This window comes from Mobula birostris, unplaced genomic scaffold, assembly GCF_030028105.1.
Source record: "Mobula birostris isolate sMobBir1 unplaced genomic scaffold, sMobBir1.hap1 scaffold_2527, whole genome shotgun sequence".
Classification (NCBI taxonomy): domain Eukaryota; kingdom Metazoa; phylum Chordata; class Chondrichthyes; order Myliobatiformes; family Myliobatidae; genus Mobula; species Mobula birostris.
In genome coordinates this window covers 1-55,514 of record NW_027275578.1, presented here as the reverse complement: position 1 = coordinate 55,514, position 55,514 = coordinate 1, and the positions used below count along the sequence as shown (strand labels likewise).

General features: G+C 52.4%; 1 protein-coding gene across 1 annotated transcript; it reads left to right on the top strand.

The window, feature by feature from the left end:
- Positions 1-463: 463 nt before the first annotated feature.
- Positions 464-49,951, top strand: hdac6 (histone deacetylase 6; the record flags this gene model as incomplete). The annotated part of the gene is made up of 24 exons (XM_072250257.1): positions 464-679; positions 1,225-1,322; positions 2,270-2,374; positions 2,819-2,887; positions 5,676-5,802; positions 6,751-6,816; positions 11,916-11,975; positions 12,606-12,695; positions 19,709-19,815; positions 20,751-20,818; positions 21,537-21,708; positions 24,133-24,261; positions 26,484-26,652; positions 27,753-27,886; positions 29,757-29,825; positions 31,527-31,719; positions 33,459-33,608; positions 34,727-34,901; positions 35,287-35,361; positions 37,207-37,275; positions 41,802-41,870; positions 43,873-43,926; positions 47,842-47,916; positions 49,889-49,951. Coding segments are annotated over exons 1-24 (2,587 nt in total), but the record flags the coding sequence as incomplete, so codon positions are not given.
- Between the last annotated feature and the right edge of the window lie 5,563 nt (positions 49,952-55,514).

The following is a 55,514-nucleotide window of genomic DNA, read 5'->3' as shown; positions in this document are numbered from 1 at the left end:
CCTCTTTCACTGCTGGCTCACGGTACAACTCCCAGAGTTACCCCGTTCTGCAGGCAAACGGAAACAGGAAGTCAAAGGAGCAAGGTTGGGTGCCCACGTGTGAAGGGGAACAGGTTGCTGGGGTACAGGGAGTGAGGAAGAATGGCTGATTCAATCCACTGGCACTCCATAGCTGAACAACTTCCTCCCTCATTACAATTGGTGAGTTACAGAGCACTACAGCACAGAAACAGGCCCTTCGGCCCACCCTGTCTGTGCAAGCCTGGTTTTCTGTCTCATCCCATCTACCTGCACCCAATAGAGACCTGTTCACTTATCCTTGTGTATGCACGTTCACACACACGCGTGCCGATTCCCTCCATGGGAGTTGTCCAGACGGTGGGTGTGTTTGCGTCTGAGCTGAGCCATGTGGATGTCTGTATGGAGGGGTGCGAGCAGGAGGAGCTGAGATGGAGCCTTACATTCAGGTGACGAGGGAATGGCCCTCACCATGGCCTCCTCTTCCAGCGCTTCTCGCCAGGGCTTGCAAGGGAGGAGGGCAGTGCCAAAGATGTGTCTAACCGTTCAGACTTCCCTTCCCAGCTCGGACTACATCGAACAGATAAAGTCGACGGAGAATATGAGTGAGAATGAGCTGAGGTCCCTGGCCAGCACCTACCACAAGGTCTTTCTCCACGAGGTGAGTCTCCACCTCACCTGCCCCAGGTTCTGTCTGGACAGATGACCCCACTCTCTCTCTCTCTCTCTATGTCTAAATCTCATCTGTCCTGTCACTACACAGAGCAGGGGCTGTTCGAGAGCAGGGATGATAAACTGGGAGTGTAAATGGCAAGGGTGAGGTCGCATTGGGGGTGTGGACAGTGGTTGTGAATGGGAAGAGGTGGGGTCCCATTGGGAGTGTGGGCGTTGGGAGTGAATGGGAAGCTGTGGGGTCCCATTGAGAGTGTGGACGTTGGGAATGAATGGAAGCTGTGGGGTCCCATTGAGAGTGTGGACGTTGGGAATGAATGGAAGCTGTGGGGTCCCATTGAGAGTGTGGACGTTGGGAATGAATGGGAGCTGTGGGGTCCCATTGGGATTGTGGACGTTGGGAATGAATGGGAAGCTGTAGGTCCCATTGGGATTGTGGACGTTGGGAATGAATGGGAAGCTGTAGGTCCCATTGGGAGTGTGGACGCCAGGGCTGAGCTGCTGTCACTGCCCCCTCTTGTGTGTCATTTACAGAAGACGTACTCTGCTAGCTGCCTGGCTGTGGGCTGTGTGCTACAGGTAGTGGATCAGGTGATGGAGAGACAGGTCAGGAATGGGATGGCAGTTGTCAGGTTAGTGTCATGGTAAACGTCACAGTGACCGTCCTCCTCGCTCCTAACGTCCTCTCACTCCACCTTCACCTTCCCTGCACTTAAACACTGTGATGCCCTTCAATCTGAGGCCTCTACAGTAGTACCTTTCCTCTCCCCATACACCTCCAAGTACTTGTTCGACCTTCCACTGGTCTCTTGAGCTGAGAAACCTTGTACACTGAGGTCCCTCTGTCCCTCGACATTCCCCACCATTCACGGTGTGAGTCCTACCCTTGTACACTGAGATCCCTCTGTCCCTCGACACTCTCCACCATTCACGGTGTGAGTCCTACCCTTGTATATCGAATTCCCTCTGTCTGTCGACACTCCCCACCATTTATGCTGTGTGTCCTACCCTAGTTCACCAAGGTCCTTCTGTCTGTCCATACTCCCCACCATTCACGGTGTGTGTCCGACCCTTGTACATCGAGGTCTCTCTGTCCCTCGACACTCCCCATCATTCATGGTATGTGACTGACCCTCGTACACCGAGGTCCCTCTGTCCCTCAACACTTCCTGTCCCCCATTCACAGTGTGTGTCCTACCCTTGTACACCAAGGTCCCTCTGCCCCTCGACACTCCTCACCACTCACGGTGTGTGTCCTACCCTTATACGCTGAGGTCCCTCTGTCCCTCGACACTCCCCACCATTCGTGGTATGTGACTGACCCTCGTACACCGAGGTCCCTCTGTCCTTCAACACTTCCCATCCCCCATTCACAGTGTGTGTCCTACCCTTGTACACCAAGGTCCCTCTGCCCTTCGACACTCCCCACCACTCACGGTGTGTGTCCTACCCTTATACACTGAGGTCCCTCTGTCCCTCGACACTCCCCACCATTCCTGCCTTGCCCTGTCCAATGCGTGTTGTTGCCTGGCCGCTGGGTGCCCCTACGACCACCTGACCCTGTCCCATGTCTCTGCAGACCTCCTGGACACAACGCACTCAGCAACGCTGCCAACGGCTACAGCATCTTCAACAACCTTGCGATTGCAGCCAAGTACGCCCAGAAAAAGCATAGAGCAGAACGGTGAGTGAGAGGTGTGGCGTCGTGTTGAAGCGGTGGTGGGGTGGGGGGATGCTGGGAGGCGGAGGGGGCTGGGCAGGTCGCAGCGACAGAGGAATAGTGGTACCTGGCGGTGTGGGAGGATTGAGGAGAGGCCTCGGGGAGGATGCGTCAGACTGGAGTAGGTGAGGGCAGGCTTGGAGTAGATTGGCGATGGGGCTTCTGAGAGGATGAGGCAGAGCCCGATGGTGGAGGGAATATTTTCTGATGGAGGGATTCTGGGGAAGGTGGAAATTGAGGGAGGGGGGGCTCAGAGCCTGTGGCACAGGGAGTCTGTGCCTCTAGGGACGCAGCTTGGAGTGGGTGACTCCAGTCGGAGGTGGGGAAGGGAGGGGTGTAGGAGTGTCGTCCGTACACCCTGCTGCCGATTTGATATCCAGCCTGCTATCTGTCTCTCCCTCTCTGCAGGGTGCTAATTGTGGACTGGGACATTCACCACGGTCAGGGAACACAGTACGTCTTCGAGGACGACCCCAGGTACACAGCCTTCATTCGAAACGGACCCTGACCACTCTGTACTCATTAATTTAATGGGTAAATCTAATTCCTCCTTTACCCTTGCACAATCTAATCCCTCCTTTACCCCACACAATCCAATCTCCCCCTTTACCCCTACACAGTCTAATCCCCCCCTTACACCTACACAATCTAATTCTCTTTCCCCTACACAATCTATTGCCCCCTTCACCACTATACAAACTAGTTCCTCTCCTTTTCAACAGACTCTCATCAAGTTTAATCCCAACGTCCCTGTCTCGTGACGTCAGTCAGTATCCTCTGTGGTCTTATTCCCTATTTCCCACGCAATTCACTCTTTCACCCAGAAATTCCCCTCCTCACTCTTTCCCCAAATCCGTCTGGGCCCTCTTCTGCACAATCACCGCGTGCCTCGTCCCCCCTCAGTCTCTGACCCACCCACTCAGTTCGGTCGTGAGGAGGTGTGTGCTGGTTTGCAAGTGTGCTGATGTGTGTGGTTACACGATGCACCTTTGCTCACCATATGTCTTTCATCGGCTCGTTATTGTCACAAATACCAAGATGCAAATCTCTGTATCTCACATCGGTACATTGAGACAGTGCAAAGAAAAGCAGAAATTGCAGTTCAGACAGGAGCCACAATGAGGTTGTGATGTCAAGAGTCCGTCTCATCACACGGTGGGACAGTTCAGTAGTTTTATAACAGCGGGATAGAAACTGTCCTTGATGTCTGGTGGTACATTTCTCCAAGGATCGTCACCTCATCGTGCTGGGGAGGCTTGAGAGTTCCTGGCATCTCGAGAGCGATGCCTTCTGGATCTAGGCTCCTGGTAGGGTCACTCCTACCGGTAAGATCAAGGGAGAAGGATCCGTACAAAAAGCAATCCCACCAAAGCCTCAACAGTGAAGCTGCCGGATGTAGACACATCACAAGGGCAGTGAGAAGTCTCCAGTCGGCTTGGCTTCTCACTGAACCCTGAACCCAATCTGTCAAGGACCATGTGGTGGCTGCCCACACATCAGCCTCCCCACGTTAAACAAAGTTGCATACAGGTGTTCTCCATTTAGGGGACAGCCTCTTGGGAGAACATCATACCCGACTTGAGTGATCGCACTACATACAGTTGCAGGAAAAAGTTTGTGAAACCTTTGCCAGTACCTTGTTTTCTTCATTCATTACTCATAAAATGTGGTCTGATCTTCATCTAATTTTCAATAGTACACTAACACATTCTGGCTAAATTAATAACACACAAACAACTGTGCTTTTCATGGCTTTATTGAACATGTTGTTTAATCATTCACAGTCCAGGCTGGAAAAGGTGTGAAAACCCTTGTATTGAATAACTGGTAGAACCTCCATTAGCAGCAATAACCTCCACCAAACGTTTCTTGTAGCTGCTGATCAGACTTACACAAATGTGAGAAGAAATTTTTAGACTATTCCTCCATATAAAACTATTTCAGTTCATTAATATTTCTGGAATACCTTACATTAACAGCCCTCTTCAGGTTATGCCACAGCATCTTAGTTAGGTTCAGGTCTGGACTCTGACTTGGCCATTCCAAAGTTTCTTGTTTTTAAACTATTCTGCTATTGATTTACTCTTGTGCTTTGGATCATTGTCTTGTTGCATCATCCAACTTCTATTAAGCTGCAGGTGACAGACTGCTACCCTGACATTCTCCTGTAAAAGATCTTGATAAAATTTTGAGGCAGCAAAGCAGCCCCAAACCATGATACTCCTTCCCTAATGCTTCACAGTTGGGATAAGGTTTTGGTGTTTGTGCATTTCTGCCAAAAAATTCAACTTTCATCTCATATATCCACAGAAGCATTGTGGAACATCCAAATGGCCTTTTGCAAACTTGCAATGTGCAGCAATGTTTTATTTTGGAGAGCAGTGGTTTCCTCTGTAGCGTCCTTCCATGAACACCATTCTTGTTCGATGTTTTTCTTATGGTGGACACATGATCAGAGACTTTATTAAGTTCCAGAGATTTCTGCAGGTCTTTTCCTGTAACCCTTGGGTTCTTTTTCAACTCCTTCTTGGTGTGATCTTTGCAGGATGCCCACTCCTAGGGAGAGTAGCAACAGCACTGAATTTCCTCCATTTGTAGACAATTTCTCTCACTGTGGACTGATGAACACTCAGATCTTTAGAAATGCTTTTGTAGCCTTTTCCAGCTTCTTGTATCTTCTAAGGTCCTCAAAGTTGATTTGGTCAAGGCATGGTTAACATAAACAGATTTTCCTTGAGAAGGGGAGGCCCTATCAGTAATCTGACTTCGTGTGTCTTTTTTATAGGACAGGGCACCTCTACAACCCACACCTTCAATCTCATCTCTTTGATTGGAAAACCTGACTCCAAATAGCTTTTGTGGAAGGCATTACCCCAGAGTTGGGCGAGTGAGGGGGTGAACCTGACGGTGATTGTTTAAATGGTGTACTCAGTATTGACAAGAAGTACAATTGTTTGTGTGTTATTGGTTTAGGTTCACAAACTTTTTCTTGCAACTCTGTGTGTGTGTGTGTGTGTGTGTGTGTTTGTCTGTGTGGCCATGGGGTGCCTGTAAATACTGCTCCCTCCCCTCATCCCCCACTGAGTGTACCTCTGTTACCCCTCATTCTCTCTCATTACCACCTCAATCTCTCCCCGAGTCTACCCCTTGTCTCCCCTCCATGTTTCCTCCTCTTAGTCTCTCCTCACCATTCTCTTCCCTCTCTATCCCCCACCTCCCCCGCTCTCTGCCCCCACCCACCTCACTCTTTGTCCTCGTACTGCAGTGTGCTCTACTTCTCCATTCACCGGTATGAACACGGCGACTTCTGGCCCCACCTGCCCGAGTCGGACTGCACCACCGTCGGGGGAGGCTTTGGCCGGGGCTACAACATCAACGTGCCCTGGAACAAGGCGAGTCTTGTGGCTGGGGGCGGGGGGGGGTGGGCGAGTGAGGGGATGGATAAGCAGCAGTGGTGCGGGGCTGAGGGGGGGAGGGAGGAGGGTCTGTCTGGTGGGTGGGACGGAGGTGAGTCTGTGTGTGGGCGGGAGGAGGGTCGGTGTTTGAGTGGACAGTTGGGAGGCGTGTGGGTGGGAGGGAAGGAGGGGGTGGTCAGTGTGTGGGTGGGAGAGAGGGAGGGCTGCCTGTCTTTGAAAGGGGTGGGGTGAGCTGCGAAGGAACAGTTCCCAGGACCGTAGGTTAATGTTTCAAAGTTTCAAAGGTACATTAATGTCTGAGAAATGTATACAATATACATCCTGAAATGCTTTTTCTTCGCCAAACACCTACTCCTTCCTGACCACCTCTCCCACAGCACGGCACTCCCTCCTCACCGCCCCTCCCACAGAGCGGCACTCCCTCCTCACCGCCCCTCCCACAGAGCAGCAATCCCTCCTCACCGCCCCCCCACAGAGTGGCACTCCCTCCTCACCGCCCCTCCCACAGAGCAGCACTCCCTCCTCACCGCCCCTCCCACAGAGTGGCACTCCCTCCTCACCGCCCCTCCCACAGAGCAGCAATCCCTCCTCACCGCCCCCCCACAGAGTGGCACTCCCTCCTCACCGCCCCTCCCACAGAGCAGCACTCCCTCCTCACCGCCCCTCCCACAGAGTGGCACTCCCTCCTCACCGCCCCTCCCACAGAGCAGCAATCCCTCCACAGCTCCCCCCCCCCAGCATGGTGCTGCCCCCTCACTGCCTTCCCACAGCACTGCCCCTCGTCAGGAGAGGAGCACGTGGAGTTTTCAGTTACTGCAGTCAGTGTGAGGATTCTGCATGAGCTGCTGTTAATTCGCCTGTACTGACTGCCCATCCTGTCCCTGGCACCACTCACCTCATTTTTCTCTCTCTCTCCCTCCACAGACGGGCATGTCAGATGCAGATTACATCGCGGCCTTCCACAACATCCTGATCCCGGTCGCACACGAGGTGAGTGCAGGCACGAGGGGGGGAGGCTGGCAGGAGCAGAGCGAGTGAGTGGAGGGGCTCTGGCTGAAGGTGCGAGGGAACTGAGTCAGCCCGGGAGGTTGGACAGAGGGGAGTAAGGGGGTCTGGCTGCGTTGGATCACTCGGTGAAAGGGTGCAGATGAGGTTCACCAGGATGCCGCCTGGGTCGGAGGGTCTGACCGACAAGGAGAGGGTGGACAAACTTGCGTTGTTTTCTCTGGAGCGCTGGAGACCTGATAGAAGTGCACAGAGTTATACAATGTGGAAAGAGGCCCTTCAGCCCGACTCCTCCGTGCTAACCAAGGCATCTTCCTGCGTTATTACCATTTGCCTGCATTCGGTCAAAGTCAAGTTTAGTCAGACGCACAAGTCTCTGTGTGTTCAGGTGCAGCAGCATCCAGAGCACATCACTGAACTCGTCCCACAACCTCTGAACTTTGATCATCGCCTCAGAAGCACATTCACAAAACACCATGAGTCAAACTTAAATCAGTCAGAACAAAATGAGGCACAAAATGGTAGATTGAGCACCATTTGTTTTATTTACTTTTCTTCTGAATGTTGCCTATTTTATTTAATGTTGTTTACAGAACAGGTCCTTCTGGATCACCAACCCACACTGCCCAGCAACCCACCAGTTTAACCCCAGCCTAACACAGGACAATTTACAGTAATTAATTAACCTGATAACCGGTACATCTTTGGACTGTGGGAACATTTCCCACGTGGTTATGGGAAAACTTGCAAATTCCTCACGGGCTGAGGTGGGAATTGAACCCCAGGTCGCGGTACTGTAAAGCGTTGTGCTAACCACTACGCTACTGTGCCGCACTGAGAAAGCAACTCTTTGTTACTCTCAAGGGGTTTACTTATTGAGATACAAGGCAGAACAGGCCCTTCCAGTCATGGTGGCCGGAAACCCCCCCCCCCCCAATTAAACCGCAGCCTAATCATGCGACAATTTGCACCAACCAATTAAACTTACCAACCAGTACATCTTTAGACTGTGGGAGGAAACCAGAGTACCCAGAGGAAACACACACCTGGTCACAGGGAGAACATACAAACTCATTACAGGCAGCGGGGGAACTAAACTCTGTTTGCCTGTACTGTAACCAACCTACTTAACTGTAACCTAATCACAGGGCAATTTACAATGACCAATTAACCTACACAGTGCGTCTTTGGTTTGTGGGAGGAAACTGTAGCACCCGGAGGAAACCCACGCGGTCATGGGGAGAACGTACAGCCTTCTTTATGGAGGCTGTCGGAATGGAGCTCCGAACTCCGATGCCCTGAGCCGTAATAGCATTGCGCCAACCGAGGTGCGTATCTGATGCTGTGTGCCTTTGATGCTGCTACAGGCAGGTTTCTGTGTGTGTGAGACAATGAACTTGGCTTTGACGTCCTTACTCAGCATTTGGAGGCTGTTCCAGTACTTCTGAGTTGGTTAAAGAAAAGCTCAGCTCGAGTGCTTGAGAGCTGAAAGGATCGTGGCTGTGCTGTCCAGCTCCACGGTGCAGAGCGCCTTCTGAGACCAAGACCCTCCCTGTGAATGTGGGCAGTGCTTGTGCAGAGAGGCATGGGAGAAGGAGCACTGGGCGTGAGCCTCAGAGCTGACAGAATGAGGGGCTGCATTAGACTACAGACCGCTGGAAACCGGAGCCGTGATCAGCAGTCTGCAAGTTGTAGCGAGGCACGGGTTAATACTATAGACCATAAGACTTGGGAGCAGAATTAGGCCATTTGGCCTGTCAAGTCTGCTCCACCATTCCATCATGGCTGATTTATTATCCTTCTCAACTTTTCTCCTACCTTCTCCCCTAAACCACTGGCACCTGACTAATCAATAACTTTGTACTTTATAGTCGCCAAACAATTGATACTAGAGCGTACAATCATCACAACGATATTTGACTCTGCGCTTCCCACTCCCTGGAGTACAAATCAATAGTAAATATTAAAAAATTAAATTATAAATCATAAATAGAAAATGGAAAGTAAGGTAGTGGGAAAAAAACAAGAGGCAGATCCGGACATTTGGAGGGTATGGCCCAGATCCGGGTCAGGATCCGTTCAGCAGTCTTATCACAGTTGGAAAGAAGCTGTTCCCAAATCTGGCCGTACGAGTCTTCAAGCTCCTGAGCCTTCTCCCGGAGGGAAGAGGGATGAAAAGTGTGTTGGCTGGGTGGGTCGTGTCCTTGATCATCCTGGCAGCACTGCTCCGACAGCGTGCGGTGTAAAGTGAGTCCACGGATGGAAGAATGGTTTGTGTGATGTGCTGCGCCGTGTTCACGATCTTCTGCAGCTTCTTCCGGTCTTGGACAGGACAACTTCCTTAAATAACTTCTCAATCTCTGCTCTGAATACACCCAGTGACTTGGCTCCTGCAGCCGTCTATCAATGAATTCCACAGGTTCACCACCCTCTGGCTAAAGAAATTCCTCCTCATCTCTGTTCTAAAGGTTCTGAGACTGCACCCTCTGGTCCAATAAAGGAAACATTCTCTCTCTACATGTCCACTCTATGCAGGCCTTCCAACAGTAGGTTCAAATGAGATTTCCTCCTCATTCTTCTAAACTCTGGCAAGTACAGGCCTTGAGCCTTCAAACACTCCTCGTTTCCAGCATCTCATGAACCTTCTCTGGACCCTCGTCCGTGCAAGCACACCTTTTCTTCCATAAGGGAGCCAGGACATCTCAATACTCCAAGTGCAGTCTTATCAACGTATTGTAAAACCTCAGCATTCCATCCTTGCTTTTGTATTCTAGTCGTCGCGAAATGAATGCTAACATTGCATATGCTTTCCTTACCTCCGACTCAACCTGCAAGTTAACCCTGGTGATAGTTACAGTTCTGCTGAAGGGTCTCGGCCCGAAACACCGACTGTACCCTTTTCCATAGATGCTGCCTGGCCTGCTGAATTCCTCCAGCATTTTGTGTGTGTTGCTTGGATTTTGAGGATCTGCGGATTTCCCTTGATGATGGATGTTAACCTTTAGCCAGAGGGTGGTGAATAGCAGCCTGTTTGACTTTCTACCATCAGGCAGGAGACTCCAATACAAAACGACGAGAACGGTCAGGATGGAAATAGTTTCTTCCCCCAGGCCAGTAGGCTTCGGAACTCCCAGCCAGATCGCATTTGAAGTGTCACTGGTTAATCTGTTCTGTACCTTACGGTATTTAATCTATGCACTGGTTTGGAGAAGCGTCTCATTTCTATGTGCGTTTTATGGTATACTTTATATTTTATTGTAGCCAAACAATTGATACTAGAGCGTACAATCATCACAGCGATATTTGATTCTGCGCTTCCCGCTCCCTGGAGTACAAATCGATAGTAAATATTAAAAATTTAAATTGTAAATCATACATAGAAAATAGAAAAGGGAAAGTAAGGTAGTGCAAAAAAAACTGAGAGGCAGGTCCAGATATTTGGAGGGTACGGCCCAGATCCAGGTCAGGATCCGTTCAGCAGTCTTATCACAGTTGGAAAGAAGCTGTTCCCAAATCTGGCATATTTGGTATATACATGTATATAGTTAAATAACAATAAACAACTTGAGACTTGAGATCTGTGGAATTCATTGCCACAGATGGCTGTGGAGGCTAAGTCATTGGGTATATTTAAAGAGGAGACAGAGCCTTCTGTAGATTTGACCGATGGTGGTGGAGGAGGGGATATGTCCATGATGTACTGAGCTGAGTCCATTACTCTCTGCAGCTTCTCCAGCACTTTTGAGTCGCCATACCAGACGGTGATACACACCGTTAGACCTTAAGATATGGGAGTAGAATTCGGCCAGTTGGCCCGTTGAGCCTGTTCCGCCATTTCTTCACGCCTGATCCATTTTGCCTCATACCCCCAGTCTCCTGCCTTCTCCCTATATTCCTTCATCCTCTGACCAATCAAGAATCTGTCAACCTCCTGCCTTCAATATACCCAGAGACTTTGCCTCCACAGCCGCCTGTGACAAAGAATTCCACAGATTCACCACTCTGACAAATGAAATTCCTCCTCATTTCCACCTAAAAGGGCACCTTTCTATTCTAAGGCTCCCTCACCATAGGAAACATCCTCCCCACATCCACTCTATTGAGGCCTTTCAACAGTCAATAGGTTTCAATGAGGTCCCCCTCATTCCTCTGAATTCCAGTGAATGCAGGCCCAGAGCTCATATGACAAGCCTTTAAATCCCAGAATCATTTTTGTGAACCTCCTTTGAATCCTCTCCAAGATCATAGAAACATAGAAAACCTACAGCACAGTACAGGCCCTTCGGCAAACAAAGCTGTGCGGAACATGGCCGTACCTTAGAAGTTACCGAGGGTTACCCATAGCCCTCTATTTTTCTGAGCTCCGTGTACCTGTCCAGGAGTCTTTTAAAAGATCCTATCGTATCTGCCTCCACCACCGTTACCGGCAGCCCGTTCCACGCACACACCACTCTCTGCATAAAAAAACTTACCCTGACATGTCCTCTGAACCTACTCCCAAGCACCTTAAAACTATACCCTCTCATGCTAGCCATTTCAGCCCTGAGAAAAAGCCTGTCACCATCCACACGATCAATGCCTCTCATCATTTTATACACCCACGTGATCAATGCCTCTCATCAAGGGCTTTCAAATCCCTTACTCACTTTTCCTTCAGTTAGTCCTGACGAAGGGTCTCGGCCTGAAACGTCGACTGCACCTCTTCCTACAGATGCTGCCTGGCCTGCTGCGTTCACCAGCAACTTTGATGTGTGTTCCTCTCATCAGCTTATGCTTTCTTAGATGAGGAGCCAGAACAGCTCACAATACTCCAAGTGAGGCTTCATCAGTGTGTTTTATGTTCTAGTCGGGGTAGTTTCAGCAGAGGTTTGTTGGTGTTCAGTGAGAAGCCAGATCTCCTTAACCTTACTGGATGGTGTCCACTGGTCAGTGCCGACAAGGTGGACCGTATAGCCTGTTCACTGTCGCTCCCTCTGTTGGCAGGTGAGAGGGAGATGACAGGGTGGGGTTGGTTCAGACCTGACCTTGCAGTTAAGGTCTGTGGGCACTCTAACCTCCTCTCGCTCTCTCTTTCTCCCCTCCAGTTCCGACCTCACCTTGTCCTAGTGGCTGCTGGGTTCAATAGCACCATTGGAGACTCCCAGGTAAGAGGGTAGCCTGTGGGGGAGGCAGGGTCCGTGGTGAACTTCCCAGATCTCCCCGTGACTAAACACCCCTGGACCTCACCCCAACCACTCGGATCTACCTCGCTGTACCTCTTCCATCCCCCAGACTTCGACTCGCTTTCCACCCCCACCCACCTTCTTCGGGACGTGGGAGGGACCTGAAGCAACCAAGCGAAACCCAGGGGGTCACAGGGTGAATGTACAGAGTCTACGCACATGCACACTTACACACACACGCACGCGCGCGCAAACGCACACACACACACACGCACACACAGGCACGCACACACTCAGGCCCGCACACACAGATAGATGCACTCATACAAGTGCACAGTGACCGCACACGTGCACGCACGCACTTGCAGGTACACAGATGTGCAGGCAGACACAGAGGCACAGGCAGACAAAGAAGCAGACAGACAGACAGAGACACGCACAGAGAGGGAGACGTAGACAGACTCACACACTCGAAAGGGCAGACACACATTCAGATCAAACCCAGTGATCTGTGGCCACGACTCATGCTGAGCTCCAGGCCTGTCTGACTTGCCGAAAGTGTTTCCCGCAGTGGGACTGTCCCGCACTGACGCTCTCTTTTGCTGATTACAGGGGAATATGCTGGTGACCCCAGCCTGCTTCGCCCACCTCACTCACATGCTGATGCCTCTGGCCACCGGCAAACTGATCCTGTCCCTGGAGGTAAGGAAATGGACCCGGGTGGGACGTCCACTCACACCCCCAACCGACCCAGGTGGGACGTCCCCTCACACCCCCAACCGACCCGGGTGGGACGTCCCCTCACACCCCCAACCGACCCGGGTGGGACGTCCCCTCACACCCCCAACCGACCCGGGTGGGACGTCCCCTCACACCCCCAACCGACCCGGGTGGGACGTCCCCTCACACCCCCAACCGACCCGGGTGGAACATCTCCACGCACCCCCAACCGACCCGGGTGGGACATCCCCTCATACCCCCCAACCGACCCGGGTGGGACGTCCCCTCACACTCCCAACCGACCCGGGTGGGATGTCCCTTCACACCCCCAACCGACCCGGGTGGGACGTCCCCTCACACCCCCCAACCGACCTGGGTGGGACGTCCCCTCACACCCCCAACCGACCCGGGTGGGATGTCCCCTCACACCCCCCAACCGACCCGGGTGGGACGTCCCCTCACACCCCCGACGGACCCGGGTACGACATCTCCATGCAACCCCCAACCGACCCGGGTGGGACGTCCTCTCACCCCCCCAACCGACCCGGCTGGGACGTCTCCACGCACCTCCCAATGGGCCCGGGTGGGATGTCCCCTCACACCCCTGACGGACCCGGGTGGGACATCTCCACGCACCCCACAACCGACCCGGGTGGGACGTCCCCTCATACCCTGCAACCGACCCGGGTGGGACGTCTCCACGCACCCCCAACCGACCCGGGTGGGATGTCCCTTCACACCCCCAACTGACCCGGGTGGGACGTCCCCTCACACCCCCCAACCGACCTGGGTGGGACGTCCCCTCACACCCCCAACTGACCCGGGTGGGACGTCCCCTCACACCCCCCAACCGACCCGGGTGGGACGTCCCCTCACACCTCCCAACCGACCCGGGTGGGACGTCCCCTCACACCCCCAACCGACCCGGGTGGAACGTCTCCTCACACCCCCAACCGACCCGGGTGGAACATCTCCACGCACCCCCAACCGACCCGGGTGGGACGTCCCCTCACACCCCCAACCGACCCGGGTGGGATGTCCTCTCACCCCCAACGGACCCGGGTGGGACGTCCCGTCACACCCCCAACCGACCCGGGTGGGACGTCCCCTCACACCCCCAACCGACCCAGGTGGGACGTCCCCTCACACCCCCGACGGACCCGGTTACGACATCTCCACGCACCCCCCAACCGACCCGGGTGGGACGTCCTCTCACCCCCCAACCGACCCGGGTGGAACATCTCCACACACCCCCAACCGACCCGGGTGGGACGTCTCCACGCACCCCCAACCGACCCGGGTGGGATGTACCCTCATACCCCCCAACCGACCCGGGTGGGACGTCCTCTCACCCCCCAACCGACCCGGGTGGAACATCTCCACACACCCCCAACCGACCCGGCTGGGACGTCTCCATGCACCTCCGAATGAGCCCAGGTGGGATGTCCCCTCACACCCCTGACGGACCCGGGTGGGACATCTCCACACACCCCACAACTGACCCGGGTGGGACATCCCCTCATACCCCACAACCGACCCGGGTGGGACGTCTCCACGCACCCCCAACCGACCTGGGTGGGACGTCTCCACGCACCCCCAACCGACCCGGGTGGGACGTCCCCTCACACCCCCCAACCGACCTGGGTGGGACGTCCCCTCACACCCCCCAACCGACCTGGGTGGGACGTCCCCTCACACCCCCCAACCGACCCGGGTGGAACGTCTCCTCACACCCCCCAACCGACCTGGGTGGGACGTCCCCTCACACCCCCCAACCGACCCGGGTGGAACGTCTCCTCACACCCCCCAACCGACCCGGGTGGAACATCTCCACGCACCCCCAACCGACCCGGGTGGGATGTCCCCTCATACCCCCCAACCGACCCGGGTGGGACATCCCCTCACACCCCCAACGGACCCGGGTGGGACGTCCCCTCACACCCCCGACGGACCTGGGTACGACATCTCCACGCACCTCCCAACCGACCCGGGTGGGACATCCCCTCACACCCCCGACGGACCCGGGTAGGACATCTCCACGCACCCCACAACCGACCCGGGTGGGACGTCCCCTCACACCCCCCAACCGACCTGGGTGGAACTTCTCCACACAGCCCCAACCGACCCGGCTGGGTCGTCTCCACGCACCTCCCAATGGGCCCGGGTGGGATGTCCCCTCACACCCCCGACGGACCCGGGTAGGACATCTCCACGCACCCCACAACCGACCCGGGTGGGACGTCCCCTCACACCCCCCAACCGACCCGGGTGGGATGTCTCCACGCACCCCCAACCAAATCGGGTGGGACGTCCCCTCACACCCCCAACCGACCCGGGTGGGACGTCCCCTCACACCCCCAACCGACCCGGGTGGGACGTCCCCTCACACCACCCAACCGACCCGGGTGGGACGTCCCCTCACACCCCCCAACCGACCCAGGTGGAACATCTCCACGCACCTCCCAATGGACCCAGTTGGGACGTCCCCTCACACCCCCGACGGACCCGGGTACGACATCTCCACGCACCCCCCAACCGACCCGGGTGGAACTTCTCCACACACCCCCAACCGACCCGGCTGGGACGTCTCCACGCACCCCCAACTGACCCGGGTGGGATGTCCCCTCACACCCCTGATGGACCCGGGTGGGACGTCTCCACGCACCCCCAACCGACCCGAGTGGGACGTCCCCTCACACCCCCAACCGACCCGGGTGGGACGTCCCCTCACACCCCCAACCGACCCGGGTGGGACATCCCCTCATACCCCCCAACCGATCCGGGTGGGACGTCCCCTCACACTCCCAACTGACCCGGGTGGGATGTCCCTTCACACCCCCAACCGACCCGGGTGGGACGTCCCCTCACACCCCCCAACCGACCTGGGTGGGACGTCCCCTCACACCCCCAACCGACCCGGGTGGGATGTCCCCTCACACCCCCCAACCGACCCAGGTGGAACATCTCCACGCACCTCCCAATGGACCCAGTTGGGACGTCCCCTCACACCCCCGACGGACCCGGGTACGACATCTCCACGCACCCCCCAACCGACCCGGGTGGAACTTCTCCACACACCCCCAACCGACCCGGCTGGGACGTCTCCACGCACCCCCAACTGACCCGGGTGGGATGTCCCCTCACACCCCTGATGGACCCGGGTGGGACGTCTCCACGCACCCCCAACCGACCCGAGTGGGACGTCCCCTCACACCCCCAACCGACCCGGGTGGGACGTCCCCTCACACCCCCAACCGACCCGGGTGGGACATCCCCTCATACCCCCCAACCGATCCGGGTGGGACGTCCCCTCACACTCCCAACTGACCCGGGTGGGATGTCCCTTCACACCCCCAACCGACCCGGGTGGGACGTCCCCTCACACCCCCCAACCGACCTGGGTGGGACGTCCCCTCACACCCCCAACCGACCCGGGTGGGATGTCCCCTCACACCCCCCAACCGACCCGGGTGGGACGTCCCCTCACACCCCCGACGGACCCGGGTACGACATCTCCATGCAACCCCCAACCGACCCGGGTGGGACGTCCTCTCACCCCCCCAACCGACCCGGCTGGGACGTCTCCACGCACCTCCCAATGGGCCCGGGTGGGATGTCCCCTCACACCCCTGACGGACCCGGGTGGGACATCTCCACGCACCCCACAACCGACCCGGGTGGGACGTCCCCTCATACCCTGCAACCGACCCGGGTGGGACGTCTCCACGCACCCCCAACCGACCCGGGTGGGATGTCCCTTCACACCCCCAACTGACCCGGGTGGGACGTCCCCTCACACCCCCCAACCGACCTGGGTGGGACGTCCCCTCACACCCCCAACTGACCCGGGTGGGACGTCCCCTCACACCCCCCAACCGACCCGGGTGGGACGTCCCCTCACACCTCCCAACCGACCCGGGTGGGACGTCCCCTCACACCCCCAACCGACCCGGGTGGAACGTCTCCTCACACCCCCAACCGACCCGGGTGGAACATCTCCACGCACCCCCAACCGACCCGGGTGGGACGTCCCCTCACACCCCCAACCGACCCGGGTGGGATGTCCTCTCACCCCCAACGGACCCGGGTGGGACGTCCCGTCACACCCCCAACCGACCCGGGTGGGACGTCCCCTCACACCCCCAACCGACCCAGGTGGGACGTCCCCTCACACCCCCGACGGACCCGGTTACGACATCTCCACGCACCCCCCAACCGACCCGGGTGGGACGTCCTCTCACCCCCCAACCGACCCGGGTGGAACATCTCCACACACCCCCAACCGACCCGGGTGGGACGTCTCCACGCACCCCCAACCGACCCGGGTGGGATGTACCCTCATACCCCCCAACCGACCCGGGTGGGACGTCCTCTCACCCCCCAACCGACCCGGGTGGAACATCTCCACACACCCCCAACCGACCCGGCTGGGACGTCTCCATGCACCTCCGAATGAGCCCAGGTGGGATGTCCCCTCACACCCCTGACGGACCCGGGTGGGACATCTCCACACACCCCACAACTGACCCGGGTGGGACATCCCCTCATACCCCACAACCGACCCGGGTGGGACGTCTCCACGCACCCCCAACCGACCTGGGTGGGACGTCTCCACGCACCCCCAACCGACCCGGGTGGGACGTCCCCTCACACCCCCCAACCGACCTGGGTGGGACGTCCCCTCACACCCCCCAACCGACCTGGGTGGGACGTCCCCTCACACCCCCCAACCGACCCGGGTGGAACGTCTCCTCACACCCCCCCAACCGACCTGGGTGGGACGCCCCCTCACACCCCCCAACCGACCTGGGTGGGATGTCCCCTCACACCCCCCAACCGACCCGGGTGGAACGTCTCCTCACACCCCCCAACCGACCTGGGTGGGACGTCCCCTCACACCCCCCAACCGACCCGGGTGGAACGTCTCCTCACACCCCCCAACCGACCCGGGTGGAACATCTCCACGCACCCCCAACCGACCCGGGTGGGATGTCCCCTCATACCCCCCAACCGACCCGGGTGGGACATCCCCTCACACCCCCAACCGACCCAGGGGGGACGTCCCCTCACACCCCCAACGGACCCGGGTGGGACGTCCCCTCACACCCCCGACGGACCTGGGTACGACATCTCCACGCACCTCCCAACCGACCCGGGTGGGACATCCCCTCACACCCCCGACGGACCCGGGTACGACATCTCCATGCACCCCCCAACCGACCTGGGTGGAACTTCTCCACACAGCCCCAACCGACCCGGCTGGGTCGTCTCCACGCACCTCCCAATGGGCCCGGGTGGGATGTCCCCTCACACCCCCGACGGACCCGGGTGGGACATCTCCACGCACCCCACAACCGACCCGGGTGGGACGTCCCCTCACACCCCCCAACCGACCCGGGTGGGATGTCTCCACGCACCCCCAACCAAATCGGGTGGGACGTCCCCTCACACCCCCAACCGACCCGGGTGGGACGTCCCCTCACACCCCCAACCGACCCGGGTGGGACGTCCCCTCACACCACCCAACCGACCCGGGTGGGACGTCCCCTCACACCCCCCAACCGACCCAGGTGGAACATCTCCACGCACCTCCCAATGGACCCAGTTGGGACGTCCCCTCACACCCCCGACGGACCCGGGTACGACATCTCCACGCACCCCCCAACCGACCCGGGTGGAACTTCTCCACACACCCCCAACCGACCCGGCTGGGACGTCTCCACGCACCCCCAACTGACCCGGGTGGGATGTCCCCTCACACCCCTGATGGACCCGGGTGGGACGTCTCCACGCACCCCCAACCGACCCGAGTGGGACGTCCCCTCACACCCCCAACCGACCCGGGTGGGACGTCCCCTCACACCCCCAACCGACCCAGGTGGGACATCTCCTCACACCCCCAACCGACCTGGGTGGGATGTCCCCTCACACCTCCAACCGACCCGGGTGGGCCATCTCCTCACACCCCCAACCGACCTGGGTGGGACATCTCCTCACACCCCTAACAGACCCCGGTGCAGTGACCTCATCCACTCCAGTGGAGTAGAAATTTCTCTGAGCCTGGTGGGATGCATCTTCTCCCCAGTGGGAGGGGGGACAAGGGAGAATGTCCGGGGGGTGGGGGTCTTTGATTATTATGGCTGCTTTACTGAGGCAGAGGGAAGTGTAGACAGAAGAATGCATGGAGAGGAAGGTGGTTTCCGTGATGTGCTGAGCTGTGTCCATAACTCTCTGCAGTTTCTTGAGGTCAGAGACAGAGCATTTGCCGTACTGAGCTACAATCGATCCGGATGGGGTAGTTTCTATGAAAATAGGCGAGGGTCATGGGAGACTTGCAGCAGTTTCTCAACCTCATGAGGGAGCGGAGGTGCCAACGTGTTATCACCTTCATCGTGTGTGTGTGTGTGTGTGTGTGTGTGTGTGTCTCCTCATCAACCAACCCCCCCCACCGCATCTGAATGCAGTGGCAGGGGTCTGGCCAGATGGTAGTCCCTTCAGGTGGGTGGGCTCACTCCAGAGAGGGATTGTAGGTCCACAGACCTGCTGGGGTGAGCTATGGAGTGGGGTGGGGAGGTATTGGATGTAGTGGATCCCATGTTGCAGGGTTTAACCCATCTGAGTCTCTCTCTCTCACCTCTTCCCCTCCACATCCACCTTCCCCTTCCATCTCTCCCCCTCTCCCCCTCTCACTACACCCCTCTCTCTGTCTGACGCTCTTAATATATCAATATATCTCTCAATCGCGCTGTCTCTTTCTCCGTGTGAGTCTGTCTCTTCTCGCTCTTCTTCACCCCCACCCTTCATCTCCTTCCCTTCATTCCCCACCCCCTCACCCCCCACTCCCCCAACCCTCACCCTCCACCCCTAACCTCTCACCCCTCTCTCCCCACCCCTCCCTCTCCCCTCTCACCCTCTCTCCCCACCCCTCCCTCTCCCTTTCTCCCCCCCTCCCTCTCACCCTCTGTCCCCACCCCTCCCTCTCCCTCTCTCCCCAGGGAGGCTACAACCTACGCGCCACGGCAGAATCCGCCTGCGCCTGCCTGAAGATTTTACTCGGTGACCCCTGCCCCCAACTGGAAGTACCCTACTTGCCCAGGCAGAGGTGAGAGGTCAACAGGCAGTGAGGGTGATAAGGGGCCGGTGGCAGAATTGGGTACAGCACATCCTGAACCCGGGGGGCAGACATCAGCAGCTCTCTCTGTTCCCCGCAGCTTCCCCAGCTCAGCACCCAACGGAAACCCAAGGGCTCACAAGGAGAATGTGCAGACTCCACAAGCACACATTCACTAACGCAGGCCCTCGTGCGTGCGCATTCACTGATACACAGGGACAGAGACACACTCACTCACGCGCACACACACACACACACACTCACTCACTCACAGACACACACACTTACTCACAGACACACACACACACGCACACGTGCACACAGACACATACTCAAAGACACACAGTGACCCTCACTCATAGACTCAGGCACAAAGACACAGACACACACTCACTGGCCCACAGACACACACTCTCACAGACAGACACACACACACTCACTCACACACAGACGTGTACTCCCACAGTGGCGGAGGGTGAGATTGAACCCATTTCTCTGAAGCCCTGAGGCAGTAGCTCTACTCACTGTGTCTGCCATATTCTGTTGCAGTGGTAGCTTCCATTATAAAGCCCACTCCCTATATCTCATCCTGGGTTCCTAACTACATCCACTCTTTTCCCGACTCCCTCACATGAAGCCCTGCTTGTCAGACAGTCTGGAAGGAGCTTCACTGTGTGTCTGACCTCGGGAATGTGTGTAGAGAGAGCTTCACTCTGTATCTGACCCGGGGAGTGTGTGATGGGGCGATGTGGAGGGAGCTTCACTCTGTGTCTGACCCCGGCAGTGTGATGGGGCGATGTGGAGGGAGCTTCACTCTGTGTCTGACCCCGGCAGTGTGATGGGACGATGTGGAGGGAGCTTCACTCTGTGTCTGACCCTGGGATGCAGAAGAAGTTTCGCTAATGATGCCTGCTTTGCATTTTCAGTGCCCTGGAGTCAATATCCTCCGTCATTGCTGCTCACCGCAAGTACTGGAAGTGCCTTACGAACCCAGGTCAGTGTTGTGGGATCACACTTGCTAAACCCGTTTTAGCTGAAGGCTTTCCCTTGTGCATCCCCGAAGGCAGTGTTCCCTCCTCAAACTGACACAAACAGCACACTCCATGAACCCCCAGCCCCGTTCTGTACTCCTTACCTCAGGCAGCCACCGTGCTGTCATCTCCCGTGTCCCTAATCGCCCAGTCTAGACACTTCACCCGTCCAGCTTGCGTGTCCACTCCCACCTCATTCCCTTGCTCATTTCCCTCTGTCTCTTGCACCTCCTGCTTACCCTTCCTCTCTCCCTCGCCTCTGCTTTCTCTCATCCCTTCACCTTTTTCCTCCTTCATGGCCTCCCAGCCCCCACCCTTCTCTCTCAGTGCTGTCGTTCGCTTTGCCCATCCCCACCCCTCCTGTGGCTCTTGTCCCCTTTACCCTGTCCTCCTGACCTCTTTGATGCCTGCCCTTCGCCAACCCCACCCTTTTTCCCCTTCCTCCGTCAGACTGCCCAAAGTACCATTAGCCCCTGACCTCCGACCCTCGAACATGCTGCTGTTGATCCCTGACCCCTCTTCCCACCTACGGATGCGCCCCCCCCCCAGACACACGGCCTCTGACCTCTTGACTGATCGCGGAGAGACACCACTCACCCGTGAGCTCGTTGAACCCTGGGTGGCCTCTGGCCGGAGGTTTATCAAGGAGGCCAGTCTCTGAGCCCCTGCTGTCTCCCCCAGAGACGGGCATAATTCGCGACACCATCCATGCCCACCCCAGGCAGAAAGTGGCCACCAACGTAGAGGACACACTGGACCACGTCATGCAGGAGGTGATGAGACCCCTTGCCCCACATCGGACCGGGCTGGTGTACGATGAAGCCATGAAGGAGCATTACAACATGTGGGACCCGTGAGTGAGACAGCCACCGTGTGCGGTTTGTCTGCATGTCTATATTAGTGCGTGTATGTGTGTGTCTTGGCCGATGCGTCTGTGTGTGCATCAGAGTACAGTCAGTGAGTGCGTCTGTGTTTGTGCGTATTGGTGTTTCTGCATGCGGTGCGTGCGCCTGCGTGTGTGCCAGCGTACAGACAGTGCGTGCATCTATGCATCTGCATGTGGACTGTTGCTGTGTGTATATTGGGATCTCATTGAAACCTATCAAATGTTGAAGGGCCTCGATACGGTGAATGTGGGAGAGGATGTCTCCTATGGTGGGGGAGTTTAAGAACCAGGGACACAGCCTCAGAATAGAGGGGCATCCTTTGGAATGGAGATGAGGAGGAGTTTTTCTTTTAGCCAGAGAGTGGTGAATCTGTGGAATTCATTGCCACGGGTGTATTAAAGGCAGAGGTTGATAGATTTTATTAGTCAGGGCATGAAGGAATACGGGGAGAAGACAGGAAACTGGGGCTGAGAAGGAAAATGGATCAGCCGTGATGAAATGGCAAAGCAGACTCAATGGGCCAAATAGCCTAATTCTGCTCCTATGTCTTATGGCCGTATATTGGCATTGTGTATACGTGTGTCTGAGTGTGAATTGGTGCTGTGGCTGTGTACGTGTCTGTGTGTGTATTGAATTGAACTAACTTTATTATTTACATTTTTCACATACATGAGGAGTAAAAATCTTTACGATACATCTCTGTCTAAATGTGCAACATAGTAATTTGTAATAAATTGTATGTACAACAGGCATTGGCTTTCTGTCAGTGTACAGTGAGTGTGCCTGTATATATGTCTGTGTATATCAGTGCATGTTGATCATTCATCAATGGAACCGGGTTAGGAAACTCACTACACAACTCTTAATTAATCGAAGCTCCCACTTTATTGTCTCTGCACAAACAGCAACGTAACTATGTTGACCCCGGGCCAACAACTTAAAACATGAATTCTGTTCCCTCTGTACCAATACTCACCCCAACCATATTTTTCAATTTATAGCTCCGAAATAGGGAATCTCCATTGGCCAGATGATCGATCTTCTCCCAGCTCCTGGCATGGGGGTTCTTCCTTGCAATGGTGAATCTCTGAAGTTATTGCTACCTTGCATTCAAAGCCTCTGCTTTAATATTCATTCCTTACCAGTTCAAATGTTTCCTTTTAGTGTTATTGGTTATGAATCATCTGATGCATTAGATGTCATCCAAGGGCTACACAACTTTGTTTTAGGTGACTTCTGTTCTTTTCCATTCTGGTTCAGACCAGTTAAACCTGGTCACTCAGACACTGGGAGATAATGAGATTACTTCTGCAAACCTACCTTTGTTCACAATACACAGTTTATCTGAGAATGTTCTCAGGTTTACCAGGTCAGTAGCAAAAACTCAATGTGTCCACATTCAGTTGCTCTGATTAGATTATCCCAGAGCAAGAATCATTTCAGACAGTTCACAAAATGGAGGTTACAGAGCAGCTTCACATAATAGCAGCCTCTATCTCCTTCAAGCACATGGCAAGAACAAAGACTGTTGGTTTGTCTGCTTCCACTGACCTTGAACCATTCCAGTTTGACGCTCTTTCCCATATTTTAATTCCTCCAATGCCACCAGTCTGTGTGTCAGTGTGTCTACAATTGTGTGTTGGCATGTGTGTCTGTATGTCTGTGTGTATTGTCAAACGTGCATACGTGTTGCACTGTGTTAATGCAAGTTAACATGCATGTATTGGCATGTGTCTGTATTTGGCACGCTTCTGTCAGTATGTGTGCACGTGTGTTTGGCACAGTGAAGCGTTGGTATGTGTGTGTGCCACAGGTAGATGTAGTTCCTGTCCTTGGCGGTTTGCTGGGTGCGTGTAGCTCACGTTGGTAGTCCTAGTCGCATGGCTACGTGCAGAGTGTGCAAGAGCTGTGTTAGGGCTGTGCCCGTGTCCGTGTGTGTGAGTCAGATTCCACGCTGAGTGTTTGGAAAGCACGAACTGTATTGGGATTGCGTACAGTCTTTGTGTGTGCGTGAAAGGACGTGGGCAAAACGCAAGCTGGGTTAGGATTGTGACTTGTGTATGTATGTGATACACGAGCCTGCGCGGGATGTGGAGAAATACAAGCTGGGTTAGGATTGTGATCTGTGTATGTATCTGATATACATGCCTACGCAGGATGTGGAGAAATACAGGCTGGGTTAGGATTATAGCCTGTGTATGTATGTGATGTATGAGCCTGCGCAGGATGTGGAAAAATACAAGCCGGGGTAGGTTTGTGATCTGTGTATGTATGTGATATATGAGCCTGCGCAGGATGTGGAGAAATACAAGCTGGGTTAGGTTTGTGTCCGATTCGTGGGGCGTGCGGAGAGTGTTAGCGCTGAACCCCACCCTTGTCTCCTGCTGCAGGGATCACCCTGAAGACCCACAGCGAATCTCCCAAATATTCACCCGTCACCAGGAGCTGCATCTGGTGGAAAGGTGTCTGTCCATTCCTGCCAAGCTGGCCTCCGAAGCTGACCTGGACCTGTGTCACGAGTGAGTGCCTGGTTGGGGTGGGCTGGAAGGGGTGGTGGGGGGGTACAGAAGAGACAGTGGTCTGGAGTGACAGAGGCCTTCTGGAGGCAGCCCCATCTGACTGACGTGACGTTTCATACCCCCGCTGTACCGTAACCACAGCTCTGCCCAATGCAACCTCACCTCGGCACTGAAATCTTCTTCTGCCATCTCCTTTCTTGCCGTCCTGTGTCACTTACACACAGTTGATAGTAGAATACATCCCTCGACCCCCCCCCCCGTGTCCTGCGCACCCCTTGACCTCCCAATGTCCCGCGCACCCCTCGACCCCCGGTGTCCCGCGCACCCCTCGACCCCCCAGTGTCCCACGCACCTCTTGACCCCCCAGTGTCCCGCGCACCCCTCGACCCCCAGTGTCCCGCGCACCCCTCGACCCCCCGGTGTCCCGCGCACCCCTCGACCCCCCGGTGTCCCGCGCACCCCTCGACCCCCTGGTGTCCCGCGCACCCCTCGACCCCCCGGTGTCCCGCGCACCCCTCGACCCCCGGTGTCCCGCGCACCCCTCGACCCCCGGTGTCCCGCGCACCCCTCGAACCCCGGTGTCTCACGCACCCTTCGACCCCCGGTGTCCTGCTCACCCCTCGATTTCATGTGGTGAATTGGTCTGTCAGTGTCACATATGCCAGGGTCCAGTGGAAAATATTTGTTTTGATGCCATCCATGCATTCCTTTCTCCACATTAGTACCAGGAGGTCATACAAAACCATAATGCAGAATAAAGTGTTACAGTTATTAAGTGCATCGCATAAGGGGTAAGGGTCATGATGAGGTAGATTGTGAGGTCAAGAGTCCCATCTTATTGTACTTGGTGTCCGTTCAAGAGTCCAATAACAGCGGGGTAGAAGCTGTCTTTGAAACTGGTGGTACGTTCTTTCAGGCTTTTGTATCTTTGGCCCGATGGGAGAGGGTGAGATTTGGAATTGGTTAATTATTGTCACATGTACCGAGATATAGTGAAGATCTTGTCTTGTGTTCTATTCAGATCATTACACAGTGCGTTCAGGTAGAACAAGGTAAAACAATAACAGAGTGCAAATTGAAGTGTCACAGTTACAGAGAAAGTGCAGTGCAGGTAAATGTAAGGTGTAAGGTCATAACGAGGGAGATTGTGAGGCTAAAAGTCTTTCTAATCGTATGTGGGAACCGTTCAAGAGTCTGATTACAGCAGGGTAAAAGCTGTCCTTGATCCTGTTGGGATGTGCTTTTATTGGGAGGGGAGAAGAGAGAATATGGATGGGGTGTTTGATTCTGCTGGCTGCTTTACTGGGACAGTGAGGTGTGTAGACAGTGTCCATAAAGGCTTTTTATCATCTACCTAATGGGAGGTTTTTGGGGGGCGGGTAGAGAAAAGATTGTTGTGGATTTCCATCTTCCCATATTTTCATCCTGCACTAAAGCATCAGTCAAAAACTGACCTCGCTGTGCTTTTTTGTTTGTGGTCTCAGCTTATTGCTGTGTGGGATTGTGGATCTTGTAACGGTGAACAAAGTTACCGGAAGTATTTTATTCAGCAAAAATGAGCATTAGGCATCCTATTGAGATGCTCTGGGAAGAAGAGGCCTGCTCGACCCAATACTACATAACATTTTTATATGCTAAAGATCAAAGGTAACAGCAGGAGAATTCTATAGTTACGGTGTATCTACAATGCTTCCTTTGAATTGCATATAGTTTTCAAACATCTTTTCCTTTGCACCGACAGTCCAGACACCCAAAATGTTAATCAGCATTGTCGAGTTTGCAATCGACTCAGCTCCAGGAATACTATTGTTCAGAGCTGCTTTTTAAATTCAGTCTACAATCCACTGTCAGATTGCTGATGGAGTTAATACTTGCTCCACAATATGCCCTAGCAGGTCTGACGCCTTTCTCTGCTGCACCCTGTCCTCCCTCTCCCCCCCCACCCCACCTCTTGCCCCAACGTCCCCAGCCTCCCCACTCAGCTGATGGTACATACTTTCAGACATTTGTATCTTCTGCTTAGTGCGAGGTGGGGCCATGGGGAGGGGAGAGACTGACCTGGTCTAACATTCCACCACAGATTCTCAGTCAGCACCAGACCGTCGGACAAAAACAGACCTTTTTTTTTGTTTATAAACTGTGGACTTGCGGGTTCAGCTTGTTGCCACATGGGAGTGTGGGTCTGATACCTTTCTCTGCTCTCCCCATCTCATCCTCCCCAGCCGGAAGTACATTAATGTCCTGAAGACCTCGGAGAGCTCCAAGCCTCGCGACCTGCACCGCCTGTCGTCCGAGTACAACTCCATCTACATCTGCACCCGGACCTTCGACAGTGCCCTGATGGCCGTGGGCTCCACCTTCGGCGTGGTGGAGGCTGTGCTGGAGGGGAAGGTGAGCACTGCGGGGGACTGGGGTAATGCCCACTGGCGGGACCAGGAGGAAGCACGCACGCATCAAGATCAAGAAGTGATTGCCTTGCGCCTTTCTCCCCACCCTCTTTGCTCTACATTCCTGGTGATCTTCCTTGCCCGGTTGTCTCAAATCTCCCTCTGTTGAGGAGGCACTTTTTGCGACTGAAATCGGATTATTATTGTCACACGCACAGAGATACAGTGAAAAGGTTGTCTTACACACAGATCAAAGCATTTATCATCATCGTTACGTGCCATGCTAGATGACATAGGCGATCATGGCCTTTGGCCATGATTGTTCTTGGCAGATTTTTCTACAGAAGTGATTTACCATTGCCTCTTTCTGGGCAGTGTCTTTACAAGACAGATACTCCAGCCATTATCAATACTCTTCAGAGATTGTCTGTCTGGCATCAGTGGTCATATAACCAGGACTTGTGATATGCACCGGCTGCTCACACGACCATCCACCACCTGCTCCCACGGTTTCACGTGATCCTGATCGGGGGGCTAAGCAGGTGCTACACCTTGCCCAAGGGTGACCTGTAGGCTAGCAGAGAGAAGGAGCAGCTTACACCTCCTTTGGTAAAGAAGTATTTTCGCCCCTCCAGCCAATCAGATCATTACCCAGTGCATTGAGATAGAAGAAGGCAAGACAATAACAGAATGCCGAATAAAGTGTTACAGCCACAGAGAGAGTGCAGCACAGGTAAATGATATAAGCTATAAGTTCATACCAAGATAGCTTGTGAAGTCAGTCCAATTTATCATAACTGAGGACTGTTCAATAGTTTTATAACAGCGGAATAAAGCTGTCCTTATGCCTGGTGGTACGTGGTTTTAGACTTTTGTATCCTCTGCCCATGGGAGGGTGGGCGCGAAAGAGAGAATGTCTGGGGTGGGTAGGGTAATTTCTGATAGGCCGGAAGTTTGCTAGTCCTGCATTATGACAGTCATGAGGGTTCTGGACTATAGTATTTAGCGGACGTAGTGCAACATGACTCACCTGCTTCTTCCTCACCACAATCATCCACCTCCATTGCACCCCCCACCCCAACCACACTACCAACCCTCCTCCAGGTCTCGAACGGGGTGGCAATCGTTCGCCCTCCAGGCCATCATGCGGAGAGCGACCACGCCTATGGCTTCTGCTTCTTCAACAATGTGGCGCTGGCTGCCCGTCAAGCACAGAAGCTGGCCAGGAAAGACCTGAGGTAAGTTTGAGTTGTAAAACTGTGTCTACTCTTCCTCCCCCGCCCGCCATCCCACCAGCAACACCCCTCCCCTGCCAGTCTCAGGAGCCTCGACACTTTACCCTGACATCAACCTTCAAATCAGGTCGTCCACCGTCCGAACTGCGACCTCTTGTTCACTCGTTCCATGTATGTGAACGTTGCATAGCAGTTGCACACTCCCACCTATAGGGGGCGCCATGGTGCAGTGTTCAGAATCAGGTTTACGATCACTGTTTCATACAACGTGAAGTTTGTTGCTTTGCAGCAATGGTGTGGTGTAAATCATAAAATTACATTAAATCACAAAATAAAGGTTCGTAAAGAAAAGGAATAATAAGGTGGTGTGAAATCTGATGCTGTTCCTGAATCGTTGAGTGTAGGTCCTCAGGCTCCTGTGCTGCCCTCCGTGATAATAGTAACGAAAAGATGGCATATACTGGAAGGCCGGGGTCCTCAATGAAGGATACCGCCTTGTTGAGGTACTGTACCTTGAAGATGTCTTCGAGTTGGGGAGGAGAGTAGTGCCCGTGACGGAACAGGCTGAGTCTCTAGCCCTCTGCAGCTTCTTTCAGTCCTGCACATTGGAGCCTCCATACCAGACGGTGACGCAAACAGTCAGAGTGCTCTTCACTGTGCGTTCTCCTGACCTCAGAGTTCGCTTGCAACTATTTAGCCGATTACCTGCTGACGAAGAGCCCAAACTTGACTTTGAGGGCAAGTGGGGGATACCAGTGGCCAGAGGATTAGGGAGAGCTTCTAGAAGGGTGAGGTGGAAGGGTAGAATCTTTACCTTTAACCTGCGGGGTGTGAGGTCGCACAGTAACCAAAATGCTCCCGCGCACATAGCCTTTGTTGCCACACAGCTGGAGTTTTCTTTGACATGATGTTAATTTAAAGTGTCACGTAGTTCCCAGGCCTCATAAGTATTTCCTGCTCAGAGTAACGGTTGGTCTGCGCAGCTGTAAATAAAAAAGAGAGGGACTGGAGAGCAGGGTGAGAGGAATGTGCGATGGTAGAGAGGCGGGAGAATCAGGGCGGGTGAAGAATGCGCGAGGTTGTTTGGCACTCGGTGTGAGGAAAGGCTTTAGAGATGGGGAAGAGTCCAAAGAAGGTTAAAGAAACTGGGAAGGATGGTCGGGGGCCTAATGTCATGAAGATGGGGAGGCATGTAGGAGAGGGAAGGTGTCAGAGGCATGGAGGGGTGTAGAGAGGGAGAGGGTCACAGGAGGGACAGGGTGTGAAAGAGGGAGGTTATCACAGAGACTGGGTTAGGTGTAGGGAAGGGAGGGAGTCAGAGAAACAGGTGGGATGTAGGGGAGGGAGAGGGTCATGGACATGGGGGGGTTGTAGGTGAGGGAGGGGTTCACAGAGACAGAGGGATTAGGTCACGGAGGTGGGAGGGGTGGTAAGGAGGGAAGGGGTCATAAACGGGGAGAGGTGTAAGGGAGGAAGGGGTTCACAGAGACAGGGAAGGAGACGGAATGATGTAGGAAAGGGAGGGAGTCACAGAGCAGGGAAAGATGCAGGGTAAAGGGATTTCACTGATGGAGAGGGGTCTAGAGGAGTGAAGAGGTCATGGAGATGGGGAGAGACAGAGAGGGGTGTATCAGAGCGAGGGGTCACAGGTGCGGTAGGGTATTTCCCTAACCCCCTGCAGCTCTTCATCCACATCAACTCGGGCTGTCCAAACTGGTTTCATTAACCACCTCGCCTTTGGAAACTGAATCTCTCTCCTCGTTCCCGTTGCCGTTACCCTACTCGCCTACACAGACTGACTGTCCCTTCTCATTTCCATTAATCCACTCTCCTTCAGAGACTTGACCCTCTCTTCTTGTTCCCCATCCTCTAGGATACTGATTCTGGACTGGGATATTCACCATGGTAACGGGACGCAGCACATGTTTGAGGATGATCCCAGGTAAACCGCCCCCCTTCCCACCCATGAAGCGGGATTGAGGTATTTACTGACCTGGCTCCGAAGAGATGAGGTGCTTCATGGTACAACTGCTATTTCGCCTACTCAGCCCCTTAGACATTCCAATTAGAGTCATACAGCGCCTTCAGCCCATCTCATGCAATGCTGTCCAATATTCCCATCTAATCTAGGGCCCATGTTGAGCCCATATCCCTCTAGGCCAGGGGTTCCTCAGTTAATGGTAGGGGTCCATGGCATAGAAAATGTTGAGAACCCCTTCTCTAAACCCCTCTTATTCATGTACCTGTCCAAGTGTCTTTGAAATGTAATTGGTACCCATCCCTGCTACTGTATATACCCATCGCACTCTGTGTGTAATTCCTCCCCCTCAGTTCCCCTTCAAATCTCTCCCCTCTTACCTTAAACCTGTGCCCTCTAGTTTTAGACTCCCGTCTGCCTAGGAAGAAAGACTGTGACCATCCACCCTCGTGGTTTTATAAACCTTTATAAAGTCGCCCCTCAGCCTCCTGCACTAAAGGGAAAACAGTCCCAGCCTGTCCAGCCCCTTTTTATAACTCAATCCCTCCAGTCCAGGGAACATCCTGGTGAATCTTTCCTGCCCCTTCTCCAGCCAAATGACATCCCTCTAAGCTGGTCCATTTGCCTACGTGTGCCCATTTTTTCCCCCACAAATCCCTCTAAACCAGGGGCTCCAACCTTTTATTTTATGCCAGGGACCAATACCTGTAAGCAAGGAGCCTGTGTACCTCAGGTTGAGAACCACTGCAAAACCTTTCCAATCCATCTAACTGTCTTTTAAATGTTGTTATCATACCATCGTCTGCCACTGTGGACCACCCTGTGGGTGAAAAAGTTGCTCCTCGGGTCCCCTTTAAGTCCCTCCCTCCCACCTTAAACCTGTGCCCTCTGCTTTTAGATTGTACCCTGGGGAAAAAAGACTGACCACCCACCTTATCTGCACCCCTCATAACCGCTGTTCCTTCTAAGCTGTGGAAGTGCAGTAACTGAAATGCCCTTGCTCGTTTAACGTTAAAATAATTCTGGAATTATGTTAGTATAATTTTGAAATTATGCTAATGTAAACTTGAAATCTATGTTGATGTAATTGTGAAATCCCCTGTAATTATGTGTTGAATAGGAAAGGTTCCGAGGGATGTGGGCCAAGCACAGGCAAATGGGATTTGTTCGGGTGGTGAGTTGGGTCGAAGAGTCTGTCTCTGTTCAGTACAGTACTCTCGAGTGCCTCATCCTCCTTTGTGAGAAGCTAATGAGTTGCAATCCCCATTATCGGGCCAATTGCGGGCAAATGGGACTAGCTTTTAACTTATTGTTTGTTTTTAGAGATACTGAGAGGAATGGGCCCTTCTGGCCCAATGAGCAGCCCAGCAACTCACCTATTTAACCCAGCCCAAGCCCAGGATAACTTACAATGACCAGTAACCAGTATGTCTTTGAAATGTGGGAAGAAACCCACAGGGTTCATGGGGGGGGTGGGGGGGTCCGTACAGACTTCTTGCAGAGCAGCACCAGAGTTGGAACTCCAAAGTCCAGAACCCCCTTCTAGCTGCAATAGCATTGCGCCACCGTTGTGATCCATGGGACGGGGCAAGTCAGAGAGCATGCTACGACTCAGAGGGGTAGGGTCCTGCGCAGCCCTGCTGACTGCCTGCCCTTCTCTTCCAGCGTCCTGTACATCTCACTGCACCGCTACGACCACGGCATGTTCTTCCCCAACTCGGAGGACGCCAACTACGACATGGTGGGCAAGGCCAGCGGCGAGGGCTTCACCGTCAATATCCCCTGGAATGGGAAAAGGATAGGGGACTCGGAGTACATGGCTGCCTTCCAGCGCATCGTCATGCCCATCTGTTACCAGGTAATGCCGACCACCCACTCACCAGGATGAGCTCAGGCAGGATCCCCGCTTGGATGAAGGGGTCTCCCTCCAGAATCCCCCTCAAGGAGTTGGTTCCGGGGAAAGTAGTTTCAGGATTTAGAGCAGTGACAGTGTTCGGTGAAGTTTGGTTAATCGGGGCAGCCACTTATTTTGGACAACTCTCAAAAAGCTAATCGCGAAAATGGCTGGGATTCCCTGCGTTTATCTGGGGCACTATCCTGCTTAATTGGGGCAGGAGACTGTGGCCGGACTGTTTCTAAACTAGTGTCAGACACATACGCTATTGTGGCCATTAGACACTGCACTGTGCTTAGAGCGAAGAATTTCCAAGTAGTGTCAGTTGCGTATGCTTGTGCTTGAAAAAGCAGCGATTTTTGTCACGAATTAGTTGGCAAGAAATAAGCAGAAAGACAATTCCGAGCTGTTTGGCTCACTGCGGCTTCAAGCATTCGGGCTGGGGGATGCCAGAAATGGCCGGGACTGAAAATGAACAAGTTAGGAACTACGAAGAATATGAAGGTATCAACAATCATCTTCAATGTTACAAAGGGGAGGAAGATTTGGAGGATGCGATTGTCCAAAGCATTGTATGAAGGCAGTCCATTATCTGCACTGATTTTGTTCATTTCCTGTCAATGAAAAGAACACGGCAGCGTACACTGGGTGAATTCCTCCGTCGATGACTGTTAGGATCTAATACACAGTTTTATAGTGCGTTGATACCATTGGTAGTAATTTGTTCTGTATGTCATTTAAAAGTATAATTTGTTACACATTTAAACAGTTTCTTTTTTTTTAAAAAAAAACTTTTTAAACTATTTCCATGATATTTCTGGTAATTGGGGCAGCTGCTTAATTGTGCTTAATGTACTGGTCCCAATGTGTCCCAGTGAATCCACTGTATTCCCCAGCTGGGCCTGGGAGGGGGAGCCTGCGGATGGTGATGGTGGTGCTCCCCAGCGCTCGCTGCCCTTGGTGAGAGAAGGGGGCTGGGTCTGGGATGGTTGCTCAAAGGCAAGAGATGGTGGTACAATCTGTAGAAGGTGCAGACACTGGGGTAGAGGGAGGAGCGTTTCAGTGTGTTGGGTGGGGCGGCGATGATAGGTTAGTGGCAACAATGCAATAATATGCATTCCCTCTTCCCTTTCTCCACCCTCTGCACCCCTCTCACTTCCACCCCATCTCCCCTTCCCATTTCCACCTTCCCTTCTCCCCCGTCACCGCCCAACTCTCTCTTCCCCTATCCACGTACCTTCCTTTACCCCTTCCTTTCCTCTACACTCCCCACCCCATCACTCCCCCTCACCCTCTCTGCCCTTCCCACCCCATCTCACACCATCAACGCTCCTGGCCCACCATCCCTGCATCCCCCCTCATCCCTCTCCACATCCTCCCCCGTCCTCCTCCTCCTCCCACCTTGCCCATCCTCCACCCACCTCCCCGTCCTCCTCCTCCCACCTCCCCGTCCTCCTCCTCCCACTTCCCCCGTCCTCCTCCTCCTCCCACCTTGCCCATCCTCCACCCACCTCCCCCGTCCTCCTCCTCCCACCTCCCGCGTCCTCCTCCTCCCACCTCCCCGTCCTCTTCCTACCTCCCCCCTCCTGCCCCCACCCCTTGCTATCCCCCCCTTGCCTTCACTTCCCCTAACTTCTCTCCCCCATCACTTTCTCTTCACCTATCCACTCCATTTATCTCGATTTTCTCCCCCCCACCCCCAGTTTCAGCCGGAGCTGGTGCTAGTCTCAGCCGGATTTGATGCTGCCCGTGGAGACCCTCTGGGGGGGTGTCAGGTCACCCCCGAGTGCTACGCTCACATGACCCATATGCTGCAGTCGCTGGCTGGCGGCAAGGTGGTGGTGGTGCTGGAGGTAAGTGGGCACAGGGGACGCAGGGTACCAGAGACCAGCCTCGCCCAGCAGTCAGTGTAGCAGTCCTTACAGGGGCCACCAGGACTGCGCTGGTATTTACAGGATGTCCCGTAGTGTTCACAATTCACAGGGAGTCCCGAGGAATGTGTCAGTATTTACAGAGTGTCCCGGGGAGTGTGTCAGTATTTACAGGGGGTCCCGGGGAGTGTGTCAGTATTTACAGGGGGTCCCTGGGGAGTGTGTCAGTAATTACAGGGGTCCCGGAGAGTGTGTCAGTATTTACAGGGGGTCCCGGGGAGTGTGTCAGTATTTTCAGAGGGTCCCGGGGAGTGTGTCAGTATTTACAGGGGGTCCCGGGGAGTGTGTCAGTATTTACAGGGGGTCCCGGGGAGTGTGTCAGTATTTACAGAGGGTCCCGAGGAGTGTGTCAGTATTTACAGGGGGTCCCGGGGAGTGTGTCAGTATTTACAGGGGTCTCGAGGAATGTGTCAGTATTTACAGGGGGTCCCGGGGAGTGTGTCTGTATTTACAGGGTGTCCCGAGGGGTGTGTCAGTATTTACAGGGGTCCCGAGGAGTGTGTCAGTATTTACAGGGGGTCCCGGGGAGTGTGTCAGTATTTACAGGGGGTCCCGGGGAGTGTGTCAGTATTTACAGGGGTCCCGGGGAGTGTGTCAGTATTTGCAGGGGATCCCGGGGAGTGTGTCAGTATTTCCAGGGGATCCCGGGGAGTGTGTCAGTATCTGCAGGGGATCCCGAGGAGTGTGTCTGTATTTACAGGGGGTCCCAGGAAGTGTGTCGGTAGTTACAGGGGGTCCCGGGGAGTGTGTCAGTATTTACAGGGGGTCCCGGGGAGTGTGTAAGTATTTACAAGTGATCCTGGAGAGTATCTCTATCCGCATTAGTGCGCTTGCATCTCTTTTCTCTGTATAGACAAAGTGGCCATGATCAGAGTTTTGCCTTGCGTTGCCCCTGGTTCAAGGAGGTTCTGGGAAGATTCTTATCCGGCTGCTCAGGTGGTAGGCGTCAGGCAGCTTGTGAGGCCACTTCCACCGTGTTCCATCGTCCCCGCAACCTCTCTCTCTCTCTTTCTCTCTCTGTCTCTGTCTCCCCACTGCAGGGTGGCTACAACTTGACCTCAATCGCCGAATCCATGTCCATGTGTACGAGGACGCTGCTGGGTGACACGCCGCCCTATCTCGAGCCACTCGACACGCCCCTCGCCAGTGCCCTCGAGACCATTAGCAACGTGATCCGTACCCATCGGAACTACTGGTCGTGTCTCTGTGTACAGAGTAAGGATGCAAGGTGGCGGCGGGGACTGCTACAGCTTTATTGACCGCCGACTGATGTGGATGGGTGGGAAAGTGGGCAGGCAAATGGTAGATGCAGTTTAATTTCTGTGGGAGCTTTTATAAATATGAAACGCACACCATGGATGGTGGGGAGTGTCGAGGGACAGAGGGACCTCAGTTTACAAGGGTAGGGCACACACTGTGAATGGTGGAGATTATTGTGGAATAGTGGGAGTTCAGTGTACAAGGGTAGGACACACACTGTGAAGGTGGAGAGTATTGAGGGACAGAGTGATCTCTTGTAGCATCTTGCTGTAGCGTGGATTTAGCCTCCAGGAATGCTGTCCCTGTTTGTCACTGACCCGTCTACTGTTTCCACTCTTAGTTGCTGAACTGGAACCTCCGAACCAGCCCACAATCAGCCAAGTAGTCCCCTTATGGGGACAAGAACAATCGCAGGGTAAGTCTGTTACCCTGATTTGCACCAATTCCTCAGAAACCCCAAAGCTTCCATATCCTGTCCAGTAGGTTTGATTCCTGGGCTTCCTTTAAACCTACTGTGATGATGTTTTAAACCCACTGGATCCCTGTCTCCCAATCCCATTAAACCTACCGGGATCTACCTTCCACTCAATTTACCCCACTGGAACCATCTCCCACTCTCTTTATCCAACTGGGACCCCAATTTCGCACTCCCTTTATCCCACTGGGACCTTATCTCCCTCTCCCTTTATCCCACTGGGACTCCATCTCCCACTCCCTTTATCCCACTGGAACCTTATCTCCCTCTCCCTTTATCCCACTAGGACCCATCTCCCACTCCCTTTATCCCACTGGGACTCCATCTCCCACTTCCTTTATCCCACTGGGACCCAATCTCCCACTCCCTTTATCCCACTAGGACCCATCTCCCACTCCCTTTATCCCACTGGGACCCCAATTTCGCACTCCCTTTATCCCACTGGGACCTTATCTCCCACTCCCTTTATCCCGCTGGGACCCATCTCCCACTCCCTTTATCCCACTGGGACCTTATCTCCCTCTCCCTTTATCCCACTAGGGCCCATCTCCCACTCCCTTTATTCCACTGGGACCTTATCTCCCACTCCCTTTATCCCACTAAGGCCCATCTCCCACTCCCTTTATCCCACTGGGACCCCATCTCCCACTCCCTTTATCCCACTGGGACCCCATCTCCCACTCCCTTTATCCCACTGGGACCTTATCTCCCTCTCCCTTTATCCCACTAGGGCCCATCTCCCACTCCCTTTATCCCACTGGGATCCCATCTCCCACTCCCTTTATCCCACTGGGACTCCATCTCCCATTCCCTTTATCCCACTAGGACCCATCTCCCACTCCCTTTATCCCACTGGGATCCCATCTCCCACTCCCTTTATCCCACTGGGACTCCATCTCCCACTCCCTTTATCCCACTAGGACCCATCTCCCACTCCCTTTATCCCACTGGGATCCCATCTCCCACTCCCTTTATCCCACTGGGACCTTATCTCCCTCTCCCTTTATTCCACTGGGACCTTATCTCCCTCTCCCTTTATCCCACTGAGATACCATCTCCCACTCCATTTATCCCACTGGGATCCCATCTCCCACTCCCTTTATCCCACTGGGACCTTATCTCCGTCTCCCTTTTTCCCACTGGGACTCCATCTCCCACTCTCTTTATCCCACTGGGACCCCATCTCCTTCTCCATTTATCCCACTGGGACCCCATCTTCCACTCCCTTTATCCCACTGGGACCCCATCTCCCACTCCCTTTATCCCACTGGGACCCCATCTCCTTCTCCCTTTATCCCACTGGGACTCTATCTGCTACTCCCTTTATCCCATTGGGACCCCATCTCTTGTTTCCTTTAATCCCACTGGGACCCCGTATCCCAAACTATATGCATCCTTTACCATGTGTTACATACTTACTGCCCATTACACCGCTGATGTTTATGGCATCAATGAAAGTCCTCCATCTCTATCTGTTCATTCACTCACAGACTGGTAAAGAAGGATTCTTCACTCCTGTCAGTTGTTTTTCTGTCACGGTTATTAGCCCTGAGCTGAACCCCCAAACCTGGAGGACCAGTGGACCACTCTTATTCTGGCCTCTGCCCTTTGACCTGTTTGGCATGGGTGACCCAACGAAGAGATAAAGCACGGCGCTCTGGGTTATTGAAGCACGGCTACCTCCAAACCCAGTGAAATGGTTGTGGTCCCCTTGGAGGTGAACGGATGGTGTTTTAATGCAAGAAATATCTAATGATTTTCATATTTTTTCTGTCACCTTTGCAGTGGAGCTACATGGTAATACTTCGGTCAGAAGAGGGTCATTATGGGCTCAGACAGAGAGCAGCTCTCACGGTGTGTATATCATCTGACTAACCCCATATCAAATCAGCCAGTGTACACGTCACATACTTTCAACCCACTGTCTTCCATTTCCTGATCCTATTGCATTTCCTGGAAAAATCTGTTTTCCACTTCCATTGCACTCGCTGTGATCACATCTACTGGGTCAGTGTGGGTGGAATGTGAGGATGGGCTACTGGGTCAGTGTGTGTGGAATGTGAGGATGGGCTACTGGGTCAGTGTGGATGGAAGTCAGAAACAGGAAAGGAGCAATAACTCTACTGGGTGGTTTTTATAGACCGCCCCCCCCCCCCCCAATAATAACAGGGATATTGAGGAGCAGGTAGGGAGGCAGATTCTGGAACAGAGCAATAACAATAGGGTTGTTGTGATGGGAGATTTTAACTTTCCTAATATTGATTGGCATCTCCTTAGCGCAAGGGGTTTAGATGAAGTGGAGTTTGTTAGGTGTGCTCAGGAAGGTTTCCTGACACAATATGTAGATAAGCCACATGAAAGTGGATGATTGGAAGGCAGTAGATGTTGTCTACATGGACTTCAGTAAGGTCTTTGACAGGGTCCCGCATGGGAGGTTAGTTAGGAAGATTCATTCACTAGGTATACATGGAGAGGTAGTAAATTGGATTAGACATTGGCTCAATGGAAGAAGCCAGAGAGTGGTAGTAGAGGATTGCTTCTCTGAGTGGAGGCCTGTGACTGGTGGTGTGCCACAGGGATCAGTGCTGGGTCCATTGTTATTTGTCATCTATATCAATGATCTGGATGATAATGTGGTAAATTGGATCAGCAAATTTGCTGATGATACAAAGATTGGAGGTGTAGTGGACAGTGAGGAAGGGTTTCAAAGCTTGAAGAGGGATTTGGACCAGCTGGAAAAATGGGCTGAAAGATGGCAGATGGCATTTAATACAGACAAGTGTGAGGTATTGCACTTTGGAAGAACAAACCAAGGTAGAACATATAAGGTAAATGGTAGGGCACTGAGGCATGCAGTAGAACAGAAGGATCTGGGAATACAGATACAAAATTCCCTAAAAGTGGTGTCACAGGTAGATAAGGTCGTAAAGAGAGCTTTTGGTACATTGGCCTTTATAAATCAAAGTATTGAGTATAAGAGTTGGAATGTTATGGTGAGGTTGTGAGGCCGAATTTTGAGTATTCTGTGCAGTTTTGGTCACCAAATTACAGGAAGGATATTAATAAGGTTGAAAGAGTGCAGAGAAGGTTTACAAGGATGTTGCCGGGACTTGAGAAACTGAGTTACAGAGAAAGGTTGAATAGGTTAGGACTTTATTCCCTGGAGCGTAGAAGGATGAGGGGAGATTTGATAGAGGTATATAAAATTATGATGGGTATAGATAGGGTGAATACAAGCAGGCTTTTTCCACTGAGGCTAGGGGAGGAAAAAAAGGAAAAAACCAGAAGACATGGGTTAAGGGTGAAGGGGGAAAAGTTTAAAGGGAACATTGGGGGGGGGTCTTCACACAGAGAGTGGTGGGAGTGTGTAGTTGTAAATGCGGGCTCACTTTTAACATTTAAGAAAAACTTGGACAGGTACATGGATGAGAGGTGTATGGAGGGATATGGTCCAGGTGCAGGTCAGTGGGATGAGGCAGAAAAATGGTTTGGCATAGCCAAGAAGGGCCAAAAGGCCTGTTTCTGTGCTGTAATGTTCTATGGTTCTATAAGCCAACTAGAGGAGAGGCTGTACTTGATCTGGTATTGGGAAATGAACCTGGTCAGGTGTCAGATCTCTCAGCGGGAAAGCATTTTGGAGGTAGTGACCACAACTCTTATCTCCTTCACCATAGTGCTGGAGAGGGATAGGAGCAGACAATTTGGGAAAACATTTAACTGGGGTAGGGGGAAATGTGATGCTATTAGGCAGCAACTTGGGAGCATAAATTGGGATCAGATGTTCTCAGGGAAATGCACTTCAAAAATGTGACAAATGTTCAGTGAACATTTGCATGGAGTTGTTCATAGGTATGTTCCATTGAGGCAGGGAAAGGATAGTATAGTTAAAGAACCTTGCTGTACAAAGTATGTAGAAAATCTAGTTAAGAAGAAAAAAGCTTATGAAAGGTTCAAGAAACTAGGTATTGTTGGAGCTCTAGAAAATTACAAGGTTGCTAGGAAAGAGCTTAAGAATGGAATTAGGAGAGCCGGAAGGGGCCATGAGAAGGCCTTGGTGAGCAGGATTAAGGCATTCTACAAGTATGAAGAGCAAGAGTATGAGCTGTGTGAGAATAGGATCAATCAGGTGCATAGGGGAAACGTGCATGGAGTCAGAAGAGGTAGCAGAGGTACTTAATGAATACTTTGCTTCAGTATTCACCAGGGAAAAAGACCTTGGCAATTGTAGGGATGACTTACAGCAAACTGAAATGCTCAAGCATACAGACATTAAGAAAGAGGATGTGCTGGAGCTTTTAAAAATCATAAGTTAGATAAGTCACCAGTACTGGATGAGATATACCCCAGGCTACTGTGGGTAGCGAGGGAGGAGATTGCTGAGCCTCTTGCAATGATCTTTGCATCGTCAATAGGGACGCGAAGTGCCAGCAGATTGGAGGGTTGAAAATGTTGTTCTCTTGTTCAGGAAAGGGAGTAGAGATAACCCAGGAAATTATAGACCAGTGAGTCTGACTTCAGTGGTGGGCAAGTTGTTGGAAAAGATCCTGAGAGGCATGATTTATGAGCATTTGGAGAGACATAATCTGATTAGGGATAGTCAGCATGGCTTTGTCAAAGGCAGGTTGTGCCTTACAAGCCTGTTTGAATTCTTTGAGGATGTAACCAAACAGGTTACATGAAGCTAGAGCAGTGGATGTAGTGTGTATATGGATTTCAGTAAGGCATTTGATAAGATTCCCCATGCACAGCTGCTTCAGAAAGTAAGGGGCATGGGATCCAAGAGGACCTTGCTTTGTGGATCCAGAATTGGCTTGCCCACAGAAGGCAAAGGGTGGTAGTAGATTTTTCGTATTCTTCATGGAGGTCGGTGACCAGTGGTGTTCCGCAGGGATCTGTTCTGGGATCCCTGCTCTTTGTGATTTTTTATAAATGACCTGGATGAAGAAGTAAAAGTGTGAGTAAGTTTGCTGATGACACAAAGGTTGGGGGTGTTGTGGATAGTGTGGAGGGTTGTCAGAGGTTACAGTGGGATATCGATAGAATGCAGAACTGGGCTGAGAAGGGGCAGATGGACTTCAACCCAGATAAGTGGGAAGTGGTTTATTTCGGTAGGTCCACTTTGAAAACAGAGTATAATATAAATGGTAAGACTCTTGGCAGTGTTGGAGGATCAGTGAGATCTTGGGGTCCGTGTCCCTAGGACATTCAAAGCTGCTGCGCGGGTTGACAGTGTTGTTAAGAAGCCGTACGGTGTGTTGGCTTTCATCAACCTTGGAATTGAGTTCAAGAGCCGTGAGGTAATGTTACAGCTATAGAGGACCCTGGTCAGACCCCACTTGGAGTACTGTGTTCAGTTCTGGTCACCTCACTACAGGAAGCACATGGATACTATAGAGAGAGTGCAGAGGAGATCTACAAAGATGTTACCTAGATTGGAGGGCGTACCTTTTGAGAATCGGTTGAGTGTACTTGGCCTTCTCTTCTTGGAGCGACGGAGGATGAGAGGTGACCTGATAGAGGTGTATAAGATGATGAGGGACATTGATTGTGTGAATAGCCAGAGGCTTTTCCCCAGGACTGAAGTGGCTAGCACAAGGGGGCATAGTTTTAAGGTGCTTGGAAAAAGGTACCAAGAAGATGTCAGGGGTAAGTTTTTCACGCAGAGAGTGGTGGGTCCATGAATGCACTGCCGACGGCGGTGCTGGAAGTGGATATAATAGGGTCTCTTGGATAGTACATGGAGCTTAGAAAAATAGAGAGCTATGCTCTAGGGAATTTCTAGGCAGTCTCCAGAGAAGGTTACATGGTTGGCACAACATTGTGGACAAAAGGGCCTGTAATGTGCTGTAAATTTCTATGTTCTATCTCCCATGCCCTTTAAACCCACTGGGACCCAGTCTCCCACTTCCTTTAAACCCACTGGTACCCTGTCTCCCACTCTCTTTAAACCCACTGGGACACCATTTCCCAAACTATATGCATCCTTTACTGTGTGTCCATTACACTGCTGACGTTTTTGACAGCAATGAAAGTCCTCCATCCCTATCTGTTCATTCACTCACACACAGGTAAAGAAGGATTCCTCATTCCTGTCTCCTTAACAGTTGTTTTTCTGACCAGTCACGGTTATCAGCCTTGAGCTGAACCCCCAAACCTGGAGGACCAGTGGACCACTCTTAGTCTGGCCTCTGCCCTTTGACCTGTTTGGCCTGGGTGACCCAACCAAGAGATAAAGCACGGCGCTCTGGGTCATTGAAGCACAGAAACCTCCAAACCCAAGGAAATGGTTGTAGTCCTCTTGGAGGTGAACGTATGGTGTTTTATAATAAATAATGCAAGAAATATCTAATGATTTTCATATTTTTCTGTCACCTTTGCAGTGGAGCCACACAGTATTGCTATAGTCAGAAGAGGGTCATTATGGGCTTCGACAGACAGCAGCTCTCAGGGTGGGTGTATCAACTGACTAACCCCATATCAAATCATCCAGTGTAGACGTCACATACTTTCAACCCACTGCCTTCCACCAGTCTCCCACCAGTCTCCCGCTCCCTTTAAACACACCAGGACCCAGTCTTCTGCTCCCTTTAAACCCACCGGGACCCCGTCTCCCACTCCCTTAAAACCCACCGGGACCCCGTCTCCCACTCCCTTTAAACCCACCAGGACCCCGTCTCCCACTCCCTTTAAACCCACCGGGACCCCGTCTCCCACTCCCTTTAAACCTACCGGGACCCCGTCTCCCACTCCCTTTAAACCCACCGGGACCCCGTCTGCCACTCCCTTTAAACCCACCAGGACCCAGTCTCCCGCTCCCTTTAAACCCACCGGGACCCCGTCTCCCACTCCCTTTAAACCCACCAGGACCCAGTCTCCCGCTCCCTTTAAACCCACCAGGACCCAGTCTCCCGCTCCCTTAAAAACCACCAGGACCCAGTCTCCCGCTCCCTTTAAACCTACCGGGACCCCGTCTCCCACTCCCTTTAAACCCACCAGGACCCAGTCTCCCGCTCCCTTTAAACCCACCGGGACCCAGTCTCCCGCTCCCTTTAAACCCACCAGGACCCCGTCTCCCGCTCCCTTAAAAACCACCAGGACCCAGTCTCCCGCTCCCTTTAAACCCACCGGGACCCAGTCTCCCGCTCCCTTTAAACCCACCGGGACCCCGTCTCCCACTCCCTTTAAACCCACCAGGACCCAGTCTCCCGCTCCCTTAAAAACCACCAGGACCCAGTCTCCCGCTCCCTTTAAACCTACCGGGACCCCGTCTCCCACTCCCTTTAAACCCACCGGGACCCCGTCTCCCACTCCCTTTAAACCCACCAGGACCCAGTCTCCCGCTCCCTTTAAACCCACCGGGACCCAGTCTCCCGCTCCCTTTAAACCCACCAGGACCCCGTCTCCCGCTCCCTTAAAAACCACCAGGACCCAGTCTCCCGCTCCCTTTAAAACCACCAGGACCCCGTCTCCCGCTCCCTTTAAACCCACCAGGACCCCGTCTCCCGCTCCCTTTAAAACCACCAGGACGCAGTCTCCTGCTCTGTTTAAACCCAGTGAGACGTTGTTTCCTGTGCAATATGCTTGCTTTAATATGTGTTTTATAATAAATATTGCAAGGAATATCTATTGATTTTAATATTTTTCCATCATCTTTGTAGTGGAGTTACCCAGTACTGCTTTGACCAGAAGAGGGTCATTATGGGCTCAGACAGACAGCAGTCCCCAGAGTGTGTATATCATCTGCCTACCCCCATATTAAGTCAGCCAGTGTATACGTCACTTACTTTCAATCCACTATCTTCCATTCCCCACTACTATTACGTTCCCCAGAACCAGGGGTGCAGTGCTAGCCGGAGCGCATCCAGCACCTCTTTAAGAAGAAGCCGAAATAAACAAGCTAATTAATTAGGTGCTGCCCAGGGTGATCTGAGTATCTCAGAAACTGCTGATCTCCTGGGATTTTTAGGCACAACAGACTCTGGTTTACAAGGAATGGTGCCAAAAACAAAAAAAACATCCAGCGAATGGCTGTTCTGTGAGCAAAAACATCGTGTTAAATCCACTGCCCAAGCCCCATCTGCCCGAAGCGACCAGTTTTAATGCCAGTAACCCGCCCTTTGCCCCTTCTCCTGACAGTCCCTAACAAGCCGCAGCAGCCAACCTGTTTAACCCTACCCTAATCACAAGATAATTTATCATGACCAATTAACCTACTAACCGGTATGTCTGTGGAACATGAGAGGAAACGGGAGCACCCGAAGGAAACCCATGTGTTCACGGGGAGGGCGGACAAACTCCTGACAGATGGTCTCGGAATTGAATTCTGAACTCTGATGCCCTAATAGTGTCAGTGTCGCGCTAACCACCTCGTTACTGTGGCGTCTCTTTGCCTTCTCTCTAAATACTGACCCCTTTCCTCCTCCTCCTCCCCTCCACCCCCTCCCACTGCAGCGGCTGAGATCAGGGAAGAATTGAAAGAAAGCGGGCAGCTGGATTCCACCCAAGGTAGGCCAATGTCAGCGTCTCACTCGACTGCGCAGGAGAACTCCAATTACTTACAGTACAGGGTTCAAACAGCAGTTTTCTCTTTCCACGGCAACTGCCCATGTCAAAATCTAGGGTGGAAATAGTGGGTGTGGTGTAAAGGATTGTCACAGGTTACAACGGGACATTGACAGGACGCAGAGCTGGGCTGAGAAGTGGCAGATGCAGTTCAATCCAGGGAAGTGTGAAGTGATTCACTTTGGAAGGAAGAACTTGGCAGGATCCTTAGCAGTGTGGAGGAACAGAGGGATCTTGGGGTCCGTATCCAGAGATACCCCAAAGTTGCCACGTTAGTTGCCAGGGTGGTTAAGAGGGTGTATGGGGTGTTGGCCTTCGTTAGTTAAGGGACGAGGTAATGTTGCAACTCTATAAAACTCTAGTTGGACCACACCTGGGATTATAGTGCTTAGTTCTGGTCGCCTCATTATCGGAAAGGTGTGGAAGCTTTAGAGAGCGCGCAGAGGGGATTTACCAGGATGCTGCCTGGATTAGAGAATATGCCTTGTGGGGATAGGTTGAGCAAGCTAGGGCTTTTCTCTTTGGAGTGAAGGAGGATGAGAGGTGAGTTGATAGAGCTGTAAGAGATAATAAGAAACATAGATTGTGTGGACAGCTGGTGCCTTTTCCCCGGGGTGAAAATGGCTAATACGAGAGGGCATAATTTTATGATGATTGGAACAGAGATTGGGGAGAGTGGTGGATGGTTTGAATGCACTTCTGTGGGGTGGAGGCAGGGACAGATACATTAGGGACATTTAAGGGACTCTTAGATAGGCGCATGGTAGAAATCAAAATTGAAGGTTATGTGGGAGGGAAGGGCTAGATTGATCTTGGAGTAGGTGTAAAGGTTGGCACACCATTGTTGGCCAGAGGGGTCTGAGCTATGCTGTAAACCTCTGTGTTAAACTATCTATGTAAATGTCACACTGTAATGACACCCTGCAACCTGCAGAGGGGCTGTAGAGTCACGGGTCTCCATTCGAGTAATGGGTGGGGGTTTGTAACAGGACTATAAAGCCCCCAGTCAAATCTGAGCTGGTAACTGGGACTAAGATCTCTGAGTTGAAAATGGTGGACAAGTCAGTCTGTACTCGGGATAGCTGTTGTCAGCTGTTTCTGCACTGTGCTTGAGGGGGGCTGGTTTCAACCCCCTCAGGAGGGAGCGCCGGGCCACGGGAGGGGACGGCCAGGAGGGAGCGCCGCGCCGCGGGAGGGGACAGCCAGGAGGGAGCGCCGCACCACGGGAGGGGACGGCCAGGAGGGAGCGCCGGGCCACGGGAGGGGACAGCCAGGAGGGAGCGCCGGGACACGGGAGGGGACGGCCAGGAGGGAGCGCCGCGCCGCGGGAGGGGACGGCCAGGAGGGAGCGCCGGGACACGGGAGGGGACGGCCAGGAGGGAGCGCCGCGCCGCGGGAGGGGACGGCCAGGAGGGAGCGCCGGGCCACGGGAGGGGACGGCCAGGAGGGAGCGCCGCGCCACGGGAGGGGACGGCCAGGAGGGAGCGCCACGCCACGGGAGGGGACGGCCAGGAGGGAGCGCCGGGCCACGGGAGGGGACGGCCAGGAGGGAGCGCCGGGCCACGGGAGGGGACGGCCAGGAGGGAGCGCCGCGCCACGGGAGGGGACGGCCAGGAAGGAGCGCCACGCCACGGGAGGGGACGGCCAGGAAGGAGCGCCACGCCACGGGAGGGGACGGCCAGGAAGGAGCACTGTGGGAGAGGATGACAAGGAGGAAGTGCTGCACTACAGGAGGGTCAGAGAAAGAGGAGTGGGAGGTTGCCTTGCAGCTTTGTAAATCTCTGGTTTGTCCACCACGTGCCTCTCCTTCCTCGCCACCCCTCATGTGGCATCTGGAATATTACAGTCAGTTCTGGTCACTGCATTATGAGGTAGAAGCTGGTGGAACATAATTTTCAGGCTTTTATATCTTCCGCCCAATGGTGGGTGGGGGGGGGAGAACTGGAATTGCTTAATTACAGTCACTTACACCAAGATACAGTCAAAAGCTTATCATACTATACATACTGATCAGATCATTACACAGTGCATTGAGGTAGAGCAAGGTAAAACAATAACAGTTTGCAGAATAGAGTGTAACAGCTACAGAGAAAGTGCAGTGCAGGTAGACAATGTGGTACAAGATCATAATTAGAACTGTTCAATAGTGAAGAGGTCCACCAGGATGCTGCCTGGTTTAGAGAGCAGAGAAGAGGTTGTCCAGACTTACTCTGATGACACTTGCGGGCGGCTGCCAGCACATGTTGATTGTCGAGGCAAACGACGCATCTCACTGTATGTTTTGATGTATGTGCGACAACTCCAGCTCATCAGACCTAATTTAATCTGGATTAGTTGAAGGGAGACCCAGCCGCAGAAAAATTGCAAGTGGAGTTTAATCCGGGCAGGTGTGAGGGGTTGCACTTTGGGAGGGCAAACGTAAAGGGTCAGTATACGGTTAATGATCTTTATCAGTGTCGATCTCCGGCTCTCAAAGTGGCTGCAGAGGTAGAGAGGGCGATAAAGAAAGCCGTATGGCATACTTGTCTTTATTGGACAAGGCACTGACTTCAACGGTCATAAAATGATGTTGCGGCTTAATAAAACTCTGGTTAGGTCACCTCTGGATTCACTTCTGGTCTCCCCCATTACAGGAAGGATGTGCAGGTTTTGGAGAGGGTGTGGAATCACAGAAGGTTGGTTTGCAGGTGCAGCAGGCCTTCAAGAAGACAAATGGAATAATGGCCTTCATTGCTAGAGGGATTGAATTTAAGAGGAGGGAGGTTATGCTGCAACTGTACAGGGTTCTGGTGAGGCCACAACTGCAGTTCTAGTCTCCCTACTTGAAGGATATAATGGCTTTGGAGGAGGTTCACAGGTTGATTCCAGAGATGAGGGGGTTAGGCTATGAGGAGAGATTGAGTCGCCTGGGACTGTACCCCCTGGAATTCAGAAGAATGTAAGATCTTATAGAAACATATAAAATTATGAAAGGGATAGATAAGATAGAGACAGGAAAGTTGTTTCCACTGGTAGATGAGACTAGAACTAGGAGACGTAGCCTCAAAATTTGGGGGAGTAGATTTAGGACAGAGATGAGGAGAAACTGCTTTTCCCAGAGGGTGGTGAATCTGTGGAATTCTCTGCCCAGTGAAGCAGTGGAAGCTACCTCAGTAGATATATTTAGGACAAGGTTGGATAGATTATTGCATAGTAGGGGAATTAAGGGTTCTGGGGAAAAGGTGGAGAGTGGCCTGTGGGCAGATCAGCCATGATCTTATTGATTGGCGGAGCAGGCTCAACGGGCCAGATGGCCGACTCCTGCTCCTGTTTCTTATGTTTTTTTGTAGAAGAGGTTCACCAGGATGCTGCCTGGGTTAGAGAGCATGCGTTATAAGGAGAGGCTGGACAAACTTGGGTTGTTTTCTCAGCAGCAGAGGCTGAGGAGAGACCTGGTGCAGTTCGATAGGATTGTGAGGGGCGTAGGTAGAGTAGACAGCCAGTATCTTTTTTCCCAGGGTTGAAATTTCTAATACCAGAGGGCATGCATTTCAGATGAGACGGGGCAACTTCTGTGCAGCTGCACAGAGTACAGTTTGAATGAGCTGCTAGGGGTGTTTAATGGGCAAGAGAGATGTTTAAACGTCTCTTAGAGAGGTACCTGGCCATGCGGAGAATGGGGGTATCTGGACACTGTGTGGACAGAGGGGATGAGTGAGATGGTTAATTGTCCTGTTCTCGTGCTGTACTCTTCTGTCTTTTTTGGCCATTTTCACCCTGTGAGAATTGGTGGGGGAGATCGAGTGGCAGAGGGGCTGAAAGGCCACAGCGGCTGATTCTCAGGCCTCTGGATGAGGTATCCATTCTCCTCACCTGCAGAACCCGAACAGGATCCCAAGATTCAGCAAAAGAAGCACCGTTCCCCGTGGTCTCAAATACAACTCCCTGCACATCGTATGTATGACCTCAACCCTCGCCCTCCCACCTGCCCTTGGTGCCCTGCACAGAGTGCCAGGCATAGAGCGCCCGTGCTGTAGGAAGCGTGGGTGTGCACTGGGGAGGGAGTAGAGGGGAGCCCTCCCGAGGTGGTACTGGAACGGAGAGCTGTGAGGAGTGGTTGGACGCTGTGGAGCTGGAGGGAGAATAGGAACGAGGGGCAAGTAAACTCTCAAAGGCAGCAGCATGCGAAGAAGAGGAGGTAAAGGTGGCAGGGAGTATTGAGGGACATGGGATCTCGCTGTACAAGGGTAGGACACACACTGTGAATGGTGGGGAGTATTGAGGGACAGACGAACCTCATTGTACAAGGGTAGGACACACATTGTGAATGGGGGGGGAGTATTAAGGGACAGACAGACCTCGGTATAGGAGGGTAGGACACGCACTGTGAATGGTGGGGAGTGTCGAGCGACAGAAGGCACCTAAGTCTGTCTAAGACAGCACAGGTGGGTAAGGTGGTGAGGAGGGCTTACAGGATACCTGCCTTCATTAGCTGGGACACAGAGTACAAGAGCAGGGAGGTGATGATACAACTTCATGACCCATTGGTCAGCCCATAGCTGGAGTTCAGTGTCCAGTTCTGGTCTCCACACTACAGGAAGGAGTGCTACTGCACTGGAGAGGGTGCAGAGGAGAGTCCCCAGGACGTTGCCTGGGACGGAGTGTTTCGGCTATGAGGCGAGACCGGGGAGGCAGCGTCTGTTCTCCCTGAAGCGGATGAGGCTGAGGGGGGACTTGATAGATGTGGACAGAGTGACGAGGGGCAGAGACAGGGTGGGAGAGTAGGGAACCTCTCGCTGGGGCAGAAGTATCCAAACCCAGAGGGCATGGTTTTAGGATGAGGGTTGGAGGGCAGATCGGAGAGGGAGGAGAATTGGGATCTGGAACTTGCAGAGACTCTCACAACATCGAGGAAGTGTCCAGACAGTCACTTGAAAGGCTGAGGCGGAGAAGGGGATGGTCCCAGAGCTGAAATAAGGATGTATGTAAAAGTGCAAAAAGGGAGCAAAATAATGAGGTAGTGTTCACAGTTCATGCACCATTCAGAAATCTAATGGCGGAGGGGAAGAAGCTGTTCTTAAAGCATTGAGAGTGGGTCTTCAGGTTCCTGTACTGCCTCCCTGATGGTATATTAGAGGTTGTATATGAACTAACCCTTCTGGTCTTGCCCCACCAGAGGTACATCCCTTTGTCTCCTTCACCACCCCACCCCACCGTGACAACTAACTCGCTGCTGTCTGCTTTGCCACCACCCCCCCCCCCCCCCTCCACCACCACCGTATTACAACAAAAGGTTTGGATCCGTGATGGTGATGTTGCTTCTGTCTCTCTTTCTCTCTCCACAGATGCTGACCGGCCCTCTGCTTTTTTTTTTTTTTTGGCATTTTCCATTCGCTTTTAGGTCTCCGTGACAGCTCAGATCCACGATTCACGGCTTTGATGTTGCTCCGTCTCCCCTCCTTGCCCTCTCCGTCCTAAAATGTGAACCTTTGCTCTTCTGACCGACCAGACACTGAGAGTTCACAGGCTTTTCTCTTTTCACTCCCAAGTTTCTGACGTCTGCATGTTGGATCCTTTTTCTAGCCTTTAACATCTGGCATCATGGATATACACACACACACACACACACACATATATATATATACACACTAGAGCAGACTCTCATATGCACACACTTCTGCATCTTGATCTGAAACATCGATAGCTCCTTACCCTGCCCCGCCCCACACAGATGCTGCTTGACGCTCCGACCTGCCCCTGCAGGCTGTGTTGCTCCTGAGACCTCCCCCACCTCCGCTTCCGCCATCAGCTCCCTCCCTACGGACGGCCGACGTGGAGGACTGCGGCGTCACCGTCACTAACCAGGCTTGCTGTCTCGCTCCCTCGCTCACCAGCCTTTCTTTTGTTCCCCTTCTTCGCCTCGCAGTCTCGAGCCTGGAAACCGAGGAGCAGCCCTTGCACGCCAAGCACTTTCCGCTGTGGCCCCAATGTGCGTATGTCAGCAGGAGCAGCGCGTGTGACTGCGTCCTGGGTTCTTATGGATGGGATGGGGTCGTGGTGGGGTGGGGGTGGGACATGGGTTAAGTGTGGCAAGTCGAAAGACTCCTACAGATTTCTGGAGGTTCTGACTTCAACTTGTGCGGCTCTCTTTTGAAACAATTTATACGGCATTGGCCAGACTGCATTTGCAGCACTGTGAACAGTTTGACCCCCTGTGATCCCCTAGGTTACCCCAGGTGCTCCCGTTTCTTCCCACATACCCACAGACCTGTGGGGTCAGCAAGTTAATCACCCCCCTCCCCACAGTGTGTGGGTGAGGCTTAGAATTTGGGGAGAGTTACTTACTTAGCAGGCCTTCCCAGCCCTTCGAACAGTGCTGCTCCAGCAGCCTCGATTTAACCCTAACCCAATCACGGGACAATTTGCAATGGCTAATTAACCTACCCGGTCTGTCTTGTGGGAGGAAACCGGAGCACCCGGGGAAAACCCACACATTACCCGGGGAGGACGCCCAGAGACTCCTTACAGAGGACGCTGCGGGTGAAGTCCGAACTCTGAAACTTCCTGAGTTGTAATAGTGCTGAGTTACCGTGGCGCCCAGGTTGGTGGGGAGAATGAATTGAGATTGGTGTAAATGGGTGGCAGGGAGGAGGCACAGACTTAGTGGACCGAAGGGCCAGTCTCTGCTGGATGACTTTGTGACTCCAAACTTTTACACTCTTAAGCAAGGTTGTTCTGTCCCCTCCGTCGCGAGAACCAAAGCCTTATTTTATTTTTAAAAAAGCAAAGATATCCTTCTAAAACATGCCTCACCTGGTGGTGTTAGTGAGTGAGCGAGTCGTTGGGATGGAGGCCCTCTGTTGGTTGTATTCAACCGTGGATGTTGCATCCTAACTGTTAAGTCAGGGCCGCACGATATGAAGAGCACGTCTTTGCCCCTGCAGCAGGCTGTCCCTCTCCAAGCAGCTGATGAATCCAAAAGAACAGCAGAGACTGGTACATTTTGGCACCAGTGGCGTTGCAGGAGCTGCCAGTCAGTGTTGAACTCAATGTAGGGTTTTAGAGGATGGGGATGCTAGCCCCATGCACAACCCTCCTCCTTTCACAGCCAGGCTTGGAACTGACAATCGCAGAGTTCCAACTCCAGGCCTTATCCTTAAAACGTTTTTTTGCATGCACGCTACATTAACCAGGAATCAATCCTCACATTGTAAGCCCGTATGTCGTCGTTCACAATGGAAGCCATCTACCCTCCTGCCTCTGGAGGTGCTGTACTGTGGCAGACTTGCATAGCAACTTCTGGCGTAAGCAATATTGACATCTATGTTTGTAATAACGTTACAAACTGTGGACCAGTTTGTGTCAAAGTTAAATCAGAATCAGGTTTAATATCACCAGCATATGTCAAGAAATTTGTTGTTTTTGCAGCAGCAATACATTGCAATAAATATATAATAAAACCCGTGAACTACAGTGAATACAATATACAGTGCCTTGAAAAAGTATGCAGCTCCCACAACTATTTTCACATTTTACTGTCTCATTTTCTAAATTTAAAATATATTGAACTAAGATTTTTTGAGCTAATCTAAAAAAACATTGTGCATCATGTCAAATCAAAAGAAAAATTCCAAATCTGTCAACAATTATATAAATTATAAACCAAAATTGTGAGGCTGAAAAAGTATTCACCCCCTTTGTAATTGTTAAGCTAACTTTCCTCAGTAGCAATATACTATCTGACCAACTCACCCAATCTGTCAATGTAAAAAATTGAAGGATCACCTGTTTTCAATTAATTCATAAGAATATGGTAAATACCCCTTTATAAGGTCCAACAGTATGGTAGACTTTCAACAGACCAATGCAAAATGAAGACAAAAGAACATTCAAGACAAGTCAGGGAAATGTTAATGGAGAAACACAAATCTGGGGAAGGCACTGAATGTAACTCGGAGCTCAGTGCAGTCCATCATGAAACATAGAAACATAGAAAATAGGTGCAGGAGTAGGCCATTCGGCCCTTCGAGCCTGCACCGCTATTTATTATGATCATGGCTGATCATCCAACTCAGAACCCCGCCCCAGCCTTCCCTCCATACCCCCTGACCCCCGTAGCCACAAGGGCCATATCTAACTCCCTCTTAAATATAGCCAATGAACTGGCCTCAACTGTTTCCTGTGGCAGAGAATTCCACAGATTCACCACTCTCTGTGTGAAGAAGTTTTTCCTAATCTCGGTCCTAAAAGGCTTCCCCTCTATCCTCAAACTGTGGCCCCTCGTTCTGGACTTCCCCAACATCGGGAACAATCTTCCTGCATCTAGCCTGTCCAATCCCTTTAGGATCTTATATGTTTCAATCAGATCCCCCCCTCAATCTTCTAAATTCCAACGAGTACAAGCCCAGTTCATCCAGTCTTTCTTCATATGAAAGTCCTGCCATCCCAGGAATCAATCTGGTGAACCTTCTTTGTACTCCCTCTATGGCAAGGATGTCTTTCCTCAGATTAGGGGACCAAAACTGCACACAATACTCCAGGTGTGGTCTCACCAAGGCCTTGTACAACTGCAGTAGTACCTCCCTGCTCCTGTACTCGAATCCTCTCGCTATAAATGCCAGCATACCATTCGCCTTTTTCACCGCCTGCTGTACCTGCATGCCCACTTTCAATGACTGGTGTATAATGACACCCAGGTCTCGTTGCACCTCCCCTTTTCCTAATTGGCCACCATTCAGATAATAATCTGTTTTCCTATTTTTGCCACCAAAGTGGATAACTTCACATTTATCCACATTAAATTGCATCTGCCATGAATTTGCCCACTCACCCAACCTATCCAAGTCACCCTGCATCCTCTTAGCATCCTCCTCACAGCTAACACTGCCACCCAGCTTCGTGTCATCCGCAAACTTGGAGATGCTGCATTTAATTCCCTCATCCAAGTCATTAATATATATTGTAAACAACTGGAGTCCCAGCACTGAGCCTTGCGGTACCCCACTAGTCACCGCCTGCCATTCTGAAAAGGTCCCGTTTATTCCCACTCTTTGCTTCCTGTCTGCTAACCAATTCTCCACCCACACCAATACCTTACCCCCAATACCGTGTGCTTTAAGTTTGCACACTAATCTCCTGTGTGGGACCTTGTCAAAAGCCTTTTGAAAATCCAAATATACCACATCCACTGGTTCTCCCCTATCCACTCTACTAGTTACATCCTCAAAAAATTCTATGAGATTCGTCAGACATGATTTTCCTTTCACAAATCCATGCTGACTTTGTCCGATCATTTCACCGCTTTCCAAATGTGCTGTTATCACATCTTTGATAACTGACTCCAGCAGTTTCCCCACCACCGACGTTAGGCTAACCGGTCTATAATTCCCTGGTTTCTCTCTCCCTCCTTTTTTAAAAAGTGGAGTTACATTAGCCACCCTACAATCCTCAGGAACTAGTCCAGAATCTAACGAGTTTTGAAAAATTATCACTAATGCATCCACTATTTCTTGGGCTACTTCCTTAAGCACTCTAGGATGCAGACCATCTGGCCCTTGGGATTTATCTGCCTTCAATCCCTTCAATTTACCTAACACCACTTCTCTACTAACATGTATTTCGCTCAGTTCCTCCATCTCACTGGACCCTCTGTCCCCTACTATTTCTGGAAGATTATTTATGTCCTCCTTAGTGAAGACAGAACCAAAGTAATTATTCAATTGGTCTGCCATGTCCTTGCTCCCAATTGAATAATTGGTGGGAAAAATACGTGAAACCACAGACGCACCATCTAGGTCAAGCTGCCCCTCTGAACTTAGTTGTTGTTGAAGAATGGAACTTGTAAGAGAGGCTACTGTAACACCAACAGTTGCTTGAAGTGAGCTGCAGAAGTCTGGCAGCCACTGGAGATGAGGTTCATGTCTCCACAATCTCTAAGGCCTTGCACAAAAAGGGTATTTATGGAAGAGTAGCAGGGGAGAAAACCCTGGCTTTAAAAAAAGCATACCCTTGCCTGTGAAGACTTTGCAAAGCATCACTTAGAAGATAGTGAAAAGAGGTGGAAGAAGGTCTTCTGGTCAGATGAGACTCAAGTGGAACTTCTTGGCCTTAATAATGTGGCATAAATCTACCAGTGCGCATCAGGCAGATAACACCATCCTTACTGTACTCATGCTATGGAGATGCTTTTCAGCAGCAGGGACTGAAAATATGGTCAAGATTGATGGGAAGATGGATGCTGCTAAGTACAGAGAGATCCTGGATAAGAACCTGCTAGGCTCTGCCAGGAAGCTTAAACTCGGGAGGAAGTTGTCCTTTCTGCAGGACAATGACCCAAAGCCCACTGTTAGGGCAACCATGGAGTGTCTTCAAACGAAGAAAATGAATGTCCCTGGTGGAGCATCTCTTGCAGGACCGCAAGACTGCTGTCCAGCACCGCTCCCCAACTAACCTGGCACAGCTCGAGCAATTGTGCAAGGAGGAATGTGCAAATCTTGCTCCATCACATTGTGCAAAGCTAATAGAGACTTATCCAGAAAGATTACTGACTAATATTTGTGAGAGGTGGTACTGAGCAAAGGGGGATGAATACATTTCAACTGCTGACATTTCAGGTTTTTAATTTTTAGCTTTTCATGCTTTACAATTTTCCCCATACTTTGGGCTCTACAGTGGGGAAAGAAAGAAGCATGTGATTTATAAATAAAAATTCAGTTAAATTGATCAAAATCCTTGGTTGTAATGCTTATTTGTGTGAAAAAAGGGTTGGGGACTGAATACTTTTACAAGGCACTGTATATACTGTATGTATAAAATAGTTAAATTAATAGTGTAAAAAAGTAGTGAGGTAGTGTTCTTGGGTTCAGAAGTATGCTGGCAGAGGAGAAGAAGCTGTTCCTGAATCGTTGAGTACCTCCTCCCTAATGGTAGCAGTGAGAAAGAGGGCATGTCCTAAGCGATGGGGCTCCTTAATAATAGATGCCACCTTTTTGAGGCATTACTGCTTGACGATGTCCTTGATCCTGCGGAGGCTAGTGCTCATGATGTGGAGTTGATTGTCAGTAGCTCAAGTCCACAAGCGCAATGAAAAGCTTCCTTGTAGCGGCATCATAGGCACATCGCATCAAAGACGCAACATTCACAAGAAAGACGTAAATCACGCAGGAAATCAAAGGAACAACACAAAAAGATCATTGTAGTGCAAAGTGGTCACAGTGTTGCTGTACTGAGGCAGTGACTAGGGTTGTGCCGGTTGGTTCAAGAACCGAATGGTTGAAGGGAAGATGCTGCTCCAGATCCTGGTGGTGTGAGAGTTAAAGCTTCTGCACCTCCTGCCCAAAAGGAGCTGTTTTAAGACGGCATGTCCCGAATGGCGAGGGATCTTTAATGGCTGTTGCCCCTGCTGTAGACACGACCGATGCTGGGGTGGGACGTGCCCATGATGTATTGGGCTGAGTCCACAACTCTACAGCTTCCTGCACATTCGTATTGCCATACCAGACTGGGATGCAACCAGTCAAGGTACATCTGTAGAAGCTGGCAGAAGAATTTTG